Source organism: Physeter macrocephalus, chromosome 12 (genome assembly GCF_002837175.3).
Source record: "Physeter macrocephalus isolate SW-GA chromosome 12, ASM283717v5, whole genome shotgun sequence".
Lineage (NCBI taxonomy): Eukaryota > Metazoa > Chordata > Mammalia > Artiodactyla > Physeteridae > Physeter > Physeter macrocephalus.
In genome coordinates, this window is record NC_041225.1 from 19,916,319 (window position 1) to 19,980,661 (window position 64,343).

Genomic DNA, 64,343 nt, shown 5'->3' on the forward strand with positions numbered 1-64,343 from the left:
TCACCGGGCAAGGTTTCCTGGAGGAGGTAAAACCTGGCTGAGTTTTCAAGGGTGAGTAGGATTTCAATAGGCAGAGATGGGCATGGGGCAGGGAGTGAGGAGTGAAGGGAGAGGAGGCCTACCCGTCTCATTCCATGTATTTCTCCACCTGGGTCAGCAGCTCCTTTCTTTGTCGCCATGGCATCAGCTCAGTCATTGGCACATGCTGGGAGCCTACAGTAGAAGGACTGGAGCAAGCTCCAGGGGAGGCCTCCAGCTCTGACTGCCAGAACGACTCTGCAGAACTGGCCTGCCAGGGGAGCTGCTGCCTCTGCCATGGTCAGGCAGTTGGGAAATCAGGAGACCAGCCCTGGAACCCTTGAGTTGATGGCTTGTCACATCGTTTGATCTGGGAATTAGGAAGCTGCCCCTGCCCCCACTGCAACTGGCTCTCAATGTCCATAAAGCTGGTGAGTGGCCCCTGGAATGCTTTTCAGAAAAGCCCAATGTCTCTGTGGTCATGCTTGCCAGAAGCAATAGCAGAACTACAGGACAATGGCTCCACCACTCTTAGGCCTCCAGAACCATGAGGAAATGCATCTAATTGATGGCACCTAGTTTGCATCTAGAACCCTAGCAGCAAAGGCTTTTAGATTTGCAAGAGTGGATACCAAATGCTGTCCAGCCATATCTTTCACATATCTCGAAAATAATGTGATTGGTCCTGGGCCTCTGCGAGTCCTTTAACAGTGTTTCTTGCAATACCCACTTCAGCTTATAAAGCATCTTTATGATGATAAACCAGATGATGATGGTTATTCATCTGGGTTGATTCCCTAAGCAGGATGCCAAGGCTCTCCTCTTACCTCTTTGGTACTGGAGGGGACTTGAACAACGGATTATTTTGTTCTTTGTAGAGAGTAAAAATCTTGTCTGAAAGTTTTGCTCAAGGACAGGGAGGTGGCGCCTCTAGAATTTGTGGCAACTGTATTGGGTGCCAACTCTGGGGTGGGAGGGCCACACATGCTGATGTTTAGTCAGCGTATAGCTTTGGGGGCATTTGTTCAGGACAGTGAACCAACTGCGTGTCAGAGTTTCCTCCAATGTGTCACGCTACTCCGTCTGCTTAGAGCAGCAGCCCTCTCCTCTTTGTACCTAACACCTCACTCTTTAAAACTCAACTCCCCTGGAAAGACCAAGCATCCCCTCAGAGCGGCAAACCAAACAGGAGCTGGGGTTTGCTTGGTGCGGCGCCCCCTTGCTATTTTCCTCCTCTGCCCGCCTTGAAGGGCTAGAGATCAGTATCACCAGGGGCAATGGTGGGCGCCCATCGAGGGGGTGGTTGTTCCTGAGATGGTCTCCGGTTGGCTCAGCCACTGGGGAAAGGACGGGGCGTGCGGGGGCGGGAAACTGGGGTGATGAGGCTGACCCTTCCGCCATCAGTCCAGCCCAGGCCAGAGGTTGCTTGAGAGTTGGCTTCCCTGAGGCAGGCAGGCCAGCAGGGTGGCGGGACCTCCTGGGATCTTGGAGAAATGGAGAGCCATCGTCACGGTCATCTCAGAGGTGATCTCTCTCATGCCCTTCACTTGACAGAGGGAGAATCTGAGGCACAGACAAGCTGTGACTTATGTCCAAAGGGGATTACTGAGTTCTGCAGAGCAAGAGCTAAGATCCAAGGCTCCTGATTCTCCGTACTTCCCCTACAAAGCCAGGACTAGCAGCATCTTGCTTTTAGCTGATGAGGTTGTAAGGGCGATGCCTTTTTTTTTTTTCTTAAGCCAATTTGTAAAGATGGATGCTGTGGTCTTGGGCTTTGTATGCCTCGGGGTAGAACAGATTCACCCAGACACTCCCGAGGATGCTGGCACCTTGGTAGCTATAGGGAGGCAGGAGTTGCCGGCTGTGCCTTTTGGAGGTGAGAAGGCGAGAACCCAGGGAGGCTAAGTGACTCGCCCAAGGACAGATAGTAAATCAGGACACCCCCTCAGCACGGCCATGGTCACGGCGTCTGCCCGTTCATCCTCAGAACACACAGCTTCCCGAAAGATGGCTAATGCTTTCTCTGGAAACCCCGCAGCCCCCGGCCATGGCCCTATGTCTCAGTGTCCTGGGGGGCCTGTGAGCTGACCTTAGAGGCTACGGAATTTAGGGGCCTCTGGGCCAACGCTCATGCAATGGCTTGTCCTGAAGCAACAGTTCCCAGGACCCGTCCTGTAGCCTCTTCCCTGGAGCTGGGAACTAATGGTGGCCACCTGGGCTCTGGCTCTTGAATTTCATAATGTGCTTCTGTTTTGCACAGAGTAAACCACATGCTGTTTCTCAACCGGGCAGAGAAGTTCTGGGTTCGCTTCTTTGTAAGTGATGCTGTTGGGCAAAAGCCCTGTGTTGAAACACAGCACAGCTTCTAAAGCTGTTTCGGCTTTTGGCTTTTGTCCAGAAGCCTCAGCCCTTCGCCGGCAGCCAGCACAGACCAGCCCGATCCCGAAGGCCCGGAGATGTCGAGGAGAGAGAACCGATGGGCCGGGCTGCTTCCTGGTCGGGGCTCGGTCAAGTCACCACACACCCTCTGAGTCTCAGTCTCCACATCTTTAAAATGGGACTCAAAGCACGCTCTCCAGCGAATGCTAGAAAATGAACTGAATAATGTCTTTGGTGCACCTCCCTCTGCCAGCTCCCTTTCCAACTTCCCTCCGCCAGGCAGCTGAGTCCCCAGGTCCCTGCCCAGGGACCCCTGGAGAGGCTGAGGAGAGTCACTCCAAGGTGTCTGGTGCTGGGTGGCGGGTAGGGAGGATGCATCTCACAGAGTGTAAAGGAGGAGAAGCGTTCATGCTGCTGCTTTCCCTCCTGCTGTGAACAGTTCTAGAATGAAGGCATCCACCTGGGCGGTGAGATGCCAACAGCGGGGTCTGGGAAGCAGAGGCGGGGTTTATTTCCGGTCAGGGAGCGTGGCCGGACCCCTGGTGTCAGCATGCATCCCAGGGGAAGCAGATTTGCCCCTGGTGTCTCTACAGCAGAGCTGTTGTTCAGCGTGTGGGCCGGGCTGGGGAGCCAGGGGGGCGCTGGGGCAGCCAGAGCTGCTACCCCACCCTGCGGGGGTGGGGGGGCAAGGAGAGGGAAGCAGAGCAGCATTTGCCCAGTCTCCTCTCGCCTCCGCGTCTCCCGCCGGACCCCTGAGGGATGCGGAGAAAGCCTGCCCACGTGGAAGGCGGGCTCAGCCCCCGAGCCAGAGCCAGGCAGTGTGTGCGCATGTGCGCGTGCGGACCGAGACACCCAGTTCATCCTTGAACCGCTCTGAGCCTCACCTGTAAAACTGGGCCGACAATCCCTGCCCCGCCTGCCTCTAGGGGTGGTCCTGTGGGCGAAGGCACCTCTGCCAGGGGCGGGGTGCGGAGGCGGAGGGCAGAGGATGCCCTGAGGATGAAGCAGGAGCTGTAACTTTCTCCCCTGTTCGCTTGGGACTGAGTGTGACATTTTGAGTCCAACGGCATCATATTATCCCCACTTGTTTTCATTACAGAGAAGGTTTTAAATGACTTACCAGTTGAGTTCTTTTGACTCTGGGAAAACAAAGCAGGTTTAGCTTGTGGCTTTGTGTCCCCCTCCACGTCCCCCCATCCTAGCGCTTCTCTGGGAGCAGCAGCCCCGCCCAGCAGGAGCCACAGTCCGACAGTTCTGCCGCCAGTTCTGTCCCAGGAAGCAACCACTTGCCCTGCTGGGTCACGCAGGCGAGCTCCAGCAAGGCTGTCTCCTCTTCCGTGGTCGAGGTGAGAGGGCGGGCAGCAGCTCTCAGGGGCCCTGCAGGTGTCAGCTTCAAGTACCTCCTTCCCAGAGGTGTGAAACAGGGAAGGGGCAATGGCTGGACCGATACCTGGCGGGCGGGCGGTGGTCCAGGTTTGGGGGGAAGATGGAGGTGAGGCTAGTTTGACCTACTGGGGAAATCGAATTAAAAACAAAAGCTCCCAACCCAGAAAGTCTCTCCACAAAGGAAGGAGAGACAGGAAACAAGTTTATCATCAAATAAGCGTTACCCAGAATGTGAGGCTCATCACCGGCCGTGTGCTAAGAGATGGCGGAGGCAGGAAGGCATCTCGCCGCTCCCGTGGCCGGACGGATGCAGCCATCGCATCCCGTTCTCAAGGTAAACGACACCTAGCCCTCATGTTAAGAGGGCTCGTCGGCACCTCCTCCCACAGAGCTCATCTTAAATTCACCTGGTCCTCAGGGTCACCATCTGGGTTAGTTCACTGATTTTATGCCCAGGAAAGGTAAACGTCTGTCTTTCTGCTAGAAAGGAGTTTTGCAGCTTGGAGCCTGGCACCTGCTGAAGGGCGCCTCCTGCCCACCCACAGAAACTGGGAGACGGGCCTGTTTCCCTCCATGTTTCCATCCCAAAGACCTGGCTCCCAGGTCCTCGAGAAAGACACACCTAGAGCCGGCAAGAGGCTTACTTAGGTTCTAAGAAAGATGGACATACGTTTCCGAGAGACGGAGAAAGAACGTACACGTTTTCTAAAGGAAATCATGCTCTAAGGAAAGGGAGACAGAAAAGCCTCTTCCCTTGTTTTCAACAAGGAAGTCAGCCTCTTGCTTTTAATTTGTAATTACCCTTCCAGCCCTTGCGCGGGAAACGAACAGCAAGTTCCAAGGTGAGGGTCACCCCATCCGGCTAGCTGGGTCTCCCCTCACAGGCTGGGGGGATGTGGGGTGTGGTTTAGACTGGTTCAGGCGGGGCGTGGGCGCCCTGCGGGAGGGCTGTGCAGAGGGGGCCGCCGGCGTGGGCGCAGGTCTCCCTGGGGTCTCTGTGCAGGTGAAGTCGAGGCTCAGGAGGTGCGGGGCTAGGACGAAACCAGACAGCCAACCGGGTTTCTGAAAACTCTGCTCCTCCCAGCAGAGAGCTCACGTCGTGGAGCTCAGGCAACCCTTGCTCCCCACCGTGTCCACATGTCACAGGTGGACACCCCTCAGCAGGAGGGGTCTGGGCAAAGCTGAGGACTGACCTGGTGCCCAGTGGGTAATATTCTCGGATCCACTGGACAGCCTGGGAATCTGGCTCCCAGCAGCCCGAGGCTTTCACGGAAGGACAGACGCCAGCGCGCCCTGGCCTGGCCCTGGCCCAGCTCAGCAGGCTCAGGCCGAGCATGGCAGGTGCCGAGGGCCCGGCTGAAACCTGGGAGGAGCAGAAGGAGGGTTCTCTAACCCCCTCTTCCCTGTTGTGTTCTCTTCCTCTGCCCTCAGGTGACACCTCTGCTTCCTTCTAGAAGAGACACACTTACCATTTAGATTGTTTTCGCAGCTCCTTTCACATGGGTTTCTTTGTTCCTTCTCCTCCGAGATGAGAGAGACAGAGAGGGACACACACACACACACACACACACACACACACACACGCACACACAGAGTGGGAGGGTGACAGAGCGAGACAGACTCATCTGGTGGTTTGCCTGGGGATCCAGGACAGTCATACTTTTTTCTCACATGTGGTCCAAGATCTACTTCAGACTCAAGTGGGCAGGTTACAAATGCAGATTCTTGGGCCGTGTGCACTTCCAGCACTGGACACTGGGAGTGGTCCTGGAATCTGCATTTCTATCCAGCCTCCCCTGCTCTCCTCACACTGGCAGGAGCTTGGCAAAGGGGCTCCTCCAGAGATGGCCTGCCTGGGGAAGGGGTGCTGTCCTCTGAATCTGCCACTTTCTGCGTGGGTGCCCTTGGGTGAACCACCTAACCTCCCTCTGTCAAAGAGAGAGAACCCTGCACAGCGGTTTGGGGAGGGGTCACATGAGGAAACGTATTCACAAAGGTCATAAAACTGCAAAGGGCCAAGGAGAGAAGTATAGTACTGTTGCTACCTGGGAATCTTCCGGGCCTTTAAGCATCCTGATGTTTGGAAGATACTGAGTCCCCTAAAGCGTCAAGCTCTCTTGTCCCACTGGCTGGGTCCACTCCTTTGAAAGATGTTCACAGGAGACTCCAAAGGGAACTCCAGAACCAACCTGCTCCGTTTGGGGAAGTGCACGAGGCCCCTCTTCCCAAGTCTGCGCGTCTGCGCATGCTCGCACCAGGCACCAGTGACGTCATCTACATCTTGCCCAGGTAGGAGGGAGCCGCGTCCGCTTGCTCCACTAGGGGCGCCATCGAGGTCGCAGTGCCCGGGCTCCTCCTGCAGGGCCCATGTTCCTCCGGGTCTCGTTTGAGGTCCAAATGAGCACCTTACACGACGTGAGGAAGTAAAATACACGACCAGGTACCGTGGGTCCTGCCTTCAAGGGTGTGATGATCCCCCCAGTGGGATTACAGTCTTGTTGAGGCCAGTGGGCTGCGTTGAATATTTGCATTTCTATATAATCTTGGCACAATGCTAATTTGACAGTCAATAGATTCTTGTGGAATTGAAGAGTTTTTAGCGCCCTGGTTTTCTCAGATCTGGCCCTATGGGAATCTAATAAAATAAGAAAATTAAAAAAAAATAATAAAGAACTTCCTATAACTCAGACACCAGAGCTAACTGGGTTATCTATGAATTATCTCCTTTAACCCTCCCAACAATTTATAAGCAGGTACTATCACCTCTTAACCTACTGATGAGGAAATGGACGTTCATAGCAGTTAAATCAAGGGCCCAAAGTCATACAGCTGCAGGTAATGGGGCTGGAACCAAACCCGTGTTAGTTCCTTCCTGGATTCTTTTTCCCCTGAATTAATAAATAGCCCTTTATAAAAATGCAAACGCTGTAGTAATGGCTGCTCCCCTCATGCCCAAGCTCGCCCAGAAGAATTATGGTAAGAAGGAAAATGATATTTCATAGGTATTAGTGTCTTCTATGTGTATGACTTTGGTTTCATTTATTTATTTATTCATGTGTTTTGGGGGTTATTTTTTTAAACCATTTCAAAGGACATTCACAAACCCCATGCTGTTTGATCTTCACATCAGCCTGGTGAGCCAGCTGGTCAGGGAAGGTATTGCTGTGTTTTCTTTGAGGAAGGAGACTCAGAGAAGCTGTGATTTGCTCAAGGACCACGCATGGGGAAGTGACAGGGTTTTGCCTGAAACAGCAGATTTGTCACGCCCATCCCAGGAAAGCCCAGGGGACCCGGAGCCCAGGGGGCACTTATAGGACTCGGGGGGGGTCTCCAGACCTTGGGTTGGGGGCTGAAAGGCTGAGAGTAGCTTTAAGTCAGTCAAAAAAGCTTCAGTCTCCTACTTGATAAGAGTCATGGTGTTTGGACCATTTGTTAACTGAGAAAATATACGCATATTGATACAAAAAGCCACGATGGATTCACCAATGCTCTCAATGAATTTTTTAATTGTTTGGGTCAATAACAGAATCTCTATGTCCTTGGCAAGTGTTAAGTTATACGCATGAGAATATAATGAATCTACTCTCCTGATAAGTCCCCGGGGGTGGGGGATGGGGGAGGTAAGGATTTCAGGACCTCTTGCAATTCCTGTTTTCTCCGTTCTCCATCCTCACCACCACCCCAGGTTTGTAAGAAAAGCTGCAGAGGATGATTCGTTTCAGGGCCACCTGCCAAAGTGTAGGAGATGAGGGTCTTCGGGGGTCTAAGGAGAGAGGTGGACCACCCTGAAGAAAGGCCTCTTGGGATAGAGTCTGCGTTGCTGGCTGTCTGACCCAAGAGGCAAGGTCAGCAATGGGACTGGCATTAGACAGAGCTGCAGCGGCGACCCAGAGCGGATTGGGGTGGGGTTTGGAGAGGTGGTCTTGTGATGAGTTGCCAGGAGGAAAGGCTCAGACAGTGCGATTCTGCATAGGGTGCAGGTAGGTTTGGGAGGCACCGAGGTATTCAGATGCTTTTTATTTTTATGGGTATACTATTTTATTGACATTTAGATTTCACCAACAATGAGCTCAAATATATGCTGGCCATACGTTCAGAGCTTTGAAATCAAGATAAATGCACAGACAGCTCTAAGGGTGCAATGTATTTAACACTGCACAATATATTCAATAATTGGACAATCTAAGGGGTGGTAGAACTATACACTTAGGAGCACTTAGAAGCACAAGTATAGGGACAAGCCCTGGAATCGGAGGAAAAAACCCGCCATTCAGGATAGACCAGAGCTCCTTGGTTGCTGACAGAATCTCCCCTTAACTTCAGACTTGAGACAAACCGAGGGAGTCTGTCACTGTACAAAAACCACTGAATTCAGGACAAACAGCCACAGCCAACAGATTGGCCAGAGCCAATTCGGATCGTGGGGACCAGTCTGAAGCGAGCAGGGTTGGCTGGAGCCTGGAAATGTTGCAGCTGAAGTCCAGGATCTGTAGATTAGAGCAACTGTCTGCTAAAAACTGCTTGTTTCCAAACAGGTTCCTGAGATGCTTTTCCCAAACAGGGCAGGTGCTTCTTACAGGAGCGTCGTGTCAGCTCTGCTGCAGCCCTCAGAGGCTAGGAAGGGATGGGGACTCAATGCTGATCACCTGTGTCCTTGCACTCTTCCTGGGGGACAGGAAGATGGGTGAAGTATAGCTCTCTTATTTTTGCCTCTGTAGAGAGTGATGAACAAGGTAAGTTTTCTCTTCTCTCCAGTACGTGTAGGCAGGCTGAGCCTTTGGATTTTGAATTCTGGCCTCTCTTTGTTATAGGGGGTAAACAAGTACTTTATATGCTGTTGGACAGAATATGCCCTTGTGAGAATAAATGAAAACTACCCACGTGAGAAAAGCAGAGACTATTTATGCAGAGCTGGTGAGAGCGAGGGAGTCAACCATCATCGTTTGTGTTTTGACAGAGACTCAGAGGCAGGCGGAGGAGTGGGTAAGCTTGATAGTGGAAGAGGGAAGGTTTCAGGGGTGCCCTGATTGGAGCTGGTTGACATGAGGAAGCTGGGGGGCGGCTCACTAGAAGCCGGGTGTCATATGAGATTGGCTAGGGGTGTGTATTTGGCTTTCTCTGGCTGGTCCTAAGTTAGAATTGCTCAGGAGATGGGGACAAAGATTAAGGCAGCTGTCAGTTACTAACCAAGTCCTGGCTATTTGGGGCCAGTTGTTACAGGGATTATCGTTTGGCTTTCCTGGTTGCCGGGCAGGCTAGAGCAATACTCTGTAATTTCCTGGGCTGGTTACTGTAGCAAATGGGTGGGCTTCCTGGCCTGGTTGCTGCAGATTGTGGGTCAGAATTCTGTTTGTGTATATGGTCCGGCCATTGTCCGTCTGTCTATTCAGCCTCTCAGCCCTTCCCCCTGCAGCAGATCTGAGCCCATTAAGCGGATTCGCCTGGGTTGACCCAGGTGAGGGAGGAGTGGGAGAGCAAGGGTGGAGTTTGGTGAGATTTGGTTGAAGAAAAACAAATTGTGATTCAATGGAAAACTATGCATCATCTATAGTACACCCTTTGGGGTTGGGTTATCAGAGTCTAGCCCTGTTCATTGCCTGGAGCTACTCTGCAACTCATCGTAAGTTGTAAGAAACCGAGAGCCATGGAAATTGGGTCCTGTCCTGTAGAGATGTGACTGGCTTCCACCTTCCCTCTTGGAAAAAACCAGTTTCGTCTCCATTTGTAATTCATCCTGACATTGCTTTTTCCACACAAATTGTGCTGTTTTGGCTTTTCCTTTGATCCCGTTATAACATCTGCATGTATCCCTCATGCCTTTTAAATACATGTTTACTTGTATATTTGTATGAGAGTCATGGTTTTACCTTTTTCTCCAAAGTATCTTTTAATGCTGTGTGTGTGTGTGTGTGTGTGTGTGTGTGTGTGTGGATGGCCGCAGGTGTCCCTGGGTACCAGGTATGAAGCAGCGTGAACTTGAGAGTGATGAAGGGCTTTGGGGCTGGGCTCGTCTGTCCGGAGAGGGTTTTCCGTGTGGCCCCCGGGCGAGGGAAGATATTGGTGGTGAGGTCCTTCCTCTGGGTTCTTGTATGACCCTGGACTTGACTGAGATTGAATTGCTCACCAGCTCTGACTAAGGTATGTGTGTCTGTGTTTGGAAAGGGGCAGGCTCAGGGCCAGATCTAATTTGGTTTGGAAAAATTAAGAGGTTTGATGTTTCCTGCATCTAAGATGGATGGGGCCAGTGTCTTGGCTGCTGGATCTTGGAGGTTGGTCTGGGCTTGCTAAGAACTTTTGTGTAGCCATGTGTCTGCATAACAGACTCACTACAACTCCGGTGGGTTTGGAGACAAGGCAGGGTTTGGAGACGTGGTGTGCAGATGACTGGTACGGAGGTTCCTTAGAAAACAAAAATAGAGCTACCATATGATCCTGCAATCCCACTCCTGGGCATATAGCCAGAGAAAAACATGGTCCAAAAGGATACATGCACCCCAATGTTCATTGCAGTACTGTTTACAGTAGCCAAGACATGGAAGCAATCTAAGTGTCCATCAACAGAGGAATGGATAAAGAAGATGTGGTACACATATACAGTGGAATATTACTCAGCCATAAAAAAGAATGAAATAATGCCATTTGCAGCAATATGGATGGACCTAGAGATGATCATACTAAGTGAAGTAAGTCATACAATGATAAATATCTTCTGATAGCGCTTATATGCAGAATCTAAAAAAAATGATACAAATGAACTTATTTACAAAACAGAAACAGACTCATAGACTTAGAGAATGAATTTATGGTTATCGGGATGGGGGAAGGGTGGGGGGGAGGGATAGATTAGGAGTTTGGGATTGACATGGACACATTGCTATATTTAAAATAGATAACCAGCAAGGAGTTACTGTATAGCTCAGGGAACTCTGCTCAATATTCTGTAACAACCTCAATGGGAAAAGAATTTGAAAAAAGAATAGATACATGTATATGTATAACTGAATTCCTTTGCTGTACACCTGAATCTAACACAACATTGTTAATCACTTATATGCCAATATAAAATAAAAAGTTAAATTCAAAAGTTATAAAAGATAAACAATTAAAAATTAAAAAAAAACAAAGGGAGGGGCCTGGAAGGTGTGAGGACCGCGTTTCATACTCTGAATGACTAAAAGCAGCAGCCATGACCATCACAACACAGAAACTTTCCCAAATAAGACAGAATCGAGCTCTGCATACCCGAAACACTTCCTGGAGAAAGCGTGCAGGGCACCATTGTGAGTGAGCATGGGGTCATCCTTCCTGCCCAAGCCTGGGCCTGACTCCCGATACCTGGGCCAACGCTGTGGGCAGGGAGTGGCCGGCTGGGCTGACGGTGATGAGAAACAAGGAGCCACCAGGAGGTGAGGGCGTTCTGGGGGGAAGACGCACCACCTTGGGGAGGAGGCCTGGAACCTTGGCTCGATGGCTCAGCTGAGATGCTGGGGCAATGGCAGCTCTCGGAGGCCGAGAAATCATGTTGCTGAGGAAATGCCTGGGGCTCCCGGGGCTCCTGCTCCAGTGTCTTTGGTGATCTATCTGTGGGCACCTTTCGGGGACCTGGTTGTTCTAGCTCCTTTAAAAACCTTCCAGGTAGGGGTTGAAGTTTGGATTTGAGATCACTGGGTACTGGCATAGGTTTTTGGTCTTGGAAATGGAGAGACTGAATACACAAATGGACAGTGGCCAGAAGAGATATAAAACCAGAACTCTGACCCACAATCTGCAGCAACTTGTCCAGGAAGCCAGCCTGTTGTCTGTAAGTTAGCCTTGTCAAAAGTCAGAGCGCTGCTCTAGCAGCCAGCCCAGGAAGCCAAACTATAACCCCTGTAACGATTGGTCCCAAATGGCCAGGACTTGATGAATAACTGACAACTGTTCTCATTTTTTTGAGTTAAAAAAATTTTTTTAAATTAATTAATTAATTTATTTTTGGCTGCGTTGGGTCTTCGTTGCTGCGCGCGGGCTTTCTCTAGTTGCGGCGAGCGGGGGCTACTCTTCGTTGCGGTGCGCGGGCTTCTCATCGCGGTGGCACCCGTGTCCCCAGCATTGGCAGGCGGATTCTTAACCTCTGCGCCACCAGGGAAGTCCCAAGTGCCCTAGTTTTTGTCCCTACTTCCAACTTAGGACCAACCAGAGAAAGCCAAGTTCGCACCCCTGACCAATCACATAGGACGCCCGGCTTCTTGTGAGCTGGCAACAGCCTCCAATCAGAGCACCCCTGGAGCCTTCCCTTTTTTCCATTATAGAGCTTTCCCACCCCTCCGCCTGCCTTTGTGTCTCTGCCGAAACCAAGTGATGGTGGATAACTCCCTCGCTGTTGCCAGCTCTGAGTAAAGAGCTGTGGCTGGCTCTCATCTGAGTGGTCTTTGTTTATGGAAACAAAAGCTTGGATCTGACCCATGGTGAAACCTATAACAAAGTGGGCAGGGCCAGCTCAGAGGGCTCCTGACTCAGAGCTCCTCCCGGTTCCTGGAGTTGGAGCAAGATTGGGGTGGGGGGCGACACAGGCTTGGGGAACAGTTTCAGTGGGTGCTTACTGGGCCCCGAGGGCAGGGAGACAGGAGGAGGTTTCATAAGAGTGGAGGTCCTGACTGCTGCTTTAGGCTCCTGGGAACTTCAGAGATCTGGGAGCCCCTGAAGGCCAGCTGCTGAGTCAAGGGGTCCCCGAAACCCAGCACAGGCCTTTGTGGCTGCCTGCAGTGGGGTGGCCCCCGGTATGCGCAGAAGGTCCGGGACTGCAGGAGGAGAGCCAGGCCCACGAGCAGGTGAGAAAACCAGCCAGGTGTGGATGGGGTTACAGGTGTTAAGTTTTAACTGAAAAAATTATTTGACATAATTTTACATTTAGAGAAAAGTTGCAAGAATAGTAAAAAGAATTCCCACAACATTCACCTAGTTTGCTAAATGTTAACATTTTAGTGTTTATTTTGTTCTTCTCCACTGCGTCCCCTACCCTGTGTGTGTGTGTGTGTGTGTGTGTGTTTATTTTTTTCCTGAACCGTTTAAGAGTAAGTTGTAGGCGTATCTTTTTATTCCTAAATACTTTAGGGTGTATTTCCTGAAAGCAAGGTTTTCCTGAACCGTTTAAGAGTAAGTTGTAGGCGTATCTTTTTATTCCTAAATACTTTAGGGTGTATTTCCTGAAAGCAAGGAATTCTTTTATATAACTGCAGCGCAATGATCAAAATCAGGTCCTTTGCACGATATTCTTATCCAGTTACAGACCTTATACCAATTCTCCCGTTTCTCCCAATGAAGCTCATTAGAGCCGAAGGTCGTTCGTAGCATCTGGTTGTCCTCTCTCTTCAGCCTCCTTCCCCGGGACCAGGTCCCTGTCTTTTTCGTGTTTCACAGTGCTGACCCTTTAGAAGAGTGTGGGTGAGGCACTCTGGAAGGTCCCTGCTCTCTGTCCGGTGTTTGCATGTGGTTAGATTCAGAATCTAACCACAGGATTTGCTGGGAACCCTGGGGTCAGGCCGACCTCCTCTCATGCCTCAGGTAACTCACTTTGAAACCACGTGGGCGTCTGGGACTCCGTGTGTGGTTCTGAGATGAAGCTGTGCCCCAGGGGCTGCAAGAATTCCGGTCAGGAGACCCCAGGCCAAAGGTCAGCTGGCCTTCTGGTAAAAAGCCCCTACCCCAGAGAAGGCTTCCTGCCATCTCTATGGCAACCAACGACCAACAGAATGTCAGGATGGATTTTCCTGGCCGATAACAGTGACCAATGGATGTGTGGGGTGTGATGGAGTCCCGCGCCCTCCTTGCTGAGATGAAAGGCCATGTTGTAGAGAACATTCTCCACTCCCGCGTGAACGGGACGTCAGGACTCTCCACAGGGACGATGCCCCGCTCATCCTGGATCCAGCCCAGGTCACAGGTGGGTTCCAGCCACCTGATGCCGGCTTGGCTTTGGCTTGAATGGATATTCTATGCCAGGTGTAGTCTGGAGCACACTGGCACTTTCTTGAGCCTACCTCATAGGGTGTACGGACATCTTTCGTCCTTGCTGGCTACTAAACGAGTTTAGTTCGACAACGCCTGTGTGTATATGAGGCAAAAGCTGGTCTTAGACTTGCTTTCCTTGTAACCTGGTGGCCAGCTGTGGTGGGAGCTGCCGGTGTCACCGGAGTCCTGGGAGTCGTCCCTGGCTGACGTCACCTTCCAGAAAGTTCCTTCAGTCCTGCCAGAGAACGGCCTTCGTATACCTCAGCTCCTTTCCCATGTCTCCTTTCGCGGGAACCGGGGTGTGCAGGGGAGCGGATGGCAGGTCATCGGGGTCAGGGATCCGTGGGGAGGCACTGCTTCCTCAGGGCCCCGTCCCCCAAGGCCGGGCCAGGCACCAGGGTCACTCTGGCAGGTGCAGGAGGTTATCTGTGGCAGGGCCAATGGGGCTCGTTGCACCAGCTCTGACTTACCCCCGTCCCTCACCCTGCTCCCCGTCTTCTGCAGAGGCCACTGCCTTCCAAGCACCTGGATCCGTTTCCTGGCCTCTGGCCTCTCTTCCCCCACAGATGCCTGTGCAGGGCCTGCAGGTCCCGGCCTGACCTGGGAGAGGGGTCTGGAAGGAACCAGGTCAGAGGCCTGGCAAGGCTGACTCGACACTGAGCCAGGCGCCCAGGGCTCCCTAAATGCCCTCCGACTGCAGGAGGCAGGTCCCAGCCCCTGGGGTGGGGCTGTGCACGTCTGGGAGGCCAGGAGCCCTGGCAGCCTAGGCTGGGAGCGGGCAGGCCATTCCTCGACCCCCAGACACACACAGCGCTGTTTCCAGGGGGGTTTCGCCTCCCACCAGCTGTCTCTCTAGGTGCCTTGAGCCACTGCACTTCAGGCTGGTTCCTCGTGTCCAGGGCGTTAATGAGTTGGGCTTAGTTTTGCTGTAGTTGCCAGCATTTAGTGGTGCTTTACTTGTGCCCGGCACTTTGCTGCATGCTGGTTTAGTCCTACAACAGCCCTAGATTGCTATTGTTAGTGTCCTCACGTACAGAGGAGGAAACAGGTCCAGAGAGATTAGGAATTGTGGCCAGGCCACTCATGAGCAGAGAATCGTGGCCACCTTTGTCTCAGCTCCTTGAACTCTTAGTAAACGTGCGTTAGACTCGGTGCGATGAGTGACTGATACTGCTCCAGGGTTCCCCGTCCTTGAGCGTCCTTGCCTTTATCTCTAATGGCTGTTGAGGATTCAGGGTGCAGACTCTGCCCCCGGGGCAGGGCGGGGGCCGAGCTTCTGTCTGGCACCCACCACTGAGCTGTGCTGAGCCTGGGACCCGGCGTCGACCCTGGAGGGCGACCAGGCGTGAGGGAGGGGGTTTGGAGAGGGCCTCTCACCTACCCGTCCTGGGAAGGCATTTTGCCTTTGGCCTCATTCCACTTTGGCGAGAGTAACAAAGCAATTCGCTTCTTGATGGACTGCGATAGGCTCAAGCGTCAGTGTGAGATACGGGTTCGCAAAAGAAGATGGTAAACAAACCCGTCCCGTTTCTGCAGGGACGTGACATTCTGGAGTGAAGGGTTCTGTTGCTACACGCTGGGAAGTTAGAGGATGGTTTCAGTCTTGTTGGAGATGTTTGCCGTCTTTCTTGGTGTATTTTAATCTTCTGAGGACGTGCCTGGCCGTCGGATCCACGTTGCTGATCCCCTCTCGGTGGCGCGCTCGGCTACCTCCTCCACCCGCAGGCACGAGGGCTATGCCGTGTCCCCCGTGGTGCTGGACTGGCAGCTGCCCTCCCAGCCTCCCTGGGCTGTGGGCATGGGATCATGGGCTCCGGAGCCACGGGGCCCAAGGTGGAGGCTCAGCTCCAACAGGAAGGGCCCAAGGTGGAGGCTCAGCTCCAACGTGAGCTACTACTCTCGGGTGGTTTAGAGCAACAGCAATGAATGGTGTCACAGTTCTGGTGGCTGGAAGTCGCAGGTCAAGGTGCCCACAGGCTCAAGCTCCCTCTGGTGACTCGAGGGGAGCATGCTTCTTTGCCTCTTCTGGCTTCTGGTGTCACCAGCCATCCTTGGCGTCCCTCAGCTTGTAGGTGTGTCATTGCACTCACACAGCTGTCTCCTACTCGTGTGTCTTCACATTGTTGTCCCTCTTGTGTGTCCATCTCTGTGTCCAAATTTCTCCTTTTTGTAAGGACGCCAATCATATTGGGTTAGGGCCCACCCTAATGACCTCGTTTTAACTTGGTTGCCTCGGTAAAGATGCAGTTTTCTGCTAAGGTCACATTCTGAGGCGTTGGGGGAGGGAGTTGGGACTCCAACATGTCTTTTTGGAAAAAGAGAATTCAACCCCTAACCTGCGCTCTTTTGACAAGTTACTTGCCGGCTGCACACCTCAGTTTCTTTATCTGCAGAACAGGGCGGCTAATACATCACAATACTTACCTCATAGGACTGTTGGGAGGATTCAATAAGGGAATATGTGAGTAAAGTGCTTGGAATAGAGTCAGGCGCTTAGTAGGTGCTCTGGGAGAGAGAGCGAGCGGCTCTTATCCTGACCCCTCCTCACACTCGCGGAGATGCAGGAGGTGTAGACGCTTACCGAGCGGGTGGAGAGCTGGATTAGGAACCAAAGTCGGTCTGGACCCAGAGATGGCTCCGGGGGAGGCCGGCGGGGAGACCAGCATCACCCCGTGTGGCTGACTGCACCCGGAGAGCACAGAGCCTGGTCTGGAAAATGACTTTCTCCTTCTGCTTTTTCAAAGAATTGTTGTCTAAGCCGGCGAGGCTTCGATACTCATCGGGGAGCAGGGGAGGGCTTCAGCCCTTAGTCTTTAACCTGGTGAAATCCCACCGCCAGGGCCTCCTCATCTACAAAGGGAGGGGGTGCCCTGGGGGGCCCCGAGCCTCTTCCCACTCCAACAATCTGTGGGTCCATGGATACCCAAGAACAAGGGCAAAACCCACGGTGTTCTGACCGAACAAGCCCCAATGCATAGTTTGCTTAGTTCTACTAGAATTTGGCCCAAGATGGCCCCAGAGCTTGGGCAGCCCCTCGGGCCTTGTTAGAATGGTCCCTCCCGTCTTTCAGGGCCTGGAGGAGCCAGAACTTGGGGCTGTGGGGCCCCTGGGGTTCTAAGATTCCCAGAGGATGAATAGCAGATCGAATCGTACAGAACAACCCGGCGGATTCCTCTCCCCCCTCACCCGGGGCTGTCCTAAAGTCTGGGGGTGGAATTCCTCTGCACCCCTTCCTGGGCTGACTCCTCTGGGTATAGGCCCGGGAGGCTAAGTCAGGGGGCGTGTCTGCCCGTGTGTGATCCTAACATTGTCTTCTTAGTCACCGGGAGAGTGACTGGTCAGGGTGACTGTGGGTCACCATCCTCTTGAGCCGTTGGCGGGGTGAGGGGTGCTTCCTTGGAGCATTTGGGGAGGGGGTCTTGCTTCTCCATCCAGACGCCGGAAAGAAAGGCGCGAACCCCTGATTCAGGTAGGAGACCGTTTACTGCCCTATTTGATGCTCAGGCATTGTTTTGAGAAGGAGGTGAGCTTGGAGTTGTGGGAGAAGGCATGTATTTAAAGCCGTTGGAAGTCTGTCAAGTACACTCTGGAAACGGATCCAGGCTAACAGAGTGTTCTGAATAGAGAAGTAATTATGGTTTGTTATCGATGCATCATCGCTTTATGGTACGTGACTATTTTTCCTAAGTTAATAACATGTGTTTGCTGTAATTTTGTTTGTTTGTTACTTAGCAAGCCTTTTGGATACAGATGGAATCAGAACAAACTTCACCCTAGTCCTGTTTCAATTGCCAGCACTATTGACGCCCCTACTTTTACTGCGTCAATGTAGCCAGACCAAGCCTGAGACAGCCCGAGGTGAGGTGCCGCGGACTCTGTGGGTGGGAACAGATAAATGCCGACTGCCAGACTGAATCCAGCAAGAACTGGCCTTTGACTCTACCTGGTGGAGGGAATTCTCCTGTGCAGAGGACCTTAGCCTCGGTCATTGGTTGCTCAGCACCTCGCTTGTTGTAAGTTGACACTCCTTTGTTTACTTCTTTATTTTTGTCATTTTCCTCCGCTAGAATGTGAGTTCTTGGGGCAGGTTTTCAAAAATATATTAGAGAAACGAATATGGGTGAATGGGGGGGCCGACCCAGACCTTGGTCTTTTCTGAGCTTGGTGGCTGTGAGCTGAAGTCAGCTTTTCCCCTGGTTGACCTGAGTAGATGCCGGCCACTAGGTCTGGAAGCTCAGTTGTCTGCGAGGCCCCTTTGATGAAGCCTGGCAACCCCAGGCCCCACCTGCGTCTTCCTGAGGACCTGGCCTCTGTGAGTGAGCCTTGGAATTTTCTTACTTGTTTGCGTTTTCTCCCTGCGGCAGCCAAAGACAGGGCCCTGGAGGAGGTGAGCGGCCCGAGGCCTCAGGCAGCGGCTCTCAATGCTGGCAGGCGGCCCAGAGACCACAGGGGAACTTGAGAGCATCTCCTGACCCAGCCCCACTGCTCCCACATGCACGCCCCAGGGCTCACTGGTGAGAGAGTGGCCTGCCGTGGGTATTTGTCAGACGCCTCTCATTTGTCAGACTCAGAGGTGAGAACCACCGGACTGGGCCTTCTCACATTTTGTCCACATCAGAATCATCTGGGGGTGGGGGGGCCTGTCAGACCCCAGTTGTTTGCTTCCTCCTCTAGTTTCTGACCCAGTGCTCTGAGGTGGGAGCTTAGGATCTGCATTTCTTCTTTTGTGGGGGGGGAGATGTGCCGCGCGGCTTGCAGGATCTTAGTTCCCCGACCAGGGATCGAACCCGTGCCCCCTGCACTGGAAGCGCAGAGTCCTAACCACTGGACCGCCAGGGAAGTCCCAGAATCTGCGTTTCTAACGAGCTGCCAGGAAGCGCTGCTGTTGTCCGGGCCACGCTTAGAGAACTGCTGCCCCAGGGCTCCGTCACAGCCCCCCTGATTCTCGCTGACCCAGGGCTTTCTGCTTCCTGCCCCTGCTGCCCCGCCTCCCCCCTTTCTCCAGTTGCGGGGCTCTTGCTTTGCCCTCTTTACTGGTCTGCCCTTTGCTGAGCTCTGGGTTTGCCCCGACAGGATGTAGAAAAAATCGTTTTTATCCACTTTTGTCAACCCAAAGGAGATGGGAATGCTTCTAAAGGTGTTCTAAGTGGGGGGTGGGGGGGAAGTGGACCCCCTAAATGGAGAACTGTACGCATGGAAGTGGACACAGGTGAGGGCGGCTGGGGTGTGGGCTCCGGGCTGGTTGGTTTTGTGTTTGAGAGGCACACTTACGGGTGAGTCGTTTGGTATCTCCAGGAACTGGCTAGTCCTTGGAGGGGTCAGCGAGGCCCCGGATGTCAAAGCTGGAACACAGACGTGCTTAACAAAAGACTTGGTTAATCCCGGGCAGTTTGCGGAGTAAAGGGGAGGTCTTGGCTCTGAACTTCAGATCCGTTTTAAAGTGTCTTTCCTAAGAGCACTGTCCAGTCCGTAAACTACGCATTGGTGTGTCACTGGCCCTTGTCCTCCAGGCTCAGCCGGTCTCTCCCATGCCACGTTAGGGGTGACCGTCCCCTTCCTTTTCCTCTCGGGGGTGGGGTCCCTTGCTCACGGTTGATGAACTGAGGCCAGCTACAGCCGTGTGAGGTCACCGATCCCACACAGGCGCCCTGGGGCGAGTGTAATAGCTCCGGGAGCGCTGGGTGAGGTGGGGTGACCGGGAACCGCACGGAGTGGCATCTCCTGTGAAAGCCGGGGTGCCGGACCCTGACTGGGCGTTGGGGAACCCGGATCCTCTTTGTGATTCGCTTCACCCGAGGCCCTCAGCCCAGCTGCCAAACCCTGCCCCTGACCGCCTGTCCTGGGGGCCTGGAGTGTTCGGAAGAGGACAGGTCAGAGCTGGCTCATCCTGAAGTCTGCACGCCTGTCTGGAGGGCTGGCAGGTGCCCGTGCCCAGGTGGGGTTTTGTACATTACATGACGCACGGATGAGAAGGCTGTGGGTGCATCTGGGGCCTGGCGGGGTGATTCAGGCACCATCACTGCTTCCCAGAAGCATGGTGCTTGGGTGTCAGCGGAGCAAATGTTCTGCGTGTCACTGAGATTATTAGAAAGCAGAGAACCATCCCATGACTCAGTGGAAGCTGGGGGCAGGGGCTCTATGGAGGCTGGAGGGGTATCAGGGCCGGAGGAGGTGGGAGGTGTGGGGAGGGCGGCCAGATCTGGAAACTTCTCTTTCCGTCTGGATAGACGGGAAGCCGTGGGGGCTGTTGGCAGGCGTGTCTTTCTGGCCACCCTCGGTGAGGGGACACGAGGCTGGTTCTCGGCAGCAGAGTAATAGCAGCGTGAATAATCCGCGCGTTGCTTCTAATAGAAACCAAATCTCCAGGACAAGGAAATGTTGCTCTTTCTGCTTCTAAAGGAATGGAATGTCTCTACACCCCCCACCCCCCACCCGTGGAGAGCATGGCCCCACCTCCACGCATGGCCTGGCAGTGCCCTGGGAGGTCGGCTTCTAGCTTTGTTCTTCTGGACGGGCCACGTCCCCAGCGCCGGTCCCATGTCCCCGGCCCAGAGGTGGAGGGTAAGACAGAGGGAAGCAGGGGCACAGAGAGGGACAGTGGACCTCGAATCCGAGCAGCCTGCTGGAGTCTCCGGAGCCCACGGCGGAGGGCGGGCTTGGTTTGTGGACGCAGGATGCAACGGTGCGTGGCGGGGGGGAATGGCGAGCTCTGCGGCCTTCGGCGGGGAGGCAGTCGGGGCCGGGGGCCCTGGGGACCAGGTGTAGGCATGACACGGGCCCAGCGTCCAGCTGGCCTCTGTCCACGCTCCGGGCCCCGTGGGCAGGATGGGGGGAGAGGGCAGTGGCCGTTAGAGTTCTCATCCCTTTGGGTGTCTCTCACTGGAACCAAGGTTAGGAGGAGGAGGTCAGGGAGGAGCTGGAAAGAACTGAATACAGAACAAAATCTCTCCTGCAGCTCTCGAATACTCTGTGCGAGCTCTCTACGCCACGCCGTCTAGACAGCCTTGGCCTTTAGGTGTGACGGGCACTGAGCTCTTCCAGTCCACACTTATGCAGACCCGTTCCCTACACTCTAGCATCGTCAGGTACAGACTCTGAGAACGGGAAAGGAATCTTCGGGCTTGTCAAGGCTGAATAAGAGTCCCCTAAGCACACCAAACGCCTCCCTGGAACCTGTGGTTTTGGTGGTACCTTGTACGGCAAAAGGGATTTTACAGGCGTGATTAAGTTGTGGATTTTCAGGTGGGAAGATTATCCTGGATTATTCGGGTGGGCCCCACATAGGGTCACGAGAGTCCTCCTAGGAGGGAGGCAAGAAGGTCAAAGAAAAGAGGCCGCGTGCTTATGGAAGCAGCGGGGAGAAAAGGGCAGTGTGCTGGGGGCCGCAGTCAAGGAATTGAGGGCAGCCTCTAGGACGTGGAAAAGGTAAGAGAAGGGTTGTGCCCTGGAGCCTTCAGAAGGATCTCAGCCCTGCCAGCACCTTGACTGTAGCCCCCTGAGACCATGTCAGACTTCTGACCTCCAGAACTGTAACAGGATCAAGCGGTATTGTTCTAAGCCATTGTTGGTGGTAATTTGTTACAGCAGCAAAAGGAAACTAATACAGAACTCATGGACCTCTGCCCTCTCTTTTTACAGCTGAGGAGACTGAAGCCCATTCGGGGTAGATATTCTCCTTTTTAGTTTGCTAATTTGTTAAGTTATTTATGAGAAGGGAATGCTTTTTCTCCCGCCTCCGTGAAAAAGACCAAGTTTTTTTCTGTAATTGTCGTTGACGAGAGCAGGCCTTAGAATTTTCAGTTTTATGGGGTCTGATTGCTAAATTGATCCTACAGGTTCGATGACCATATTTTCTTGAATCAAGATGGAAGAACTCTGATCTGATAAGTATGAGTGGGCTTATGGGGATAATAAGACAGAGGTTATTCCATAAAACCAGGGGCAAATAGCCCGCACTGTGATACATGGCGTAGTGGCCAACCCACGCCGTCCTGGCCGCCAGCTCCCGTCTCACCTCCCACGCCCTCTGCCTCCACAGCGCAAGGAAGGAAAGGGGGTGGAAATCTTGACACAGGGTTTTCAGAGCCTACTGCTGATTTCTGAACCAGAACAGACTTTGAAAAGTCCTCCTGAGTCTAAAGAACAAAGACTCATTGCTTCAGCCCTTTGCAATAGACATCCTGGGTGACCTTCACCTCAAACCTCAGAGGATTTCGAGATACCACGGAACATTCTGTGCCTTGTTTATTTCCCATCAGTTGGTGGAGAAACCGAACCAATGCACTGGTGACAGTGGGAACGGGTCAGTGTAGGCCCTGGAGGGCAAGGAGGATGCAGAAAATGTAGCCCTGGAGATATTGCAGGATCGGTTCCAGGCCACCGCAACAATGCGAATATCGCAATAAAGTGAGTCACATGGATTTTCTGGTTTCCCCATGTATAGAAAAGTTATGTTGACGCTCTACTGTAACCTATTAAGCATGCGATAGCATTATGTGTAAAAAAAAAAGTACATACCTTAGTTAAAAAATACTTTATTGCTAAAAAATGCTAACCATCCTCTGGGCCTTCAGTGTGTCATGACCTTTTTGCAGTCATGTCAAAGATCACAGATCCTCATCACAAATATAGTAATAATGAAAATGTTTGAAGTATTTGGAGAATTACCAAAATGTGAAACGGACACGAAGGGAGCAAACGCTATTGGAAAAATGACGCCAACAGGCTTGCAAAGAGCAAGGTTGCCACAAACCTTCAACGTGTAATAAATGCGGTATCTGCGAAGCACAGTAAAGCAAGGCCCAGCAAACCGAGGTCAGCCTGCACCGCTGCAGGCCGGGGGACTGGTTCTTGGGTGTTCTTGGGTGGCTGTGAGTCCGAGGCATTCGTTTTTGAAAGGACGATTCAAACGATTCTTGTGGCTTGAGGATCAAGGTTTCCCATAGAAAAAGCTGAGGTTATGTAAATTCCTCTTTATGGATCACAAGATCAGCAGTTACCCTTCAGCATGGCCAAAGGCACATTGCATGACTTAACTTCCTTTCTTTGGCTCTATTAATGTGGGCTGTCCTATGCTATTCAGTGACTAGGCTCTCAACCAAGGCAGGTCAGCTGGATTAATGTGTTTGGTGGACTACAGAGGTGGTGTGGAGAGGACTCGGTTATTGACATGCCCTCCATCCTGGGATGACGATGGTATTTGGTGAGATTTACCTGCTCGGGTGAATTCACACCCTTGAGACTTCCTTGGCTTGACCCCAAATGTATAGCTCACTCTTCAACTTTACCATGTCAAAATTATGGAACAGAAACAAATTTTCCCCCTTCAGCTGGTCCTTGGAAAAAGAATAAACACAGATACAAGGTAACATTTACTCTTTGCTCAATAAACTCCTTTTGGGGATATTTCCAGCTTCCATAAGAACCCCATCATGAAGTTATACACACAGTCAATTAATCCAGTGAACTCACCTGTGGTCCCTCTACGTGCCTGGACCTCAATTTCATCTCCTTTAAACTGGAGAATGGATTTGACCATCTCTAAGTTTCCATCTTGCTCCAACATTGTTTTTCTCACATATTATTTATCCATCTGAGTGGTGACCCCTGAGAGCTGCCTTCCTTGTTCGAAAAAGGATAAAACTAATGCCGGTGGGCCCTTTTGACTGTGAGCCCTGTGTTCTGGGTGTGAAATTCCTAAGATTTCTCTCAAAGAGTTTCTGTATCTGCCTTTTCACCTGTAAGAGCCTCAGTATCTGAAAAAATCAGACAGGAGATGTCATCAAGGTTAGTAACAGGGATTTTTAAGGACGTTTGGAAAAGTCCTTCCTTTCCATCCAACAGCAGGGGTCCAGGCTCACCCCCTGGGGCTCCGTCCTCTCTAGCTCCACGGGGAGCTCCCTGAGGGGAGAGGCACGTTCAGTATCACCTTTGGGGCTGCCGGGTGGTTAGGAGACACTGGTTTTGTACAGACATGAATTTCCATCTCTAACCTATTCAGTTAGCCAAATCCCACACACTATAGTAAATACTTAGAGACTCACCCCCTGCCTTTGCTAACAACTAAACATCACGTAAGACTGGCAATTCGGATCTCCTAACCCTAGAAGGGCTACATGGGGGAAGCAGCGCATACCTCCCTGGTTAAAGCCCCAGAGTCCTCCTTTTCTCTTTAGCGGGGCCGTGGTTGGGCAAAATACACATCACTTTAAAACCACCTCGCAGCTGGAAGTACGTAACTTTTAGCGAGTCACAAAAAATAGGGAAACTTACACAGAGCTGCTTTGGCCACTTCCCCATCTGAGTGATCACGCACCCAGCGCGACAGCCAGGACGGCGCTCCCAGTGAGGAGGGAAAAGGTGTGTTCACAGCCACCCAGTCCGAGGAGTGACACAAGCCCGGTTGGGAAATCCCTGGAAAATGAGGCTATAAATTCCTGCCAGACCGCTGAGCTGCCACTGAAGGTGAAAGGCCTGGCAGCCATCCCAGGAGGCAAGCACCAGGCAAACGATGCAGAGCTACAGGTAAGAGGGGAGAAGGGAAGGGAGGGCGGCTGCCCTGGGGGCCAGGACACCCGGGCTCCATCGCTTCTGGAGGGCACCTCAGGAGGCTTTCCTGATGTCGCCAGAGCCCCGGTGCCCGCTGCATGTGACTTTCCTCATCTCTGTGACCTTCTTCACCTGTGTGAAAGTGACCTTGACCTTTTGGGGCTTCCGTTTCTCTATCTGTCAAAAAAGGGGCTGGAATGGAGGATTTCTAAGGACCTTCTGGGATTGGAAGGGGCCGGCAGAAGTGCCGTGGAATCAGTAAGAGGAGAGGAGTTGCTGAGCGGGTTTGTGTCCGGCTCAGGGGAGGCTGTGGCCTCGGAGACTTACACTGAGTTTAGAGGCTTTCCTCTCCGGAGGGGTCATGGGATGCTTTCTAAAGTGTGAGTGACTTTTCTAATGCCTGAGCTCTCCGTGTTGGCCCATCACCAGCCCTCACGGCCGTCTTGGAGGAGTAGCAGGCAGAGAGCGACCAAGTGTGAGTCCCAGGGGCGAAAGCGTCCGGGTTCAAGTCCAGCTGTGCCCGTTACTGGCTGTGTGATGTCACGCACCTGTTCCTATAGTAACTGTCTTTCAAAAATCCTGTTCTCCAGTGAATAAGTATCACTGAATAGAGACGGTCCACCCAGTGACCAGCAGCTCACCAGTAATCAACAGCCAGGAATTGTTAAGCTTATCTTTATCCCTTGCTCCATCCCTGTGAAGTCATAATAAAACTGGGTGCGATTCTTTAAAAAAATCCTTTTTGCCCTCGATTAGAATTAAGTAACCCACGCAGTTTATTTCCACCCTCCCGGCGCCCGGGTCTCCCCATCTGTAAGTCGTGAGGCTGACGGTCGGGGTCACAGGCGGAGGGAAGGGTGCATGGATCTGAGTCACGTGGAGCTTTAGCGCAGGGCTGGGCTCAAGGCGCGGCGCTACCTAAATGGGCCAGTGGTTAAGACCGCGCTTCCAACGCAGGGGGCGCGGGTTCGATCCCTGGTCAGGGAACCAAGATCCCACGTGCCGCGCGGTACGACCGAGAAAGGAAAAAGCTTCTCTCTGTGTTAGACGTCCTCCCTCTGCAATCCCACTCCCCTTGGGAGGCCTTGCCTCTTCCTGGCGCCCAGCTCCCTCGGGAGCCCCTGGCCCCGCTCTGCCCTAATGCCGGGTGATGCCGGTCGGGGCTTGTCATCCTTCTGAATTTCCTCTCCTGTAAACTGAGGCAGCTGAGTGACTTGACCTTCTGAGGCCCTCCGGCAGCTCGACGTCAGCGGTGGGGTGCTGGGGCAGCCCTCCCGGCAGCCCACCCCTCCCCCTTCCCTGAGCCCCCCCCTCCCCAAGAGAGCGGGGGTCCCTCCCTCTTCGCCAGCTCGAAAAAGGGGGGCTCCTCCTACATGCACGGTAGAAGGGGCACTTCCCCTCGAACCTCATCACAGTCTTGCCCGTATTTGAATTGTATGTCCCACTTTCCAGCCTGTCTGGTTATCCTAACAGGCAAGAAAGGGAGCTTGGTCGGGGTCGGGGGGCTGCGAGCATGGTCCCCGCACCATCTGTTCCCAGCCGGCCCGGGGCGCCGCCCCACCTTTCCACACCTGCCACAGCCCTTCCCCTCAATATCCCCACTCCTACCGCACCCTCAAAGCCCAGTTGTTCGACAGTCGACACCTGAGTGATCAGCACGCACAGACCCTAGGACAGCAGAGTCTAGTGACAACACAGATGAAGTAGGGCAGGTATACAGTTTCGGGTGGTCTTTTGATGTCACCATCACCTGCTCCCTATATGGGGCCACTTGATCGTGACAGTGTCTTCAGCGAGTGGTTCTCAAACTTCAGCCTGCTCCAGCATCACCTGAGGGAGCTATTAAAACGGATTGCTGAGCCCACTCGGAACTTTGGATCCAGTAGGTGTAACGTAGGGCAGGAGGGGCAGAGGATTTGCACTTGGAATGAGTTCCCGGGTGATGCTGAGGGTACCGGTCGGCGAGAAACGCTTCCTTCGCAGACGAGAGGAGGTTTCATGTCCAGAAGCAAATCAGCAGGAACGAGCGAGCGCCCCAGAGTCTGAAGCTAGGCCTCCGTTTCCTACCAGTTTTGTTCTCTGCCCACGAAGGACTGCTGCTTAAAGAGGGGAGGAAGAGGGCAGCAAAAAGATGAAAGGCACATGGTAGCTTCTGTGATCAGCTGATTAGCCAAACCCAGTGGGGTCACGGGAGAAATCGTGCCGGGGATAATGTCGGTCTTCCGGCATCTTAGAATCCCTGGTCCAGCGTTCTTAACCTGGTTGAACGTTAACGTCACCTGGAGAGCTTTACAAAAATCTCCGTACCTGGGACCGACTATGTCAGGAACTTGGGGGGCGTGGGGCCCAGGCAGCAGTAGTTTTTAAAGCTTCCCAGGCGATTCTGACGTGCAGCTGACGCTGGGATCCGCTGCTCTCTTCTACCCCTTATACTCCTCACCGTTGGACTTACGTAAACTATTTACGGACTTCTTCTTTCTCCCTTCACAGCCTGTGTTCTAAACCTGTCACGTATCTGATGATATTCTCATTAGAGAAATGGGCATTTGACTTCTCGGTAGCGTGAGAATCTGTATGAAACGCCGTCTAAACGTTTCTGGAGCATACGTTAGTTAAGAGCCTCTGTTTCATTTTGAGCATAAGTAATTCCCTAAACACGCGAGGTAAATTATTGTGGCCCTTGATTGTGGGCCAGAGGAGGCCCGTTTAAAACCAGGATATCATCTTGCTATGTGACTTGGACATCTAAGTTTGTTTCTGGACGTTAGTTTCACCCATCTGACGAAATGGATGGATTAGAGAGCAGGGGTTCTTTGCTGTTTTAAAGAATTTCTGGGACGTATTCATTCCACTCAAATTTTTCATGCCATGTCAAGAGGAAATTTAAGAATGCTTGGACTTAATTGGGGATTGCTAACCTGGGTGTATTCAGGGGCCAGGCAGTGAGTCAAATCCGTGAGGCCGTGAGTGACAGGGCCTATGACCCACTGGAGTGGGCTTGTCCCTCGGAAAAGACATTCAATGAACGAGAACACCACCACTCAAGCTGAAAAAAATGCATATCCACAGGTTGAACAGGCCTCTGACCCCCAGTTTGTGACTCCCAGATTAGCTTTGACTATTTGTGACAATCTGATCACATCACCCCTAAGTTAAAGGGATGAGGGCCAAGTCCTGGCCCCATCACTTCTATTTGTGTTTCCTTGGAGGAGTTATTTGACTTCTGTGAGCCTCAGTGTCTTTATCTCTAAAACGAAAATAATAATGTCTAGTTTGTAAAGTATTGGGAACGTTAAAAGCAATCATACATGTCAAGACTTTGCCCAGTGCCTGGCACATGGCGGGTGTTCAACAAGTGTTAGTTATTATCACCATCCTCACATCCTCCCCATCCTCATCAGATTGTGAGGTTCTGACTTCAGAATTCCTGAGACCACGCTGAGAGGGCTGGGCTGATCCAGGCACAGGGGTTTAATATTGTCCCTGCTCTTAAATCCGTGTGGGCACCTGCCTACTTTATTTAAGAATGAGCCAGTCCAGGGGCTTCCCTGGTGGCGCAGCGGTTGCGCGTCCGCCTGCCGATGCAGGGGACGCGGGTTCGCGCCCCGGTCCGGGAGGATCCCACGTGCCGCGGAGCGGCTGGGCCCGTGAGCCGTGGCCGCTGGGCCTGCGCGTCCGGAGCCTGTGCTCCGCAACGGGAGAGGCCACAACAGAGGGAGGCCCGCGTACCGCAAAAAAAAAAAAAAAAAAAAAAAAAAAAGAATGAGCCAGTCCTTAGGATCAACGCTTCTCAAATCACCTGGGAGTCTTGTTAAAAGGCAGATGGTGATTCTGATTCCCTAGTTCTGGGGTGGGGCCTGAGATTTTGCATTTCTCACAGGCGATGTCCACGACGCTGGTCCAGGGACCACACTTTGGGTAGGAAGGCTTTAGAATATTCGAGACGAGGTTTTCTTATTTGGGAGCAAGGAAGTCAATGTATGGCTTTGGATGTGTCCTAAATTTTCTGGAGCTAGGATTCATCAGCATGTTTTCTTAACTGTCTGTGGTTGGCAGAATTCTAAGGTGCCCCCCACTGAGCATGCCTCGTGCAGCCCCCTCCCCTTGAATGAGGGTGGGTCATGTAAACAGGATGGGCTGGCTTTCCCATGATTAGGTTACCTCGTACAGCAAAGGCGAGGGAATTTTGCGGATGTATTTTAGGTCCCCGGTCAGTTGATGTGAAGTGAATCAAAAGGAAGACCATCCTGGCACAACCAGCTGGGCTCTTTAAAAGAGGGTCCAGGGGTTAGAGTCAAGAGGTCAGAGAGACGTGAAGTAGGTGGTCCATTGGCCCTGAGGAAACAAACTGTCCCGTTTTACAGAGGGGGCCCCGGGGCAGGAAACAGTGGTGGCCGCTAGGTGCTGAGAGTGGCCTTGGCTGACAGCCAGCAAGAAAGTGGGCACCTCCCTTGTATAATCCTGAAGAGCTGAATTCTACCGTAGCCCCAGGGACGTGGGACAGGACCCCAAGCTTTGATGTCCACCCGTGGGACCCAGAGCAGAGTCCATCCGAGCAGAGGCCGACCTTGGGCCCACAGTGATGTGAGCTAATAACGGGGCTTGGTTTCAAGTCACTGAGTCTGTGCTCCTTTGCTCCAGGGCCATAGAAGACGAACACAGTGGCCTTATTCTTCTCTTTGATTGCTGTGCACACCCTCCGGGTTACACTGCAACGATAACCTACATCTCAGTAGCTTAATCCATCACCTTGCTCACGGCACGTCGCCGTCTCGGGGCCGCTGTGTCAGGTCAGACCGTGATGGCCCCTCACAGCCACCCGAGGCCATTTGCAAAAGAGAATCTTGTAGACTACCTGTCTGCCTCAGATTGTTTTGACACGAGTGCTGGTGTGGAATATCTGTGTTTCTCCTATTAAACAGAAGGAAAAACAGACGTTCAGGAACAAGGGAGTGGCTTCATGGATGGAAGTAAACCTCAGTCTCCTATCAGGGTGGCCACCATCCATCAACAGAGGCACCATCCTTGAACAAGGGCGGCACAAGAGAGGGCTGGAGGGTGGGGTACCGGAAATGAAACACCTGGAGGTGACCTATGTCCTTCCCGTGTCCTTCCCACGATAACCAGTCATGTGGCCGTGCCTAATTCAGGGGTGCAGAGAAGTGAAATCCTTTGTGCCCCCCCCAAGTATCACAGGTCCAGATGTTGGGAACCTGAGTCTATCATACCATGTTGCTGGGGAGGAAGCAGAATTTCAGGTCGGCCAGCTTCAGGATGCTCTCCTTGAACCAGGGATGAAGGTGGCTGCCCCGGCATCATCCTGGGAGAAGCCAGAGGGAGCACGTGTGAGAGGGAAATGCACCCCCCCACCCCAGCTCCAGAGAAGAGCAAAGGTTTCTTAATGGGACTTTTCTGCGTCTGTGGAAAGCCCAGTCAGTCTGGGATGTCTTCAGGCTAATGACTGGGGTTTCTTGTGCCCAGGAATTTCCCCACACCCTGTGGCTCAAAATCGTTTGCGTTTCCTATCGTGGTTGGCTTTCTTGGCTTGTTTTTTATCTGCTCTTGGGGTCATTCTGGGCCCAGGGCTGGGGAAAATTGTGCCTTCTGTGACCCTCAGAGGACAAGCCATTCTAGGTGGACATATTTTCCAGGGAGTGAAAGATGATCTTTCAAAGCATAAAAAGAAAATCTCATCTGTTCTGACAACTTAATTTTGGGAGGAAATATTTCTAAAATATTTGCATTGTGGTGCAAATCTGTAGTCACTGCAAGTCATGTCCCCAAAATGTGCCTTTAATAACTTTTCTAATAAGAATCTCGTTTGGCTCCTGAGGCCTCTTTCTAGGAGGAAAGGGGAATTGATGCTGCCAGTCCATGTTGTTCCGGTCTAGGCTGGTGCAACTCTGTCTCTTTTGGATTTATTTGGTCTCTTTTGGGTAGATGCTCAGTCTCTTAGAGTTTCTGACTTTGCCGCCTACTTCTAGCAAGGAGTCTGAGAACTGGGGAAGCCATGTCCCCAGGGCATGGTGGGGAGGGCAGCTGGTCCACACTTGCTGGCCTGGGGGGGGTGGTCTTCACTGGTTTCCATGGAGATGTTCCCGGACCTGGCTGGTCACGCAGTGTCCTGCTACATCTGCTGCTGAGGTTCATGGCTGGGAAAGCCGGGGTCTGGTCTTTCAGGGGAGGCAGAGCCGGTGCAATGGCTGATGTGGCCCCACTGTGCCCCTTGCTGGCTCCACGGTCCTCTGCATACCTTGGCCATGGCCTCACTTCTCCCCTGGCTTAGACTGGCCACCTGCGCAGGTGGTAGCCCAAATATTTACCAACCCGCAGGGCAGGAGTACCAACCAGTCAGAACAGGTGCTGCCCTATGCTGCTGGACCAGCCCCTGGAAAGGTAGAGGGTGGAGAGTTCAGGGCTTAAGTGGGTGGTTATTTACCAACGGGTACAGACATGTTTCCACAGGTGGCCACACTGCTCCTTAGGGACTGAATGTCCTGCAGCCTCCAGGTCACCTGTCTATCATGGCAGCCCCATATCAGCTCAGATCTCAGTTTAGCCCCCCATTCTCCACTGGAAGCACAGGGGAGGTCTGAATCTCCTCCGCATCAGCAAAGAACTGAGGCCAGCAGGGAGCTAACCCTAGCATCCCTCTACCTTAATAGGCCATGCCATCATCTCCGTCCTTCCCCGGAGCCCCCATCTTGGTAATGGCTCCTTACTTTACCCTGGTGGGATTCCTCTAGGGACCCAATGTGAAAGCAGAGGAAAAGCCCCTCAGCTTTCAGCTTCCCCCTCTCTTCTACCCTCTGTCTCTTTGCACTCAGGTTTTGAGCCCGGAAGTGGAGGCAGAACCCGCTTTCCCTGCTTAGACATCCCCTATGTCATATCCACTTCCTTCTCTCCTTTCCAAGGAGGCCTTTGCTCTTCCCCTTTCTTGGGGCCATAGTGGCTGAAGACTCAGAGGTAACGAGCAGGGAAATACACTGGAAGGTAATTAGCATGTTATCCTCATCACATACGTTATGCACGGTCACATCCTCGAGAAAGAAGGTCCTGTGCAAAATTTAAACTGTTCTTCATGATTCAGGGAAATCATTATGGACATCAACTGTTTTGTGCTGGAACACCTGGATACCCTCAGTAGGACAGAGGGAGGTGGAGGGGACCGTTTGTGTCTGCTCTTAAAGGCCTCTGATTGCTGTGCTCTTTGGTTCTTGCATCTGTCTCAGTAGTTTTTCTTCTCTCCTCTGTTATTGGGTAATTGGCTGCCACGTCTTTGTGGGTGTGTTTTCCCACATCAGCTCTCTCCCTCTTTCTGATTTGCTACCTCTTCTCTGCTTCTGATAGAACATTCTGGTCACCTGTCACTGCATAACCAACTGCCCCGGAATTGAGTGGCTTGCGACAAACATTTTATTGTAACTCACATACTCCGTGGGTCATGAATTTGAGAGGGGCTTAGCTAGGCGGTTCTTTTGCTCCGTGTGTTTCACTTGAGATCAATCAGTGGTACTCAGCTGGTGAGCGGACTCGTCTGAGGAGCCTAAGATGCTTCACTCACACGGCTGGGGCTGGGCTGGGACGGTCGGCCTGACCCCCTGCATGTAGCCTCCCTCCAAGCGGGTCTCAGGGCAGTTGGACGATTTACACGGTGACTGGCGTCCCCCAGAGCCAGCACCCCAAGGAAGCCAGGTGGAAGCTGCATGGCCTTTTCTGACTTAGCTTCAGTGTTCACTCAGCACCATTCTGTTGGTTAGACTGAAGTCACAGTTGGCCCACCTTCAAGGGACCCCTTGACATGTTGGACTCCACCTTTTTGAAGAATATTTATTTATTTACTTTGGCTGTGTCAGGTCTTAGTTGTGGCACGTGGGATCTTTCACTGCGGTGCACAGGCTCTTCCTTGCAGCGCACGGGCTCCTCTCTAGTTGTGGCACGCGGGCTCAGTAGTTGCAGTGCGCGGGCTCTCTAGCTGTGGCACGTGGGCGCCAGAGCGCGCGGGCTTAGTTGCCCCACGGTATGCGGGATCCAGTTCCCCAACCAGGGATTGAACCCCTGTCCCCTGTATTGGAAGGCGGACTCTTAACTACTGCACCGCCAGGGAGATCCCTGGACTCCACTTTTGATGGCAGGGTAGCCTGGTCACATAACAGAAGAGAATAGGGAGATACTGTTGTGGCCATCTTTACAACATACGGTCTGCCCCTCTGAGAAGCCATAGCCACATTCGTACGAATAAAGAGACAGGTTCTGAAAGAGAGCTTCACATTTCTTCTGTGAGTCAAATAGGCGTGACTTGGTGCCAGGATCCTATTGACTGTCTTTCAGCCGTTCAAGTTTTTTTGTCCTGGTTTCTTTTATCTGTGTTATATTTTAGACCGTCATGTTTTCCGGATAACTGATAATTCAGATATCTGCGACATTTATTACTCTCAGATTACAAGGGTTGAAAGCAATGTTCATTTCAAAGGGCGTGCATCTACTCGTAACCCGTCTCCTGTCCCATGCCAGCACAGGGCGTCCAGATACTAGTTAACGTTACCCAGTGAGTAGCCCCACAGAGCTGAAACTGCAGTACCCAGGACAACTCAGGAGTCTTGAGTCCTGGTTTTGCCAGTTGCTATAGCTATGGGACCTTAAGCTAGTGAGTTGATCCAATTCAGTGGTTATCTGACTGGGCCCCTGACTTGGTGCTTTAGAAATTAAAGGTGTGCCCAGGAATGAAGCCTAAACTCAAGTTCAGACTGACCTTGACCCTAGGATTTTACACCTGGGAGGGACCCGGGAGCTTTTGGCAGCCCAAACCTTTATTTTGGAGATGAGGAAACTGTGACCCAGGTTGGGTAAGTGGCTCAGTGGCTACGATCACATAGCAATAGCTAATGGTCAAGTGAGGACAGGAATCCAGCTTCAGTCTCCTGTTCTGTGTGCTTAAAAACTCTTGTGCTAAGATGTCTAAATGAAAGCATTAGCATTCCATAATAGGCCTTGAATGTGTGTGTGTTTATGATTGTGTGTTTGCAATTTAAACACACTTCTGTAATACGGATGTATGCACACAGGCTCATTGATTCCTTTAGGTGAAGTTGCACGCGTCTCCAGAAGAGCACCCGGTGAGCTGTTAGCTGTGCTATTGACTAGGACACCAGAACATTCTCTGGCTGTGTGATGGACCTTTAGCTGTAGTGAGGCAGAATGCAGACTGTGGAAGCTCTGACTTCTCACTCAGGTCTGCCAGATGTGTGCCCTTGAGCAAATTCCTTACCTCCCCAAGATTCTGGGTCTACTTCTGGAAGGTGCTGATGAGAGTGAACCTCTTGCCGAGCGCTTTCTCTGTGCCAGCGCTGTGCTGACCTCTTTACGTGCCATATGCCCTCCTGTGATGCACGCCAAGCTGCAGCCACTTTACAGACTAGCGGACTGAGCCTCGCGGAGGCACTGAACCATCCAACTAGCCCAGAAGGAGGGGAGGATTGACACTCGCTCTGCCAGACTCTAAGGGCCATGTTGTTCCCACAATGCTCTCCTGTGTAGACTCCCTAACCCTCGGGACTCTTGGAAGATACGGAAGGGCTTCTGAGCTGCCCCCAGGGGGGAATCTGGCCAATGAGTGGCACTGAGGGGGAGGAGAAGCTGCATCCTAAAATGACAGAAGTTTCTGATCATGGGTGGTTTCCAAGACTGAGAGTGTCCATCTTACAAGGGGCAGGTGTGGCCATCTGTGGAGGACGCTGGTTTGGGAAGACGGTTTGGGTGGGCTGCTAAACTTCGTGGCTCCTGGGGTCCCCTCTGGGTCCAGGTGCTGACGCTGCTACAGAGCTGAGGACCAGGACCAAGAATGTGGACTGCTGTAAACTCAGGCTTACATCCTACTTGATAATTCCATGAGCTCTGTGGCCTTGGGTAACCTACTTAATGTGTCTGAGTTGGTTTCCGTGGCTTCATGTTTATAATGGGGTAGACACGCTCTACCAGACCCACGGGCTTTGCCCTCTGGAGTTGTTCAGAGCAATGAATCCCTTCTACACAAACATCAGGCTGGGAGAATTTGAAGCTTGGTGAATTCCTACCGTGGCTGCCGAGGGTCTCATGCATGGAGCTTCCCCGTCTGTCCTGTTGGGGGAGGATGGCGACCATTCTGAGCTAGAGGAGCGGTCTTGTTGGGGCTTGGCCTGCGGGAGGGGCTGAGGCAGGAGGAAGGTGAAGGAAGGGTGTTTGCTTGATGGTCCAGCCCGCGGGGGGCTCTGAATACCTTGGGCTCACTGGGAATGCAGGGTGTGAATGGAGGATCTGATGAAGAGGGAGGATGAGCTGGGCTGATGGGCTGAATCTCTTGGTTAATGGTTCCTGGGGCAGAAGTGGTCAAGATCAAAAGGTTTGACAGCGAAATGGTGATTTTATTTTTTATTTAAAAAAATTTTAAAAAATATTATTGACGTATAGTTGATTTACAATGTTGTGTTAGTTTCAGGTGTACAGCAATGTGAATCAGTTATACGTTTACATATATCCACTCTTTTTTAGATTTTGTTCCCTGAGAGGTCATTACAGAGTATTGAGCAGAGTTTTTTAGATTTTGTCCCCTGAGAGGTCATTACAGAGTATTGAGCAGAGTTTCCTGTGCTATACAGTAGGTCCTTATTAGTTATCTATTTTATATATAGTAGTGTGTATATGTCAGTCCCAATCTCCCAATTTATCCCTCCCGTCTCCTTGCCCCCTGGTAACCATAAGTTTGTTTTCTACATCTGTGAATCTATTTCTGTTTTGTAGATAAGTTTATTGGGAAAGGGTGATTTTTTTTAACATCTTTGTTGGAGTATAATTGCTTTACAGTAGTGTGCTAGTTTCTGCTTTATAACAAAGTGAGTCAGCTATACATATACATATGTTCCCATATCTCTTCCCTCTTGCGTCTCCCTCCCTCCCTCCCTATCCCACCCCTCTAGGTGGTCACAAACCACATAGCTGATCTCCCTGTGCCATGCGGCTGCTTCCCACTAGCTATCTATGTTACATCTGGTAGTGTATATATGTCCATGCCACTCTCTCACCTCGTCCCAGCTTACCCTTCCCCCTCCCCGTGTCCTCAAGTCCGTTCTCTACGTCTGCGTCTTTATTCCTGTCCTGCCCCATTTTTTTTTTTTTAGATTCCATATTTATGTGTTAGCACACGGCATTTGTTTTTCTCTTTCTGACTTACTTCACTCTGTATGACAGACTCTAGGTCCATCCACCTCACTACAAATAACTCAGTTTCGTTTGTTTTTATGGCTGAGTAATATTCCATTGTATATATGTGCCACATCTTCTTTATCCATTCATCTGTCAGTGGACACTTAGGTTGCTTCCGTGTCCTGGCTATTGTAAATAGAGCTGCAATGAACGTTGTGGTACATGACTCCTTTTGAATTATGGTTTTCTCAGGGTATATGCCCAGGAGTGGGATTGCTGGGTCGTGTGGTAGTTCTATTTTTAGTTTTTTAAGGAATCTCCATACTGTTCTCCATAGTGGCTGTATCAGTTTACATTCCCACCAACAGTGCAAGAGGGTTCCCTTTTCTCCACACCCTCTCCAGCATTTATTGTTTGTAGATTTGGAAAAGGTGATTTTAAAGAGAAAGATACTTGTTGGCAGAAAGTAAAATAGAAAGAGAGTGCGTAGCCCTTGGTGGAGCCAAGTCTGGACCCTACCACGTTCTCCCTGGTCAGACATTCAGCCCAAGTGGCCCAGTGCCTGGTTCTGCTAAAGATGGGTCTTCCTGTGCCATGGGTTCCAGTAAGCGACTCTGTCCCCACCCCCTCCCCCAACCCCCAGCCCCATCAGGGTCAAGGACATGCAGGTGCTGTCGTTATGACACAGCCACGCAGACCAGAAACAGTCCCACCGTGCTGCTCCTAATTCCCTTCATTCTGGGGGGAAAGCGCTAGCTTCTCTCTTTTCTATAGAACAAAAAGAGTTTGTGGACTTCTCTCAAGGGTTCTGCTTTTGCTTTGAGCCAGGACATTTTTCAAGAAAATCTGCCTCAAACCTGGTCATGTATTTCCCTGTATCTGAAGCTAGAGGCTCTTCCCTACCCCTCAAATGCCTAACATCCTGTGCTTCCCAGAGACTTAGCTCCAAAGACTTTTTATTTTGCTTCAGCTTTGAATTTAAAAAAATATCCAAGCTTAATTTTGAGGTAAATATTTATTTCCCCATAGGTTTCAGAAGGTTTTATACCAGATGCCTGAAACAACATGTTCAGATTTTTAGGAATCTATTTTGCAAACTGAATGTGACTCAGCAGTAGGTATAAGCCTGGAGAGTTATTTGTCTTCCTTAATAGTCAAGATCTGTCACCTTGTCTTTGTGTTTTGGATGACTGTACTGCCTGACTCAGAGATGGACAGTTGCCTGAAACCTTCTGGGAACAAGGTGAAGATAGAAATAAAGAAAAGTTTCATCTTCTGGGTGAATGAAGATAGAGACTCAAATATACTAGAGAATCAAATTTTTACTCCTTGTAAATGCCTGAAGATTTATCTCTGGAGCTATCGTTTACTTACTTATTTACTCTCAATAAACGTTCAGGTGTTCAGGGGAAAATGTGTGTGTGTGTGTGTGTGTGTGTGTGTGTGTGTGTGTGTGTGTGTGTGTGTGGCCCAGGTGGGGCTGGGATCCAGGCACGGGGTTGGGAGGCCCAAGCCCCACTTCTTGAACCTATGGGGAAATTAATATTTACATCAAACTTAAGCTTGGAAATTTTTTTAAATTCAAAGCTGAAGCAAAATAAAAAGCATTTGGAACTAAGTTTCTAGGAAGCACAGGGATGGGGGATAACGAGGGGGTCGGGGGCCCAGAGAGAGAGAGAAACAGACAGACAGAAAGAAAGAAACAGAGAAAATGAGAATAAAGCAAAATGTTAAAAATTGGTGAACAGAGGTAAGACACATACTCGTGTTATTACACTATTCCTGCAACCTTTTAGTCTGTTGGAATTGTTCACAATTCAACTAAAAGGTGAAGTAAACACCTATACACCCCTAGGCTCCATGTGCCACCCTTGAGCAGGAGGCAGACCCAGGGTCACAGGCAGGTACTGTCACCTGGGCCTTAGCGAGGGCCGAGGGGGATGCTGCTCAGGCGCCCTCCCCCTCCCCTCCCCCCTGCCCTCCCCCTCCCCCTCGCCCTCCCCCTCCCCCCTCCCCCCTGCCACTGGCTCAGGCTGGGCCATCAGCAGTTTCCACCTTACTGCATTATTTTTCTTTTCTTCAACTCTTCACACATTCTTTTGGTCATTTTCTTATGCCTGGCCCTGGTTTGCCTCCTGTTCTTCTGTGCCCTTACACTGAGTACTGGGAAACAGGGTTATTTGACAAAGGAAAAAATAAAGCCAGAATTGTAACTCAAATACTTGGAACGAGCTGCCTTTAAAACTTCTTTCTTCCAGTAAGAAGGTCACTTCAGATTCAAGCAGAAATGTCAAATCGCCTGTCGTTTAAAGACACATTTAAAGAAAATAGGGCAGGAAAATAGCATTTTGCTTGCAAACTTCTGCAAAACGAACTTTTCCCTCTGGGCCTGCAAAGACCGACCGTCTCCCTCACTATGGCAGCTCTGGGTACAGTCCGCTGCTGCGGTTTCAGTTATTGAAAACGATCACTGCTATGTGCTTGTGGTTTAATCCTCTGAAGCCACTTCCTGGAGAGGCCGAAGTAAAGCAGCTACTGTGCCAAAGTCCACAGAGAAGAACAGAGAAAACTGCCTTGGCGGGGGGTCCAGGCGGGGTGGGGGTGGTGGTGTGATGAATTGGGAGATTGGGATTGACTTGTATACATTGATGTGTATAAAATGGATGACTAATAAGAACCTGCTGTATAAAAAATGAAATAAAATTCAAAAAAAAAATCAGTTCCTCATAAAATGTATGGGTTTATTTCTGGACTCACAATTCTATTCCGTTGATCTGTGACTATCCTTTATGCCAGTACTACCCAGCGTGATTACTGTAGTTTTGAAATTGGGGGCTGGGGGTCCAGGCGGGGCTGGGGGTCCAGGTGGGGTTTGTGGGTCCAGGCTGGGGTTTGGGAAGCCCAGGTGGGGCTGGGGGTCCAGGCGGGGCTGGGGCCCAGGCGGGGCCCGGGGGTGGATGGGGAGGGGCTGGTCCTGGGGGAGAACAACAGTGTAGGATTTTGTTCCACTGGAACAGGGTCCTTGTGGAACCATCAGGGTCCTTACCCCAACCAGGTGTGTGATTTTGAGGAGAGGGTTAATTAAAGTCCATCTCCCGTTCGTTCATCACCTGAAAAGAAAGGGATGGGATGAGATTCCTCGGAGCCCCTCCTAGTCCCCTGGCTTTGGGACAGTTCAGCGAGCAGCCGCCCCAGAGTGGACACAGCGTGACTCTCCGGTGTCAGAGTGATTTTAAACGCGGTTTCAAACCTTCACACAATCAGAGGCCAAGCCTGAGCCTTGGGGGCTGCTTTCACCCGAGGAGAGTTGAGATGACTTCTCAGGGTCAGTGGGCAGAAACGGCTTATTTGAGAGAGTTGAGTGTCAGAAAGAGGAGTAGTGGGAACACCACATGTGACAGAACCTGGCCGGGCTCCTTCCCTGGGGTCCTTGCGATTAGGGATTCGGGGTGAGGATGACAGGAAGCCTGAATATATAAAAGAAGGCAGTCGGTGGGGGGTGGAGGGTAGCTCCACAAAGCCACTGAGGACCAGGCTCCTCTGGTCACCCCACCACTTCAGCAGGTGGTCTGCACGTGGCTCAATCCACCCACCATATCCACACTGAGCCGGCAGCAAGGCCGACTTTGAAGTGGAGACTTTTAAAGTTTTTTTGAGACTTTTAAGTTGACATCTTGGGAGGGTCATACATTTCCACTGACATTTCATTGGCCCAAATCTTGTCACGTGGCCACTCCTAGTTGCAAGGGAGGATGGGAAATGTAGTCTTTGTGTGGATGGGGGTGGTGCCCAGGTAAGAGTCGGGAGTTCTGTTACTGGGGAAGCCGACTTTGGAGGAGGAAATTAGCACCATCTGTCACAGAAACTATATTTTTGAAGAGTAAGGGCTTTGGAGCACCAATCCTGGGTTTAAACGTCAACCCCCGCGTACTAGCTGTGAGATATTAGCCAAGCTACTTCACCTCTTTATTCTACTGCATCATCCATAGATCTGGAGACATATTCACATCATGGAGGCAAAATGAAGGAATAAACGCTCAGTATTTAGCACAGCAGCGGTAACCGTTCCACTGGTCCCTGGGTCAACGTCTTTGACTTCATTCATTTACTTGGATGCGTGGTATTGATTGCACGTGGTGTGTTTAACTCCTGTTTCTTTCATGTCCTTACTGGAGAACTCGTGAGTCTGGCTGGGACCAGGGATAAGCTAGTCCCTGCCCAAAGAGGGCAAAGCAACGTGGTCAATGTTGGTGTGACCTTTATGCTAAGCAAGTGGCCTGGTGAACCTTGGGTGGGGCTAAAGTTACAGGAAACGTCTGCGTTTCAGGAACACCTGAAGGATAGGACCCTGTAGAAGCAGAAAGAGCTTAGGGGAGACAGCCCGGGGCGGACACCCAACTAAGGGGAAAGTCTCAGGTCCTCCACCTCACCCTCTGCGCCTCATCACCAGTGGGGGAGCTCAGGATGCAGCTCTGAGCCCCTGCCTTCTCATGGTTCCCCACTGATGGGGAGGGGGGTTTCTAGAGTGCAAGGGTTACTTCCTCTGTCTGCCAACCCTGCCCTGGCCAGTTAAGAGCCATCTGGTTTCACTAGGAGACATTCAGAACTGCATCTGTGCCAGGAACAGGGAAAAAGTCAGACTCCTTCAAGGATATGGGGAGGAGGTACCGGTAAGGATGTTTTTTCTGGATTCACTCATCACTCCCAACTCCCTGGTAGACTTTCAATCGTACACATTCCCGGGTAACTTCTGGAACTGGGCACCGTGTAGTCCACGAAGGCTGTGAATAAGACCCAGCCTCTGTCCTCAAGGCCGTCCCCACCCGTGGGAGCCAGACAAGTCACAGGTGTGGTGGATGGCCTGATTTTGCTCCTACTTCATTCCCCTCCTGGTGTAACTTTGCAGCTCCTCCCACTACAGGTGGGGCTATTTCCTGGTCCCACAGATGGCAGTTTGGCCACATGTCTTGCTTTGGCCAACGGAGTGTGGGCCAGAAAGAGTGAGCTAGTTCTGAGCAAGCGAGGCCTCGAGTGCTTTTGCCCACGTTGTTTGAGTTTTGCCATCACATGAGAAGATCATCTCCCAGGAAGTCACTGGTCCAAGGAGGGTGAGATACCCATGGAGCTGGCTTGGGTCCCGCCTGAAGCTTGGAGCCGAGACTAACCCAGCCTAATCTAGGTCAGCCAAGCTCCATCTGACACACAGACCTGTGAGCAAGAACAAACGACTGGTGTCGTATGGCATTCAGTTTGGGGCTGGCTTGTTAGCAGTATTGTTGTGGCAGCAGCTAGCGATACAACAGGCAACTGGATAAAGCGTGGGAGGGACCACGGGGAGAGGTAGAGGCATCTGATACTCCAGTCTTGGGGAGGTTGGTAGGGAGGAATGCTTCGTGAGCTTGTATACATTATTCACTTTTTGGCCCTCATTTTGCTTTTTCCTCGGGGATGCTCTAGATCAGAGGGTATGCTGAATCCTCAGCGTATGTCAGAATTGTATGTAAAATAAGAGTTAATCCATAAAGACTATAGGAAGAGTTCTCTGACCAGTAAAATACAAGGAACTTTCGACTTCTGGTGATTCATTCACTCATTCCTTCATTCAACAAATAGGAGTTAGGGAAACAGCTGTGAACAAAATAAAGTAGGGTCCTGAGTGCATGGAGCTTACACGCTGGACAGAAGAGATCTGGTTAATGATAAACGCCATAGAGAGCAATAGAGCAGGAAAGGAAATATGGAGCGCTGGGGCAGAAGGCGGTGCAACTTGACGGGAAGGTCAGGGAAGACCTCACCAAGAGTGATGCCTGAGCCCAGACCCTAGCAGTGGCCTTAGGTGAGGGAAGAGCCTATCAGGCCAAGGGGTAGGGAGTGCTAAGGCACGCTTCAGGAGAGAGAAACACTTAAGAGACAGAACTCCTATTGCAGTGAAAGTTGCGGTAGAGGAATAAATTAAAAAATTTGAGTTTTCTTGTCAAAAAATCCAGGCAAAAGGGTTTTGGTCACCAGGGGAAACCTCCAGAAGCCATCCCAGGCACCATCCTCAAGGGGTTCTCTCTTTGGGCGTCAGTGGTTCTTGGTGACCCCTGCTCCGTGTCCTCCTCTAGGCTGTGGGGTGCTGGACCTGCGGTCTCCACTTCCTGTGTCCTCCAGAAGTTCCCGGGAGTGATGTTCACCTGGTCCATGTTGATGATGTGTGTCTCTGTCTTCACCATCCAGCCTGAGGAACACATGGGTAAGAAGTGACTCTCAGCTGGAGGGGACGTGCCTGCAGCTTCTCTGGGGAGAGGAGTTGCTTCTCTAGGGAGGTTCTGTTGTCCTCAAAAAGCAAGGTGTTGGTAGGTGATGGAGTCTTCCTCTTGCCTGTCTCCTCTGGTGCACGAGCTTGCTCTGGGCATCGGTCATTCCTGCCAAAGGAGCAAACCAAAGAGACCCTGCTTTTGCCCTTGACAAAAGGTGCTTTTGGATTTTAACCGTACAACCTGCTGCAACTAAGCTGAACTCAATCAAGATCGGCTTTGAATGATAAGGCATCAACAAGTCAAAAATAAGGCCAAACTTTTTTTTTGTCATCATGTGAACCTGACTTAACTTTTCCCACAAAATGTTGATGGGACTTGATAGTAGCCCTAACCTTGTTATTTGGGAGTTCTGAGATCTTTGTGAGAGGAGGGGTTCGTGGGGCCCCCACGTTGTCCGGGGCATGTGGCTTCCTCGGATGGACCCAAAGCCTGACTGTGGGTTCTTTGTCCTTCAGTGGCTGCGGGAATCTGCCAATTTCATGGCAGGCATCCCAAAACCAGGTTCAAGGTAGAAGGGGAGCCTGTGGCCATGAGGTGCCCCCAGGTGCCATACTTGGACTCTGCTAGCACCCACGTCAATGTGACATGGCGTAGAAACGACTCCACCACGATGGTCCCAGGGGAGGAAGAGACGCGAGTGTGGATCCAGGACGGCGGCCTCTGGATTGTGCCAGCCTCGCGGGGGGACTCTGGCACCTACATCTGCACTGTCAGGTCAGCCCCTCTGGCATGAGGGTGGGAAGGGGGGCCCTCGTGGAATGGATGCTTGCATGGCGTTTCCATGACAACCTGGGTTTCAAAACCCAGCGCACAGGTGGGAACCCACCTTACGTCCGCTTCACTGTCACTGAAATACCTCCTACCTGAGAGCCTGTCCACAGATGTCCTCATGGCACCCTCTCTCCCTTCACTGAAGTCTCTGCTCAAGTGTCACCTCTATGGAGAGGACGTCCCTGGCCACTTTATCTAACGCAGGACTCCTGTCACTCTCCCCTTACCCTGTGCTTATTTTTCCTCATCTGTCATACATGTATGTGTTTTAGGTACTTAAGGTTTGTCTACCCTGTTAGAACGTAAACTCCAGAGGACAGGGACTTGGTTTGTTTTGTTCACTGCTGAATCCACAAGGACCCAAGAAATAGATGTAGAACACTGAGTAGAACTGGAGACCCAGGTGACTTTAGGAAGAAGTTAATCCAACTGCTTATTGCACACCTGGGGGAACCAAGCTCACGTATAAAGTTCTCCCAGGTGGTGGGTGTGGAGGTGAGGCTGGAACCCACAGCTCCTGACATGGGGTGTAGTCCCCTTCCTCACTGGCCTGTTGCTTTTTCCCCCTTTAATTGTGCTAACATAAGCGTAACATAAAATTTACCATTTTAACCCTTTTTAAATGGACCATTCAGTTGTGTTAAGTAACATTCACATGGTTTGTGCGACCATCACCACCATCCAGCTCCAGCAACTCTTTTCATCTTCCCAAGCTGAAACTCTGTCCCCACTGAACAACTCTTCAATTTCCCCTCCCCACCAGCTCCTGGCAACCCCCATTCTACCTTTATTCTGTCTCGATGAATTTGACTATTCCAAGTACCTCATATTCCAAGTACCACAGTATTTGTCCTTTCGTGACTGGCTTATTTCACTCAGCACAATGTCTTCAAGGTTCATCCATGTTGTAGCAGGTGTCAAAATTTCCTTCCTTTTTAAGGCTGAATAATATTCCATTATATGTACAGTTGACCCTTGAACAACACGGGGGAGAGGGGCACCAACCCCTAAAGTCAACAGTCTGCGTATAGCTTATAGTCAGCCTTCAGTATCCACGGTTCCTCAGTATCCTTAGTTTTGCCTCCGTGGATCCAACCAACATGGATTGTGTGATCCTGTAGTATTTACTACTGAAAAAAATTTGTGTACAAGTGGACCCACACAGTTCAAACCTGTGTTGTTCAAGGCTCGACTGTACGTACATACCGTATTTTGTTTATCCATTGAGCCATCAAGGGACACTTAGGCTGCTTCTGCCTTTTGGTTGTTGTGAATAATGCTGTTTGTACATGGCTGTACAAAAATTTGAGTCCCCGATTTCAACTCTTTTGAGTACATACCCAGAAATGGAATTGGTGGATGGTATGGTAATTCTATATTTAATTTTGAGGAACTTATATTGTTTTCCACAGTGGCCAGACCATTTTACATTCCCTCCAGCAATGTACAACGGTTCCAATTTCTCAACATCCTTACCAACACTTATCATTTTCTGTTTTTAAATAGCCACTCTGATGGGGGTGAAGTGCTATATCACCGTGATTCTTTTTTAACATCTTTATTGGAGTATAATTGCTTTACAATGTTGTGTTAGTTTCTGCTGTCTTAACAAAGTGAATCAGCTATATGTATACATATATCCCCATATCCCCTCCCTCTAGGTGGTCACAAAGCACCGAGCTGATCTCCCTGTGCTATGCGGCTGCTTCCCACTAGCTATCTATTTTACATTTGGTAGTATCACTGTGATTTGGATTTGCATTTCCCTAATGATTAGTGATCTTGAGCATCTTTCCATGTGCTTTATTGGCCATCTGTGTATCTTCTTTGGAGAAATGTCTATTCAAGTCGTTTGCCCACTTTAAAATCAAGTTGCTTGTTTATTTGTTTTTGAGTTGTAGGAATTCCTTATGTATTCTGGATATCAATGCCTTACCAGGTATATGACGTGCAAATATTTTCTTCCATTCCATGGGTTGCCTTTTCACTCTGCTGATAATGTCCTTTGATGGACAAAAGTTTTAAATTTTGATGAAGTTCAGTTTATCTAATTTTTCTTTGGTTGCCTGTGCTTTTCATGTCATAGCCAAGAAACCATGTCTAATGCCATGAAGCTTTCCCTCTGCGTTTTCTTCTAAATGTTTTTATAGTTTTGGCTCTTATGTTTTTGGTCTTTGATCCATTTTGAGTTAAATTTTGTATATGGGTAGGTTCATGGACCAACTTCATTCTTTTGCATGTGGCTAACCAGTTTTCCTAAGATCTTTTATTGAAAAGACTGTCCTTTCCCCATTGAATGGTCTAGGCATACCTTGCTGCTTCTTGAAGGAGAAAGTTGTAGGCCTAGTGTTGGCAGCCTTAAACATTTCCTGAGTTAGTTCTTCTGAAAAGATTAGGGCAGACCATTGGCGTGACTGGGAAATACTCTTCTTGGCCTTGTTTCTTCAGCTGCTGCCTCTCTCCCACCCCAAGGCTCTAATCATCCTCACCAGCCAGCTTCAGAGTCTCCCCAGATTTCATAAACTCATTTGACTTAAGGAGAAACTGTGCCCACGAGTATTTACATTTGGAAAGACAACCAAAGAAAGTGACATTCTCAGCACAAAGAAATTACTGGTGAATGGGAGAATTTCAGACAATATCAACCCCAGTCCTAGATGGTGCGTGTGTGTGTGTGTGTGTGTGTGTGTGTGTGTGTGTGTGTGTGTGTGTGTTTTCAGTCCTGTCAGTGGAAGCAGGCAGACAATCTCATATTTTCATATCAGAGAAATGTGGATATCTGATTTTTTAAAAAATATATTTTATTAAATTTGATTTAATCTGTATTTTTCACTTTTTATTTTTTATTATTAAAAAATTAATCTATATTTATTTTTACTTTTGGCTGTGTTGGGTCTCCGTTGCTGTGCACGGGCTTTCCCTAGTTGCGGCGAGCAGGGGCTACTCTTCGTCGTGGTGCGCGGGCTTCTCATTGTGGTGGCTTCTCTTGTCGCAGAGCACGGGCTCTAGGCGCTCGGGCTTCAGTAGGTGTGGCATGTGGGCTCAGTAGTTGCGGCTCGTGGGCTCTAGAGTGCAGGCTCAGTAGTTGCGGTGCATGGCCTTAGTTGCTCCGCAGCATGTGGGATCTTGCCGGACAAGGGCTTGAACCTGTGTCCCCTGCATTGGCAGGTGGACTTTTAACCACTGCACCACCAGGGAAGTCCTTGGATATCTGATTTTACAATAGCTATAAATGCATAATTTTTCTTTCCTTTTTAGTGTCAAAAATTCTAACGTTTTTCTTCTACGAGGAAAACTTAATAGCGTGGTAGAAATAGAATGGAATTTGGAGTCAGAATGATATGGATGTGAATCTTAGTCCTCATTTGCTACCTGGTAGGACCTTGGTCTTGTTATTTGGTATTTATGGGCCTCAGTTTTCTCCTTTGTAAAGAGGTTTGTTGGGAGGGTTCTGTGAAATCACAGCATATGCAGCATAGAGTATGGGGAGCACCATTGTAGGTGTCAATATGCACATGGAAATGGCCTTTCTTTCCCCAAATGCAAGACTTATTTACTACTGAAGTGATAATATGCAAAAATTAGGGGGATGTGAGCTGAGTCATATTTGCCTTAAAGTTTGTTTTTATACTTGATTAAAAAATTTGTGCTTCAGGGAGATCACCTCTGTGCTTTGTGACCATGAGAGGGGTGGGATAGGGAGGGTGGGAGGGAGGGAGACGCAAGAGGGAAGAGATATGGGAACATATGTATATGTATAACTGATTCACTTTGTTGTAAAGGAGAAACTAACACACTATTGTAAAACAGTTATACTCCAATAAAGATGTTAAAAAAAAAATTGTGCTTAATACCTTACTTTGTTTTCTATTCTTGTAGAAAAACGAGATCTGAGATTGAGAGGCCGGGGAAACCCGATGTGGGTTAATCTTTCGTAGCTCGTGGGAGAGTTCCCCTGGCTGACCTCTAAAACTCACTTCCAGCTTCGGGATTGGGGTCTAATAGAGCGAGAATCACCAGCAGCTGCCATAATGCCCTTTGGCATTTACAGTCACAGGGCATAAAACGGCCCTGCTCCTGTGCTGTTTATAATTTTGTGACCTAGAACCCACATAGCTGTTCTGTCCATCAGGGTGGGCAAGGTGATGCTGCTGGGCTACGCAACCCCCAAGTCTCAGTGCCGGGACCTGTAACCCCACTGTCTGCTCTGGATGGGGGACAGGACATATCTGGTGGATGGCACAAATGACAACCACCTCTTTGCTGCCACACTACATGGGAATATGAGTGGTGATCAGATGATCTCCCCACCCATCTTTCTTTTGAGTTATTTCCACGGGGGTGTCTGTTGCCCAAGGGGGATGACCCGATCAGTAATGTGAACAGGTTTGTAGCTCTCAATATGTCTCGTAAGCTTGGTGTCTGGATGTAATGCCCTGATTTACAGGTTTTCCCACAGCCCTACTGGCTTCTAACCTTGGTTTGACCTCTTAGAGGCTCTATAGCCTTAGGAATTTACTTACTTTCTGCCTACCTAATTTTCCTCATCTAAAAGTGATACAGTAGTATCACAGGGTTGGAGAATAAATGAAATGATGTATTGCAGAGCACAGAGCCTGGCATGCTCTCCTCCCCAGGAGCTGCTGGGAGGGCTATTTTCAGGTGTGCTCTGTTCTTCAGACTTGCCCTCATTTGCATTTCCTCGATTTGCAGTGAGATTATGCATTCTTCAAGGTGATAGCTGTCTGCATTCCTTCGTGCGTAAAATGTTTTTCATCTTTTTCCTTTCTTCAACCAGATATGAAGTAGAATATAGATATTGGCATTATATATTTGAATTAATTTCTTTTTGCTTTCAGGTAGTAAGCATTTGTCACTTACTGCTTTCACATATAATTTTCACATTTTGTTCCTTCTTTGGGTATAGAATTTTTTTACATTTTGCTGTACCCCTCCCTCCCAACCCCATAAAACACACATGCTCATTGTCTGTGTTGATGTCCAGTGTTTCTTAGGTAGGTCACCAGCAGCTTAGCTGAGCTAATTATATCTTTAAGTTTTTCTACTTAAAAAAATAGTTTGAATTAATATCCTCTGTCCTTCCCTCCACATCGTCTGTGTTTCTGTCAATGTTTTGCCTCTGTCCTTTCCCCAGTTCTAGGGTCTTGATAGAATGATGATATTGAGATTATAGTTAGACCCACCAAAAAAATAAATAAAAACCAACCAAACAAATCTACCAAGTTAATTTCCCCTGTGCAGTATTGCAAAAATCATTTCTAGATCTTATACAAAGTGCTCAGCGGTTTTCTGAAATTTGACTTCAGTTGATAAATGATTTCCAAGAGAAGTAAAGAGGATTTTCTTTATATGGAAACAGTGGCTCTTAGGAAACAATATCTCCATCTAGATAAGGTTGCCTGGACCAGGAATTTGGAGCATACTGGGGCTGTGATCAAGAACTTCCCCCAGAACCTGGAAGGGTTTAGGCCCCTTTGAAGAGGACTTGAGGGTTTTTTACTGGCCCTCAATGGTCTTGAAATCAGGCTTGTGGAGGGTCCTTTTTGGAAACATGCAGAATATATCACCATTTCTATATGACAATTATGATGTGTTTTGGTTTTTGTGTGTGTGTGTGTGATCCAAAGATTCAAAAGGACAAGGGACAAAAATATTGCAATACAAATGAGGAAAATACAGAATGCAGAATTTAAGGAGATTGGGGAATTATTCTTAATTTCATTTAGTTTTATTTTCATTTTGCCTTGCCATTTATTATTCCTTTTTTTCCCTTTTAAATCAGAAATGCCTCTTACTGTGACGAAATGTCCGTTGAGCTCAGGGTTTTTGAGAAGACAGAAGCTTCCCTGCCTCTCATCTCCTACCCGCAGATTATAACCTTGTCAACCTCTGGGTTATTAGTTTGTCCTGATCTGAGTGAATTCATCGGGAACAAAACTGACGTGAAGATTCAATGGTACAAGGTACGTCTTTAAGAATTGCCGTTTAATGAAAAGGTGTTTGATGAGCCATAGGAAAGATATAAAATACTCATCTGAAGACAATATGTTCACTTTTATATTTCTATTTTTTGAAACCAGTGATTTTAAAAAGGGCCATGATTAATATACTCTATTAGTCTTTTTTTTTTTTTTTTGTGGTACGCGGGCCTCTCACTGCTGTGGCCTCTCCCGTTGTGGAGTGCAGGCTCAGTGGCCATGGCTCACGGGCCCAGCCGCTCTGCGGCATGTGGGATCTTCCCGGACCGGGGCACGAACCCGTGTCCCCTGCATCGGCAGGCGGACTCTCAACCACTGCACCACCAGGGAAGCCCCTCTATTAGTCTTTATAGGGCTTAGGTAAGGGTCCTCAGATGGTGATTTGAAAAGACAGAGTGTGAAATGAGTGCAGAATAAATAACAGCTGAAGAAAATAGCTTTTTACTCTGTTGTTTGTCTATAGAAATTTTTAGAAAGAACTATTTAACAACTTGATACACATATTAATAGAGTTTTTTGAAAGCACATTAAAATCAACCTTTGAGTTAAAGGAGTAAATATAAACACCATTTCGTGTCTTGACTGGCTGAATAAATATCTACTATCATCATTGGCTCCCTTGTTTAGACCAGGTGTGGGCAAATGACAGCCAGGGCCCAAAACTGAGCTGCCACCCATTTTTGTATGTTCACCAGCTAAGGATAGTTTTCACTTGTTTAAATGGTTAAAAAAAAAAAAGACTAATATTTCATGACCCGTGAAAATGATATAAAACTCAAATCTCGGTGTCTATCAGTAATGTTTTACTGGGACATGCTCATTTATTTCTGTGTTTTCGTGGGGCAACGGCAGAGCTGAATAGTTGAACAGAGCCCACGTGGACCGTAGGCCTGAAATATTTACTCTCTGGCCCTTTACAGAAAAAGCTGCCGACTCCTGATATACACCATAGATTGATACTGAAAAGTACAGTTATTTGTTTAAAAATGGATAGAAACTAACCCTTTAGTCAAAAAATAGGTTGACCAGTTGACTGGTATTCTAACTACAAGATAGCTATAGGATGTCAATTTAATATTGGAAACTTTTAAATGATTTTCGGAGAAAGTAAGCTGCCAGCTCCTATGAGTTAGCCTGCCCAATTATGGAGCTCTTGGTTTTGTAAGAGCATAAAAAGGTCAAGTGAGGGGTTTTACCATAGAGGAAAGAGCCCAGGTTCTGGGGTTGACCAGTCTGGATTGGAAACCCTGCTTCTTCACTGACCTTTTGTATAGCCTTGGTCAGTTATTTGACCTCTTAAACCTGTTCCCTCGTGTGGACAAGGGTATCATGGTGGCGCTTAATAATATTTGTTCCCGTCCTAAGAATGCTAATCATTACTGAGCATGTTCTGTGTACAAGTCTGTTCTAAACTCCCTGACATGAACCCAGTGCAGCAGGGGTTGTTAATATCTCCATTTTACAGATTAGGAAACAGAGACTGGAAATGTAAGGAATGTGCTGAAGGTCATGCAGCTGGTAGAGGGTGAAGCCAAACCTCTGACCCCGGAGGCCAGAACCCGCACAACCCTGCCACACGGAGGAGACCTGGGGGCTCGTAGGCCCTGGAATAATTGTGCTGCTGGGCCCTGTCTGGCTTTTTTCATATTTGATCATTTATGTTGGGAACAATGAAATCTCTTTCTTTAATTAAATACATTGTACAATTAGACTTCATGAGCTATGTGGTTGACAAACTGTTCCAGTTATGCCTGGGTTCTCATTCAGAAAAAGTCTCTGAAATGACTCAAGGTTATATATGGCTATTGCAATCATCATTTTTTTTTAAAGGCATTTCTTTTTTTTAAAATTTATTTATTCATTTTTGGCTGTGTTGGGTCCTCACTGCTGCACACGGGCTTTCCCTAGTTGCGGCGAGCAGGGGATACTCTTCATTGCAGTGCGCGGGCTTCTCATTGTGGTGGCTTCTCTTGTCGCAGAGCGTGGGCTCTAGGTGCGTGGGCCTCAGTAGTTGTGGCACATGGGCTCAGTAGTTGTGACACACAGGCCCAGCTGCTCCGCGGCATGTGGGATCTTCCCGGACCAGGGATCGAACCTGTGTCCCCTGCATTGGCAGGCGGACTCTCAATCACTGCACCATTAGGGAAGCCCCGCAATCATCATGGTTTTGAAAGAGATGTTCCTGAGAACATTTTGTGCTCATGCGGGTGTGTTCTCTGTTACTGGAGACCTCCCTCTTCAGGGTCTGCTCTGTAGAATGCACAATACCTTTTGTCCTTACGGGAAGTGTGGTCTCATGTCTCACATTAATTTTTTTAAATAAATTTATTTGTTTTTGACTACGTTGGTCCTTTGTTGCTGTGCTCAGGCTTTCTCTAGTTGTGGCGAGCAGGGGCTACTCTTCGTTGCGGTGTGCGGGCTTCTCATTGCGGTGGCTTCTCTTGTTGTGGAGCACGGGCTCTAGGCGCGTGGGCTCAGTAGTTGTGGCTCGTGGGCTCTAGAGCGCAGGCTCAGTAGTTGTGGCATAGGGGCTTAGTTGCTCCGCGGCATGTGGGATCTTCCCGGACCAGGGCTCAAACCCGTGTCCCCTACCCTGGCAGGCGGATTCCTAACCACTGTGCCACCAGGGAAGCCCCACATTTATTTTTGTCTTACAAATTTTTCTCTGTCTCTACTGACTCCTAAAATTGAGATGATTTTTAAAGTGATTACTGCAACATCAGTTCTTCTGAGCATTGTTCTCCAAGTTGCCATGACTACGTCATAGCACTCCTTTCTGGATGTTTCCCAAGGTCTGTAGGCAGCTGTTATGCCATAAATATATTTATATTTTAATCACCTACTTTGTCAAAGAAGATAGTTTCTCTTTTTCCCATTGTGCCAAAGCAAATGTGCTTTAAACATTCTGGTTAAACAAACCCAGCCATTCTGTGTTATATGCTAACAAACTCCCCCTCCTAAAAATACAGTTAAAAGCATGTCCCAAAGGACGATATTTGCAAAGTAAATTTCAGAGCGATTCTTGGATTGCAAATTCAACAGTGACGGATAATACCAATGCTGTTCATAATTTTTGAGATGTCAGTTAAGATATAGCGTAACTTTGAAAAACATTTTCTCTTAAGGATTCTGTCCCTTTGGATCAAGACAACGAGAAGTTTCTAAGTGTGAGGGGAACTCGCTTACTGGTAAACAATGTGTCTCTGGAGGATGCGGGATATTATCGCTGTGCCATGACGTTTGCCCACAGAGGCAGGCAATACAACATCACCAGGAATATCAAACTCCGTGTTAAGAGTGAGTACTTGCCATCAAGGTACCTCGGCACCCTGGTTCAGCAACAAGCATGCAAGGAAAAAATTAGGGTTCCCATAGAATTCTTTGAATATCTTTGGTATGAAAGGAAAACAGATATGGCAACTCACTAAGCATCAGGCTTCTAAGATGTGTAGGACACTTGGAAAAATAGGAAGCAGGGTTTTTTTATGAGGAATGGTGAATCCCTGGGTAGTTGACAGGGTTCCGAGTCTGAGGCTAAAACATGCACCACTGGAGGAGCCAAACAGTGGTTCTCTTGGAAGGTCTCTTTGGAAGGTCCCTTTGGAAGGCTTGCGCCTCCAGGGCCAGCTATCGGGACACGGTTGCCATAACTCTGTGTATCGTTCTAGGATACTAGGATTTTATTGGATTTTTCAGTGAGAAGGCTATGCATTGGCTTATGTGGTGAAAATTGCCCTTTTCTGGTCTTTTCCAAGCAGGTCTAGTTACCCTTGAAACCAGGATTCTAAATAGTGAGGGAGCTCATTGGTTTAAATGAGTTCTACCTGAAAATAATGTTGTGAACAGTACTGATTAGCGTGTCAAGTTTATCCACTGTTTCCTCCATGCCTCCTACGTGTGGGACATCAAGCTTGGTGCAAAGGGCACACAAGTGATGCAGTTCCGGCCCCTGCCCTGGAAAGTATGGCGCTTTTCTTTGTTTTATACACTGAGTAACTACACAACTGGAGTCTTTTAAGGGCATTTCAGAGAGCTTTGGAACTATACTAAGGTTCCATAATTGGTCTGTGAGGGGAAAGACCTTTTTCTCCCGGAGAATCCAGAGATTCAGTTTTACTACAGGGAAAACCGTGTCTCCCATGAATGGAAATCTCTAGATTATTTTCTTTTAACGTCTTGTGAAGATTCATTCACATCAACCCCTTGCTGCCGCACAGCGGGGATCCCTGAGAATCCCGTGACTTGCAAGGGGCCCCGACTTATCCCCTTCATGTGATACTGCACAGGAACGCTAGGGGGCGCCAACCTACATATAATCCTGTGTCCGGACCACACCGTGTCTCCGCCGTTCTCAAAGGGTGGTCCTCGGCCAGCGGCAGCGGTGGCGGCAGCATCACCGGGGTACTCATCAGAGCTGCAAAATCTCAGGCCCCGTCCCAGACCTGCTGAATCAGAAGCGATGAGCAGTCTGTGTTTAACACTGCCACCACCCCCGTGTGGGTGATGCACCCTGGAATTTGGACCCATGGACGTATGAACGTCTCGCCCTTGGGGCGTTCTTCTCCCCTCTCTTCTCCCCAGCCTCTGTGCAGCAGCCCTGAGACCGTGAGGGGAGGGACAAGCTCCCGGTCATGGCGGGGAAGCTGGCTGCTCCCTGGGCTCTCCTGGGATGCTGCTCACTCCTGTCGGGGTTTCAAATGCTCTTTAGTGGAAGAGGTGAGGATGGGGCAGAGCTCTTCGTCCACCCCCATAAACTGTCCTGTCTGCTCCAGTTCAGATGCCCAGTTTCTTCCAGCTGCTGGGAGACCTGCATCTCAGGGAGCTATAGGTTCCACTCCCCCCACCCCCACCCCCCCCCCCAAAAGTCAATCACCTCAGCTGAAAAGCCGCGGTGGCCAAGCTGGGTCAGTCTGTTTATCTCTCAGTATGGGGTTAGCGTCACGAACAGGTGGCTCTGGAGCCCCTGTGCCTTTTAAAATTTTTTATTTCTTCGGAAGCGACTCCAGGATGCTGTGGCAGGCGCATGGGACGGTAGGGAGGGAGTGGGGAGAGCTGCTTTAGGGCGAGGAGCCTTCGGGGTGAGACCTATCCTGTGGACACCGTGAACGTTCCTGTTAAGGATTCATTCAGGAAGCCGGGAGCGGAACGGTTAATTGTTACCACAGAGCGGAGGACATCTGTTCGTGGAATGTGTGTTTAACTGCAGCGTCTTCCGGCCACCTCTCTTCGGGGAAAGGCATTGGCCAGAGAGGGTCAGTTTCGTGGAGAGCCGGTTTCCTTTGCCAGACAGAGGCCAAGCCTCACAATGGCTGGCCCTCCCGTAAAGGATAATTCAGTTAATTAGCTCAACAATAGACCCTGACCCTCAGCTTGCAATGAAGGCTTTCCTGACTGAATCTCTTTTCCTCATATCTTTCTCAGAAAGAGAAGAGGAGACCATTCCGGTGATCATCTCCCCCCACCAGACCATCTCAGCTTCCCTGGGTAAGGACCGTGTCACCCACCTGGAGGTCTGCAGTCCCAAAGCTGGGGCCCCAGGACCCCCGTGTCACCGACTGCGTCTGCCGTGGGGTTTGCAGGTCCCCCGACCCCGGCGGGAAATAGCAAATGAGAGGGAACATTCCCCTTTACCAAACACCGTCAGTAATGGCATTATCTGAAAACACGCACACTTTGCTTTTTGAAGACCCTGCCTACAAAAATCTCAGTGCAAAAAATCAGAACGTTCGAGCAGCTGTCGCTTACTGCGTGAAAGGATTAAGGCATGATGCCCCAGAAAGTCAGCACCTGTAGTGTATTCAAAATAATTCACTTCACCGATACTCGGCTGGCGCTCAGCATTTCCCCAAGACTCCGCCTCTGCCCCAGATGGTCCCCCCAGAGACGGTTTCTTATCGCCAAAACAGCTGGTCAGCGGGTCAAGGGAGTTCGTGAAAGCGCGTGACAGAGGTTTTCACCATCCTGGCCAGCACGCACTTTCTTACTGAGCACTGCTAAGTCTGATAAGATGCCATTCGATGCAACGTCGACCCCGTGGGGAGGTCTTCTTTCTCCCAATTTCCAGAAGGAAAAGCTGCCCAGGGGGGTCACTGGCTCAGTATCTGTCAAAAAGCCATAGTCGGGTCTGGCTGGGGTTCAGACTCAGGCCTGTGTGTCTGTGAGGTCTGTACCTTTCCTGTGTGTCTGTTTTTATATAGTGGTTTTGTAGGTCTTATGCTCATTTAGTAAAGCCTGGCTGCAGAGTCCTGCCTATCTACATATCATCTATCTGTCTATCATCTATTATCTATCTAACCATCCATCTATCATCTATTATCTATCTATCCGTCTTCTATCTATCTATTACCTATCTGTTATCTATCTACCTACCTACCTACCTCTTTTGTCTGGTGTTTGGGCTTACATTTTAAACTTTAATTGGTGGTCTTGGAGAAGAAGGGCTCTTGCACAGACTCCGGGATTGCTACGTGACACCTGAGTTGCAGCTCCCGACAGCTGCCTTGGCTCTGAGAAGAGCCTCCTGGAAGCTTGGGGAAGTGGGGACCCGGGTTAGTGCTGACTAGAGCCCCAGCACCCCTGCTCCTCTGTGTTCCCCAGCCCAGTGGAGCTGAGTCTCCCGCCCTGTTGCTTTGCATGCACTGATGTGCCTGGCAGAGTCATATGAGGCCAGAACGAATGGGCTGCCTTTGGCTGAGAAATCTTTAAGGTCATAAGGGATGCGAAGGCGGAAGAAAAGTGGGCTTTCTGAGCCTGAAGTGGCCAGGTGCGTTAAAGCACACACCCCAGGGAGGCGCGTTACCCACGAGGGAGAAACACCTGGGAAGGATTTTTTCACTTATTCCCCCTCCTCCCCTTTGGTGACAATAAAAAAAACAACATAGTGAGTGAGGCAGGGGACCTAGGACCATCATATTGCACAACTGTAGAAGGCACCATTCATGTAAAACACGGTGGCTTTTGAAAGGATTAATCCTACATGAACATGACCAGGGATGGAGAGCTCCTAGGGGAAACAGGAGGGCAGAGACCAGCAATGGGCAAAGAGACAGAATCCTCTGGATGCTGGATCTGGATTTTTGGAGGCAAGAAGAGTAAACTGTGGAAGAAGGCAGCTCCGGAATTCAGAATGCTCTGTAGGAGCCGAGTGGCCTTGGGGACGCCGTTTGCCTCTGGGTTTCCATCTGCCCTGAGAACCAGTGGATGGAGCTGGAGACCCTTGGTAAATACCGATGCTCTAGGTGAATTTTCTCTCCTTCTAAGAAGAGAATTGGTGAGGGTGTCTGAAAAGAGGGGGAGAGATCCACCGCTCAGATCTGCTGATGTGACCCCGTCCCCTGGCTGGGTTCTGACGTTTGATGTGCTGCATCTTGCTGTCACAGGGTCGAGACTGACAATCCCGTGTAAGGTGTTTCTGGGAGCTGGCATACACGCGACCACCTTGCTGTGGTGGACCATCAACAGCACACACGTAGAGGATGCCTACCTGGGGACCCGCGTGACCGAGGGGCGGCGCCAGTAAGTGGGGGGAGGTCTTCCTCATCGCCTGGGCGGAGCTGTTGTGGACCCCCTGTAGACGCCACTTCCTTGTAGAGACAATGTCCTAGCCAACCCATCAACATGACACGCACACCACGTTACAAATATATATATATATGTATATATTTTATTCTACTCCGTTGGATTTTTAGAATCTTAAACATTGGGTTTTGCTAAGAATCACCAACTGTTCTTGAGAATCAAGCCTTCCCTCTAAATCTATGAGCTGCAGCCTACTACTTGACATGGGTGTTGCCTCTTCTAGCTGTTTAATTAGATACTTCTTCCTTGAGCACTGCAGAGTCAAACATTCACAGCCCTTAAAACGACTCTGAAACTTAGCCACGGGATTCGGGAGCCGCCTCTGCTTCCTTCCAGTCTCTAAGGAAGGTTACTCTGAAAGAAAGCGAGGATTCTGTCCTCATAAGCCTTCATCTCCTGGAAATACTTTCTCACTCTGAAAGCAGAACGATCAGGCCCTGTAAATGGAAACCATTTGCGTGCGAGGAAGGCAGACCCTTCAATGTTCCAAATTATAAAGTGTCTTTAAAATTATAGTTTCAGTACTCTGAAGTTGCCTGAACTTTTGCTGGCCCAATTTTTGTCTTTTTGGAAAGGCCTATCAGAAAAGGTCTTTCTGGATGCAATTTGGTGGATAGAAATTCTGTGTGGTTAGTGCAACTGTTTGCCTGCAAATCCTCGTCGTGAAAAGCTTGGGCAGGACTCACATGCCGCATGTCAGCTCACTCATACTGTCTGTTTGCTTAAAGGAGCCTATTTTCCTCCCATAGAGTAAAAAAAAAATAGTCCTAGTGGATCCACATCCACGATATTTTTATTCATACTAACAGATGGTAGTGAAGCATCTTCAGATTCCTACAACACTGCAAATGGCAGTGCTGTTGATTAGAGACCCCTCCACTGCGGCCCGTCTGCAGCCCTTGGACCTGAACTTGAGTTTCTAGAGTGAGGGCTGGCAGTGAGTGCAGATGAGTGTAGACACCGTGGAGGACGGGATTCCTGGAAACTCCCTGCCCTCCAGTACGCAAATGATTTCTTGGTGTGACAGTCCAATTTCCCAAAGCGAGACGCTTCTATTCCTCCTACTGGTTCTTTGTTCATCAAGGGCCTTAAAAAGTGATTTTTCTCCCCCATTATCCAAACTAAACTGGCTCCTTGTCCCAAGTATCCTATCACAGTGACCAGCATCTTCAGGGTCACTCTTACCTTCAGGAACAGGCTTAGAAATTCTCCCAAATAAGTAACAAATATAATGGCAAGTGCCCCTAACTTGGTAAATCGTGACATCAATTTAAGCACAGTGGGGCCTTGAGAATGCGTAGGTGTCTGTGTTGAAAAGACACTTTATGTTTAACTAAGTGTTTTCTCGCTTAGGGAATACTCGGAAAATAATGAGAATTACATTGAAGTGCCACTGATTTTTGATCCAGTCATAAGAGAGGATTTGCACACGGATTTTAAATGTGTTGTCCGTAATACAATGAGTTTCCAGATGCTTCGTACCACAGTCAAAGAAGGTATGCATTTTGGGGACATTAAAGGGAAAAACTATGTGTTGGATGCTCTGTGGATGCTAAGTAAAGCCCCTGCTGCTCCGGGTGGTTACCTGGGAGGGCCCGTGAGTTTCCCATTAGTGCGGCACAGAAAGCAAATCTCTCTCTCTTTTTTTTTTTTTTTTTTTTTTTTGCGGTACGCGGGCCTCCCTCTGTCGTGGCCTCTCCCGTTGCGGAGCACAGGCTCCGGACGCGCAGGCCCAGCGGCCACGGCTCACGGGCCCAGCCGCTCCGCGGCATGTGGGATCCTCCCGGACCGGGGCACGAACCCGCGTCCCCTGCATCGGCAGGCGGACTCTCAACCACTGCGCCACCAGGGAAGCCCCAAATCTCTCATTTTTTAATGACTTTTTTGGTAGGGTGGAGGCTGGCTTTCGGAGATTATACTCAAAGAAAAATTTAAAAAGAGGAGGCTGATTTTTTTGGAAAAAAAGATAAAATGGTTCTGCGATAGATTTAAAAACAACCCGTGTCCTCTAGTGGTTCTGCCTGGGTCAGCAGGACCAGCTCTGCTTTCACGACCCCTCAAGGCGGGTGGAATGCTTTTTATCCCGAGGTTGAGAGATTTCATCCTCCAAGAGCTGGGAACTGGAAGGTACGCAGGGCTCAGGCAGCTTTAGGGTTAAAGCCATCAGTCCTCAGGAGATACAGTATAAGGCTGTAGCCAAACCAACCCAGTGCTCACGGAAGGACATTTACAAAAGAAAAGAAAAACCTGACTTACCATTTTGACAAATCGATTTCTTCTCAGTGTTTGAGCGCTGAGCGGGAAAGGGAGACGTGGGTGATGTAGTCTGTCGACAGCCCGAAGGATAAGAAGGGAAGAGACAAAGCGATCCCAACCGGGAACCTTACCCTGCCTGCTGGGCCGTCTGCACAATCGATAAACACAAACTGCCCCACATATTCCGTATTTGCAGGGGAGGCAGCTGCAGACAAGCTTTTAGTTGGAAAGCTGAGAATTTGTGTAAGCCTCAGGGCAGGAATGACAGCGCGATATAACTTCTCTCCAACTGTGGTCCATGCATACCAGCATCCCTGACTTGAGCCACTAGTTGAAAATGCAGATTCCTAGGCCCACCCCCAGATCTACCCAGTCAGATTCTCTGGGGTGAGGCCAAAGACTGCAATTTAGCAAGCTCCTTTCATGTTAAAGTTTGAGAACCGTTGCCCTAGGACACACGCAACGGCTGACGTCCCAGATCATTTCCATGAGCGGGTTGGTGGTGGTACAAACTTGGAAATGGAGGATTCCACAGAAAGTGGGATCCACCGCCGGGCTTCAGAACAGTGACCCAAAGGAAGCCATGCTTTGTCTGCTCTTGATGCTGGCAACCTGCAAACAATTCTAAGACGTGAGCCCCGACCCTGCATGTCCTTCGCTGGCCTGGCCATGACTGATCACAGAGGGCACAGCTCAAAGCCTTCCACCAGGGCTGAGAGGTGCCTCCAAATGGCTGCTCCGAAAATTAAAGCTTCACTCGTTTCTAAGCCTTGAGGCATTTTAAGGTGTAAGAATCATCTGGAGAAATTGTCTGAGATTGTGTCGATTCCTGAACGCCTGCACAGACTAAGATAAATAGTAGCTTAAAAATCTAGAATTCTAGCCTCATCATCCATGCGCTTGTTAACTTTTTTTAAATTTAATTTTTATTATATGTTAGAGTATAGTTGATTTACAATGTTCTGTTCGTTTCAGGTGTACAGCAAAGTGAATCAGTTATACATATACATATATCTGCTCTTTTTCAGATTCTTTTCCCATATAGGTTATTACAGAGTATTGAGCAGAGTTCCCTGTGCTCTACAGTAGGTCCTTCTTGGTTACCGGTTTTATATATAGTAGTGTGTATATGTCAATCCCAAACTCCTAATTTATCCCTCCTCCTCAACATTTGTTAACTTTTTATCCATACTTCCTGTATTTTCTAAAATAATTTGATTTTTAAATTTATCTTATTTTTGGCCGGGTTAGGTCTCTGTTGCTGCACGCAGGCTTTCTCTAGTTGCAGCAAGTGGGGGCTACTCTTCGTTGCAGTGCGTGGGCTTCTCATCGCGGTGGCTTCTCTTGTTGCGGAGCGCGGGCTCTAGGCACTCGGGCTTCAGTAGTTGTGGCACGCGGGCTCAGTAGTTGTGGTGCACGGGCTTAGTTGCTCCACGGCATGTGGGATCTTCCCGGACCAGGGATCGAACCCGTGTCCCCTGCATTGGCAGGCGGATTCTTAACACTGCGCCACCAGGGATTGCTTCCTATATTTTCATAACACGGAGACGCCAAGGAGTAGGATATAAAATAGCTGGATCCAAGCGATAATCTTGACACCTAAAGCTCCTTTATTCAAAGTTTTTCTTTTCCTTTGTTACTTTACTGACTCCTCGTGACACCCATGCTCATGGAAAAGGGCAAATTATGTGCTGGCCACGTCACAGTCAGCTAGCAGAGACCTAGACAGGCATCTTATTGTACACAGCCCAACGGGTAGAACAAAATTAGACCATCAACACCTGCCCACCCCCCCAACTCTGCATTGCTTCTCTCCAATGGATATTTGTTCTACCTTGCTCATTTGCCTAATGCCACAGATATCATTCTCAAGCATCCTTGATCTTGGTGTAAGACATACTTTCTGAAAATCAGTACATATTTATGAGAAGTGACAAACACCACTTCCTTCTCTGTAAAGTGCACGGCAATGTCCTGTTTGGTGGTAGGAGCGTGTTCACCCCTCACATGTCTGTTCTTCCTACAGCTGCCACGTTCTCCTGGAAGATTACACTGGCCCCCCTTTCCCTCATCTTCTTGGTTTTTGGGGGAATATGGATGCACAGACGGTGTAAACGCAGAACTGGAAAAGCCTATGGTTTGATGGAGTTAAAGACCAGCCATCAGATTCTCAATCCCATCCAAGTAAAATAAAGGAAATAAAGTAGTTCAAATCAAACGATGTCCTTTCTTCCGGAAGCAGCCCTGGTTTTTGAGGGACGCTGTTCTTTTCCTCAGTTGTTTAACAGAGCTGCTGTGTTTATAGTGGGTTTATAGTAAAAGACTGAAGTGGACATGTAAAGTTTATTCTGAAACTGAATCACGGGAGCCAGTGTGCGCATGGGTGGGCGTGAGGTGCTCTTTGAATAAGAGGTGAGAACGCCTAAATGAGTTTTGGAATTCATTCATTCATCTCACAAAAATGTGTTAAAAGTCTACTTTAGCTATGCTCTATGGCAGGTGTTACAGATACAAAGATAAAGACGTGGTTTTCCTTTCGGGAAGGTGGAATTTCATTTTGAAACTGGAAAGGATGGTTTAGAAATACTGTAGAAGAGTCAGCAAGAATTGGGAAATGCTTTTTTAAAGGACGATCCAAAAAAATAGTAATTCAAATAGATGGTCAGAAAAATACGTTAGAACATACTAGAGGACTGCGAAATGGATTCACCTTCATAACGAAACTTCTGAAAATAAAGAGAATGGAAGAGTATTAAGATAATTGCATACACCTTGAGAAAAAAGTAATCAGAGCCTCTTTTATGTAATATGCCAAAACTAAATTCCAGCTAAATTAATGAGTTAAATTAAAAAAATCAAATTGCAGGAAAATTGGCATATGACTCACTCCTTCACCTATTCAAGTCTTTGTCCAAATGTGACCTTCCCAGAGGCCCTTATAAGAGTCCCTTTCCAACCCTCTCTGTTCCCCCCAGCTCTGCTTTGTGTCATTATAGCTCTTATCACCACCAGACCTTCCATTATATATTTGCTTGTTTATTTTCTGTTTTCCCCACCAGAATGGGGAGCTCCTTGAGGGCAGAGATGTTATTTTGGTCACGGCCATATCCCCAGTACCTCAAATCAAGCCTGTCATCCACTGGGCATTTAATAATTATTTGTAGAATAGACAAAAACAGGATGAATTCTCTTGTGTTCACTAGCAATAAAAGAATCACCAGAGTAAAGATGGACAGGGTTCATTATGTTACAATTTCTGCATAAAAAAATAAAATAATAAAAGCAAAACATCAAAGAAATTGTGTCAAGCAAGGTCAAGGCATTCATAACTATAACATAGTTGTTCAAGGTTTTAAGAAAGTCATCATCAAACAGATGAAAGAACATGGGTAGGGAATTGGGAGAAGAAACACCAAGGAACCGTGGTTTCAGTAATAATCAGAGCTATCAATTAAACAACATTGAGATATCTAAGCACTCACATACTATCCAGTGTTAAAAGGTGATACCAGGGTCATTACAAAACAGTCACCCTCACTCCCTAGGATCCCATGTATACGCCGGCACTGGGAGGTGACAGGCATATATGTGAGGCCAGTGGGGTGCTGGGGCCAGCGGGCACCTTCTTAAAGAGCCGAGTGCGGCATCCCTTCCCAACTCTGTTGAGTGATGTCATGCCGTAGCTTAAAATCAGCTGTTGTGGGAGCATTTACACCACAGAAATGGGCAAATGCCACAAGTCTCCTCTTAGCGGTACCCTGCTACAAGGGTCATAGCGAGGCCCAGCACTGCTACCCCCGGGGATTTAGGACCTGATTTGGTGATTAGACACGTGAAGGAGTTCAGTGAAACTTATCCCCCTGGTGATGAAAATTATGATCAGCTGTAAATGATAATTATCAAGATTGTGAGACCAGAATATTTGTAATGTTAAGGAAAGTTTTTAGTAAACAAAACAACAATTGTTTTATACAATTGTTGGGCTGCACCCCACAGGCCTACAAGCCCTGTAATTGCCCAGCCTCGAGACCCAAGAAAGCCCGGAGACAGCGACAGAGACATCAGTGGTTTGTTGAACGGGGGATCTTACACATCAGAAGCAAAGGGTCCTGGAGCGACACCCACCATGGATGGCAGATGGCACACAGGACACGGCAACTGTCTTCCTTGCTCCGGGGAGAAAGAAGGAGGCTACAAGTTATACAGAGAATTGATGGTAGGTAGGCTCATCGGTTACCAGGGAAACCAGCGTCCGGGGCACGGCCCTCCAGCCCCTCAGGTTAAAGTTGTTTCCCTTTAATAAAGTAGCAGGTGGAGCCATTCTGGCCTAAGGATTAGAACCATAGCTGGCTGGAGCGGAGAGCAAGCACGTTGATGTCAGTCGGGTGTAGGTGAGGCAGGGGCTAGATGGGCAGGGGTGGAGGCGCTGCCGGGTGGCGCCTCCGTGAGCCTGGACATGTCCTTTCATCTTGTAGCAGGTCAGTCTTCTCATCTGAAAAATGGGGATAATAACAGGACCGATCCTGGAGTGCCAGCTCTTTAATAATCAAAGACCATAGGAGCGGGAATTCCCTGGCGGTCCAGTGGTTAGGACTCCGAGCTCTCACTGCCGTGGGCCCGTATTCGATCCCTGGTCGGGGAACTAAGATCTTACAAACCGCACGGCACCCCACCCAAGAAAAAAAATAGGAGGAAAAGACAGAAATAAATATAGTTGTACTGTTTAGACCAAAGGTCAACGAACTAGTTTTCTGGCAAAATCCAGCCTGGCCTCTGTTTCTATAAATTAAGTTTTAGCAGGACACAGCCAGGCCTGTCTGTTTACACACCGTCCATGGCCGCTCTGGCTCTCGGAAGGCAGGGCTGAGTAGTGGAGCTATGGCTGGAGTATTAACCTTCTGGCCCTTTACAGAAAAGGTTTGCTGACAGCTGGTCTAGACAAGGAAATTATGGGCAGTTTTAACCCTTAATGTTTGTATTCCCTGTTATTATCTTCTCTCCTCTTTTTGCCTGTTTTCCAAGCAGATGAGGAGAGAGAGGGAAGTAAGAAGGGGCACACAGAGGCCTTTTAGCATCAATCAGGAACTGTAACGGGAAGGAATGGAAAGCAACGTGGAGATGGAGGACAGATGGGGGCTTTGTGAATAGCCACTCCAGGTGCTTCTCCCTTGCTGGGTCTTCAGGCTCGGGGGTCACGTGGCGTTCGTCGCGTTTCTTTCCCGGGACCCCTCCTCCAGGGCTCTTCGGCCCTCCTTCAGATTTGGGCGGCTTCATCCATGACCCAGAAAAGAAGTTGACTGCGGCCAGAAGAGCAGCCCCTGCCTCCAGACCCCACCTGGCTGCTGGCTTACGCATTTCCTCCCCGAGATTTGGAGCATGGGTCACACCGTCAGAAAAGGTAGGAGACAGTCGGGGAATCTGGGGCACTGATTTGTGATGCTATCACAGAATAAGTGTGATAGTGGGATGGTTACATTTTGAAAGAAGAGTCTTTATCTTTCTGAGAGACATATAGAGATACTGATGGATAGAGTTGAGATTTGTTTCACAATAATCCAGCGCTGGGGGGAACGTGGCTGAAATGAGATCGGCCGTGTACTGGTCACTGTTGCTAACACCAGTCATGGCGCGTGGGGCGTTCCTTACACCAGTCTCTCTATTTTCGAGTACGTTTAAAAATGTCCATTTTACAAGGTAAAAACCAACACACAGAAACAACCCAAATACCCACTAGACAAGACAATGGGTACATAAATGTCATAGCACAGTGGAAGCTTCTACACCAGTGAAAATGAATAAACTACAGCTACATAACGTAATGTGGATGAATCTTAGAAATATATTATTGAGTAAATAGCAAGTTCCCGAAACATTGATTTATACCATGATGCTCTTTTTTTTTTTTTAATTTTTTTTAGTTTTTCTTTTTTTTTTTTTT

At 49.5% G+C, this 64,343-nt stretch overlaps 1 protein-coding gene across 1 annotated transcript; it reads left to right on the top strand.

Moving 5' to 3' along the window:
• Positions 1-24,231: 24,231 nt before the first annotated feature.
• Positions 24,232-60,623, top strand: IL1R2 (interleukin 1 receptor type 2). The gene is made up of 9 exons (XM_028497175.1): positions 24,232-24,297; positions 41,607-41,734; positions 42,257-42,515; positions 48,376-48,556; positions 51,697-51,868; positions 53,993-54,055; positions 55,951-56,086; positions 57,503-57,645; positions 60,432-60,623. The coding sequence occupies exons 1-9, from the start codon at positions 24,284-24,286 to the stop codon at positions 60,596-60,598; spliced, it is 1,263 nt and encodes a 420-aa protein (XP_028352976.1). The 5' UTR covers positions 24,232-24,283; the 3' UTR covers positions 60,599-60,623.
• Positions 60,624-64,343: the final 3,720 nt, after the last annotated feature.

Excerpts from the sequence above, each read along its gene's own strand:
- IL1R2 (XM_028497175.1), top strand. Across the intron at positions 48,557-51,696 it reads TGAAGATTCAATGGTACAAG|GATTCTGTCCCTTTGGATCA; the intron begins GTACGTCTTTAA and ends TTTTCTCTTAAG. Across the intron at positions 57,646-60,431 it reads TCGTACCACAGTCAAAGAAG|CTGCCACGTTCTCCTGGAAG; the intron begins GTATGCATTTTG and ends TTCTTCCTACAG.